Source organism: Ursus maritimus, unplaced genomic scaffold, assembly GCF_017311325.1.
Source record: "Ursus maritimus isolate PB19 unplaced genomic scaffold, ASM1731132v1 scaffold_10, whole genome shotgun sequence".
Classification (NCBI taxonomy): Eukaryota; Metazoa; Chordata; class Mammalia; order Carnivora; family Ursidae; genus Ursus; species Ursus maritimus.
In genome coordinates, this window is record NW_024423344.1 from 1,581,283 (window position 1) to 1,653,371 (window position 72,089).

Sequence of the window (72,089 nt, forward strand, 5' to 3'; positions counted from 1 at the left end):
TATTCTGAGTTGTCCTTCCTAATGTTTTAAATTAGTGGTAGATGTTTCATAATGCCTTTTCTCAATGAAATTAAAAAGACGAAAATAAACCCTGGTACAGTCCAGATCACTGATGACAAGTCCTTCAGCAGGGTAAGTAGATGATAAACAAGACTTGAACTGTTTTCTTCCTTCCTTCTACAGTAAGAACATAGTAATTTTACAATTTAAAAAAACTTGATAATGGAAAAAAATTATTCCCCATGACTAGAGATTTTCTTTTTTTTAAGATTGTATTTATTTGACAGAGAGAGAGACAGTGAGAGAGGGAACACAAGCGAGGGGAGTGGGAGAGGGAGAAGCAGACTTCCCGCCAAGCAGGGAGCCTGATGTGGGGCTTGATCCCAGGACTCCAGAATCATAAACTGAGCTGAAGGCAGACGCTTAACGACTGAGCCACCCAGGTGCTCCTAGAGATATTTATTCTTATTATGTTCTGAATTTAGTTGATTTTTCCCTCAACATTTCATTATGAAAAATTTCACATGCCAAAAAGTTGAATGAAATTGACGGGGAACATGGATAAACCCACCATCTACATCTTTTGAATTTTTCACATTTAGTTCATTACTACATGAAGAGCTTATGGTGCCTTATAGGTGTGCAGTGTGTTGAAGAAATGAAAGAATTTTGTTTTTTAAAAGATTTTACTTATTTGACAGAGAAAGTGTGTGTGGGCACACAAGCAGGTGGAAAGGCAGGCAGAGGAAGGCAGTGGCAGAGGGAGATGGAGAAGCAGGATCCCAGCTGAGCAGGGAGCCCGATCTGGGGCTCAATCCCAGGACACAGGGATCATGACCCAAGCTGAAGGCAGATGCCCAACCAACTGAGCCACTCAGGTACCCCAGATTTTTTTTTTTTTTTAAGATTTTATTAATTTGTCAGAGAGAAAGCATGCACGTGTATAGAAGCAGGGGAGCAGCAGGCAGAGAGAGAAGCAGGTTCCCCACTGAGCAAAGAGCCTGATATGGGGGACTGGATTCCCCAGGACCCTGGGATCATGACCCAAGCTGAAGGCGTAGCCACTGGCTGATTGCATTAGTTTACTCAGATACCACAGATACCAAGCGTCTAATATAATGTCATTCAATTAACTGTTAAGTTTTGGTGAAATAATGGGCCCATTAATCATCTGGAAAGGAACTTCAAAACCTGTGTTATATTCTCTAGAGTATCCTCTTAGGCCTCCAAGAGTAAACTGGATTAAGCTTCATTCAAATCCAACTCTGAAAGACTGAAACAGTCCCGTGCCAAAAACCAAAATGATTATAAATTAATGAGAATGATTTTCCTAGGTATTCTAAAAATAATTTTATGCACTGGCATCACAGACAGAGTCTACAAGTACTCCTAGTGTCATCCCACCAAACAGAATGCACTTTGTTCTGCTCTAGTCATTGCTCATATGTCATTTTGTTCCATAGCTTTGAGACAAAACCCAAGTGTATGTAAGAATTTAATATATGATAAAGGTAGTATCTGAAATCAGATACAAAGGGAGAATAACTAAATATAGAGATGGTAATAGTGATCATTTGAAAAAAGATTCTTAATTTTCATCAGTGTACTTCTCATATTGAAGCATGTAGTCTCCTTCAGAGGAAAAAAAAATTGCCACAATACCTAAAGATTGACTTCATATATTTTTAATATTTCTTAGATTTGTACGAACATAAAAATAGGTATACACTCTTTATTCTTACAGTTCTCACACAGCAATAAAAGTGAAAACATTTATAAATTAAGACCAATAAAATGCAAATTAATCACCTTAATATAACAAATAATGCTGTTTTGCTCAAATAATAAAAAATGTTTTACCCAAAAGAAATAAATCACAGGTATTTGGTTTAATAGCAAAAGCTGCAGTTTCAGATTCCATTCTACTTTCAAACTGTTTCTGAAATGTTTTTACTTTAATAATGATGAGAACAGTCATATAGTATCCCGTTCAAACTAGTATTGATAAATTGAAGCCTTTTTCTCCTTCTTTCAAAGTAATCAAAACAATTAACCAAACACATTAAATGTTAGCCCTCAAATGCCAATTTTAAAAGGTGTGAATTGACAGAATGAAAAATAACAATTGCCTTTATTGAAATCTGCATTAACTACTGAATCCAATTAGCTTTAGAATTTGGAACAGAAACATTTTTTACTATTTATTTGCTATTATACTTATTGCGAACTGTTGAAGTTCTAGGAGCCTCCCAACAAAAATGGTACTGACCATTAGGGTACAGATCTTTTCTGAATAAATTTTAGACCCTGTTATGTCAAGAACCACATCAAGTATATTATGTGTACAACAACAGCACACCATCATTTTTCTCATTCTCATGTAATCCATGTTCTGCAGCTTCCACAGTTTTATTTTTTTTCAAATCAGATTTTAATTTTGAATACTTAACACTATTGTTGATATGCATTTCACTTTCCTCATGTTTGCTAAGAATATGTGATAAATGCTGCCAATCTTTACACCCATTCTCATTCTTCAGTTGATTTTTTCCTTCCCCAAAGAGTTTGCAATATAAACAAAACACAGAATCTTTTGAAGTCGAATAAAGTAACCAGGATCTAGTGGTTTTATCACCATTTGGAAGAATTCGTGTGTAGTAAGTTTCTGAAAATTTCCTTCCTGTATTGTCTTTTGGAAAGTTAAAATTTCTTACTTGAGGTGGATCATTTTCAACAAGAATGTCCCGTTGTTTAGTATTCAAAATTCGGGGCCATGTACCTGGGTCTGTAGAAAGTACAACTGATATAATGCAGTCTTCTGATTTTTTCTCTTCCAGTGGCTCTTGAAATTTATCAGCTATGGTTAACACAGAAGAAGATGAATTCACATCCTGTTTGATCAGTGATGTATCTGTGCTATATTCTGCCAAAACCTGTAGCTCTGAAGTCTTTTTCTTTTTTTCTGGTATTCCCTCTTTTTTTTCTAAAAGAATATTCAGTGGTCCATATAATTTTCTTTCACTTTCTTCTCTAACAGCATTCCTTTTTCTGTTTTCTGATGCTGACAAATTTTTTGATTTTGTTTCCATCATCTGGGGAGAAATAGATTGCAATTTTATCTTAGAATTGTTAAAAAGAGGGGTGTCTGGGTGGCTCAGTCAGTTAAGCGTCTGCCCTTGGCTCAGGTCATGATCTCAGATTGTGAGATCAAGCCCCACATCAGGCTCCGTTCTCAGTGCAGTGTTGGCTTGAATTCTACCTCTCCCTCTGCCCCTCCCCCCTCTAAAATAAATTTTAAAAACAAAACCAAACCAACTAAAAGCTTTGTTTTGATTTAATCCTGAAAGCAACATTGGCAGCACTTAAGTAAAAAAAGCAGGAGCAACATAATCAAATTCATACTTAGAAAGATTGCTCCGATTGTATTATGGATTTCTAACTGTAAGGAAGACTAAGTGTACAGAGACAGAAGCTGCGGTAGTTTAATTCTGACAAGAAATGATGGTGGTTATATATCTAGGATTGTAGAAGTAGAGATATGATTTAGAGTTGAGAAATATCTGGATTATTGGTAACTGAGTGGCTCTGGAGGCTAAGGAAGAGGAAGGAGGAGTAAAGAATGACGCTAAGTTTCTGCCTGGGCATCTGACTGAATGATGGGATCATTTATTGATAAAGGAAACAGAGTGAAAACAGGTTTGGAGTTTTGGTTTTAGACAAGGAATCTGAAGTATTTGTGGAACATTCAAATGGAGATTACAGATGGATATATTAGTCTAAAATTGAAAAAAGAAATAGCTACACAGAAAAGAAAAAAATTTAAAAAACAAAAAAAAAGGAAAGACCATGTACAGAAATATTTTGGAAATTATCAAATTTTATTAATTAAAACTATGGGATTGGATGCATCTGTATTGAAACAGCATATAAAAAAGCCAAGAGAAGGCCAATGACCACAGTTAGTGTTATTTTTAATATAACCAAACCCAAGCTTGCTCTTGTTTCTCCTTCCTGAGTTTCCTGGTAATGAATAGGTATTCAACTTGCTATAGTCATAATTCTCAATGGATGGCCATGACCCAACTGTATGACCTTGAGCAAGTTACCTGACCACTGAAGCTTCAATTTCTTTGGCAATAAAATGAAGATATCAACTGCACCTAACTAGGGAGACTCTTTAGATGATTAAATGCAAAAATACATGTAAAACTGTATCTGGCACCACAGTAAATTCATGTTAGCTATTATTATTGGCATGAACAGGATGCCTGTGATCATCTGACAATTACTGATATGATCTAATACCAAGAACTGATAATAGGAAGACAAAAGTGGCTGAACCAAAGACTTATGGGTTTTCTGCTATTCTATGTTCCAAGATTAAACTGGTTATATCTTTCCCTATCTGTGTCTTCAGGCATCTTTCCGGGGACATTCATGAGACTCTGAAAATGAAATTCAAAAATACTCTAGTGCAGTACTACCTCCTCTCACAACCAACATTTTTACTGATGACCTCGGTGAAAACTGAAGCTAAGTAAAAAGCAGGTGAGGTAGGCACCGATTAACTAAAGTCTAAAAAAAAAAAGGAGGTAAAAAAACAAACAAACAAAAAACACTGCAAAGAAAGGTACCAAGATGAAGAGCACTATATTTATTGACAGAATCTCATTTTTACTTATTTTTTAAAAGATCTTATTTATTTATTTGACAGAGACAGAGGCAGCGAGAGAGGGAACACAAGCAGAGGGAGTGGGAGAGGGAGAAGCAGGCTTCCTGTCAAGCAGGGAGCCCGATACGGGGCTCAGTCCCAGAACGCTGGGATCACGACCTGAGCCAAAGGCAGATGCTTAACGACTGAGCCACCCAGGCATCCCCAGAATCTCATTTTACTCTCAGAAGTGTCATGTTAGGGGCGCCTGGGTGGCACAGCGGTTAAGTGTCTGCCTTCGGCTCAGGGCATGATCCCGGCATTATGGAATCGAGCCCATCAGGCTCCTCCACTATGAGCCTGCTTCTTCCTCTCCCACTCCCCCTGCTTGTGTTCCCTCTCTCGCTGGCTGTCTCTATCTCTGTCAAATAAAAAAAAAAAAAAAAAAAAAAAAAAAAAAGAAGTGTCATGTTAGATGGTTAGGTCACCTTATAAGGCTACTTATTCTGAAGATTACTAAACTGAATCAGATATAGATCCTGGCCTCAGGGAACCTACAGCTTATTAAGGGAGATAAGGCACATGTATAATTAAATATTCATGTCAGATGCAATAGAGCAAACTAAAGTTTTAGATGTGAGGTCAAATCTAGCTATGTGACTTTGGGTAAGACACTTTCTCTGAACTTCAGTAACTTTAACATATTGTAAAGGTTTTATTCAATCAAATTGAATATACATTTAATATAAAGCAATAACCAGTTATACCTGGTTAATCAAAACAAATAGCACTCCCCTATCATCTATACCCATGTCTCCTTTCCCAGAAGTCAATCATTTTCAACACTATTAGCCGATTCATTTGGTGTTTATGTCCAAATCTCAAAGTAACATGTCTGTATCACTATTTATTGGCTTTTCCTCCCAGTTTTTGGAATCACAAACCATGCCGTGCATCAAAAGCAAACAAAGTAGGTCACTATAGGTGGCTGGACTGAAGGCAATCATGGCTGAGTTACAACAGGAGGGTGCACGCAGCCCACACAAGAGACACCCCTGGAGCATATGGTTCTGGTGACTAAGACAGATTGTGTTATAGGGCTCCATAGGACTTTTTCTACATAAGGCCATCATTTTTAAGACCAGGAGATATAGCTGACCTTCTTAAAATGGAGAAACAAACACAGAAAATTAGACAAAATGAGACAGAGGAATATGGCCCAAATGAAAGAACAGGACAAAATTACAAAAAAGCTATATGAAATGGAGATAAGCAATATGCCTGATGAAGAATTTAAAGTAATGATCATAAAGATAGTCATTAGACTTAAGTATTAAGAGTGGATGAACTCAGAACTTCAACAAAAAGACAGAAAATACAAAAAAGAACCAACCAGAGCTGAAGAATTCAGTAACTGAAATAGAGGGAATGAACAGCAGATTAGAGGAAGAAGAAGAACAGATCAGAAATCTGGAAGAGTATTGGCAATCATTCAAGCTAAACAGCAAAAAGAAAAAAGAATAAAAAGTGAAAACAGGTTAAGGGAACTCTGCAACATCATTAAGCATAATAACATCTGCAGTGTAAGGATGCCAGAAGGAAAGTTATTTCAATAAATACTAGCTGAAAACATCCCTACTCTAGGAACGAAACAGGTTTAGGAAGCACAGAGAGCCCCTAACAAGATGAACCCAAGAAGGTCCATGCCAAGACACATAATAATGAAAATAGCAAAAAGTAATGATAAATGCAGAATTATTTATTTATTTATTTATTTATTTATTTATTTATTTATTTATTTATTTATTTGACAGAGAGAGACACAGCCAGTGAGAGAGGGAATACAAGCAGGGGTAGTGGGAGAGGAAGAAGCAGGCTCCCAGCGGGGGAACCTGATCCTGATGTGGGGCTCGATCCTATAATACCGGGATCACGCCCTGAGCCAAAGGCAGACACTTAACGACTGAGCCACCCAGGCACCCCTAAATGCAGAATTTTTAAAGAAGCAAGAGAAAATAGTTATAAACAAGGGAAACCTAAGGTTATTAGCTCATTTTCCAGCAGAAACTTTGTAGACCAAAAGAAAGTGGTATGATATATTCAAAGTGATAAAGAAGAAACCTATAACCAAGAATACTTTACCCAGCAAGATTATCATTCAGAATAGGAGAAATAGTTTCCCAGAGAAACAAAAGTTAATGGAGTTCATCACCACTAACCCAGCCTTACAAGAATGTTAAACGGAATTTTTTTTTAAAAGATTTATTTGTTTATCTGAGAGAAAGAGAGCAAGACAGAGAGAGAGAGAGAGCAAGCACATGAGCAGAGAGGAGGAGCAGAGGGAGAGGGAGAAGCAGACTCCCTGCTGAGCAGGGAGGCCCATGTTGGGGCTCGATCCCAGGATCCTGAAATCATGACCTGAGCCAAAGATAGATGCTTAACTGTCTGAGCCATCCAAGCACCCCAGGAATTCTTCCTTTTAAAGATTTACTTACTTATTTTAGAGAGTGTGTGTACACATGCGGGGGCAGAGGGAGAGAAAGAGAGAGGGGAAGCAGACTCTTGGCTGAGCATGGAGCCTGACGCGGAAATTGATCCTAGGACCCTGAGATCACGACCTGAGCAGAAACCAAGAGTCAGATGCTTAACCAACTAAGCCATCCAGGCACCCCACAAGAAATGTTAAAGGGAATTCTTTAACTGGAAAGAAAAGGCCACAAATCACAGACAATTATGAAAAGAAAATATTTCACAGGTAAAAACAAATATATTGTAAAGGTAGTAGATTAATCACTTATAAAGCCAGTATGGAGATTAAAACACAAAAGTAGTAAAATCTATTATATCTACAAAAATTAGTTTAGGAATACACAAAACAAAAGGATGTAAATAAAATATGAAATCATATATATAAAATGTGGAGAGGGTAGTAAAAATGTAGTGCTTTCAGAATGCGTTCGAAATAAAGCAACCATCAACTTAACAGAGACCGCTATACATGTAAAATGTTATGTATGAACCCAGTGGTAACCACAAATCAAAAACCTGTCATACACACACAAAAAGGGGAAAGGAATCCAAACATAACATTAAAGAAATCCATCAAACCACAAGGGAAGAGGTCCTGGGAGTCCAAGATGGCAGAGGAGTAGGAGACCTAAATTTAGTCTGGTCCCAGGAATTCAGCTAGATAGCTATCAAACCTCTGAACACCTATGAACTCAACTGGAGAATGAAGAAAAGAATAGCAGCAACTCTATGAACAGAAAAAGCGACCACTTTCTACAAGGCAGGACATGTGGAGAAGTGAATGTTAGGTGATATATGGGAAGACAGACTGCGGCGAGGGGGGGGGGGCGGGGGAGGCGGTGAGGGAGCCTCCTTAAGCGGGCTACCGCCAAGTGACAGAGCAAAGGAATACAAAATCAGAACTTTTAGAAGTCTGCTTTGGTGAGGGACATGGCTCCAGTGGTTAAGCAGGGGGTGGAACCCCTGCTGGGACAGTGTGGTATCAGGACCCTCAGGAAGCCTGGGGGTGCCTGAGTGCAGCAGAGCTCCCAGGTATAAGAGCGGGGAAGCCGGCTGCAAAGAGAGAGCCGAGGGGTGGGCTCTCAGCACGGAGTCGCCATAAACCGTGATCGGCAGCACAGTCGGGCCACTGCTCTTGGAGCTGGAGTCCAACAAGCAACAGAACTGGGGAGAATCCCTCCCTTTCCTCCCCTGGGACGAGCGGTACGGGAGTGCACTACAAGAATCTGCTGGGTTTGGAGACTCCAAACAGGGCTGTGCGCCAGAGATAGAAACATTTGGTCACAGGCCCTGCAGGTTAGCACAGAGTGCGGACAGAGACCAGGGAGACAGAAAGGACTGACTGCTTTGAGGGTGCAATGAGGAGTGCGGCCCTGAGCCTTTCGGCTCCTCCAGGGCCAGAGACTGGGAAGCAGCCATTTTCATTCTCATCCTCTAAAGCTATGCATTAAGCCTTCAGGGTACAAAACGTACAGAGAGCAACCCGGAGTAGAATACTTAGCCTGGCCCCTAGAAAGGGCAGTGCAATTCTGCCTGGGGAATCAATGCAACAGCCCCTACCCCAGAAGATCAGCAAGAACACCCAGCCAAGACTAAGTTTACCCATCAATGAGAACTGCAAACTCCAGTACTAAGGGAATATAGCACACAGAATTCATGGCTTTTTCCCCATGATTCTTTAGTCTTTCAACTTTAAATTTTTTATTTTTTTAAAAATTATTATTTCCTTTTACAACCAACTTATCCCCTTATAATTCATTTAAAAAATCATTTTTACAGTCATATTCTATCTCTTCATTGTATTTAAGCATATTTTTTGTATATACATTCTTTCTTTCTTTAAAATTCTGGGATGTAGTTTCTTCTACCAGACCAAACTACACCCAAAATCTAGTGTATGGCTCTGTTCTATTCACGAGACTGATCATATTCTTTTTTTTTTTTTCAGGTCTCCTCTGATTTGTTTAGTATGTACTTCTCTGGGGTCATTGGTCCCATTTTAGTATTTTGTTCTCTCGTTCATCTATTCTTGTCTTGACAAAATAACAAAATGGAAAAACCTCAAAAAAGAGAACAAGAGGCAATACTGACTGCCAGGGACCTAATCAATATGGACATTAGTAAGATGTTGGAACTAGAGTTCAGAATAATGATTATAAAGATACTAGCTGGGTTGAAAAAAGGATAGAAGACACTAGAGAATCCTTTTCTGGAGAAATAAAATTGAATCAAGTCAAAATCAAAAGAGGCTATTATTAAGGTGCAATCAAAAATGGAGGCTCTAACTGCAAGACTAAATGAGGCAGAAGAGAGAATTAGTGACACAGAAGACCAAATGATGGAGAATAAAAAGCTGAGAAAGAGAGAGAGAAACAGCTCCTGGATCACGAGGGGAGAATTCAAGAGGTAAGTGATACCACAGAGCAAAACAATATTAGAATAATTGGTTTCCCAGAAGAAGAAAGAGAGAGAGGAGCAGAAGGTATACTGGAGTAAATTATAGCGGAGAACTTCCCTAATTTGGGGAAGGAAACAGGCATCAAAATCCAGGAGGCTCAGAGAACTCCCCTCAACATCAATAAAATAGGTCAACACGCCGACGTCTACTAGTAAAACTTACAAATGTCAGAGACAAAGAGAAAATTCTGAAAGAAGCTTGGGACAAGAAGTCTGTAATCTACAACGGCAGAAACATTAGATTGGCAGCAGACCTATCCACAGAGACCTGGCAGGCCAGAAAGGACTGAGAAGATATAGTCATGAAAAAAAAAAATGCAGCCGAGAATACTTTATCCAGCTAGGCTGTCATTCAAAATAGAAGGAGAGATAAAAAGCTTCCAGGACAAACAAACTAAAAGAATTTGCAATCACCAAACCAGCCCTACAAAAAATATTGAAATGGGTCCTCTAAGCAAAGGGAGAGCCCAAAACTAACATGGACCAGAAAGGAACAGAGACAATATACAGTAACAGTCACCTTACAGGCAATACAATGGCACTACATTCATATCATTCAATAGTTACCCCGAATGTAAATGGACTAAATGCCCCAATCAAAAGACACAGGGTATCAGATTGGATAAAAAAGCAAAACCCATCGATATGCTGTCTCCAAGAGACTCATTTTAGACCCAAGGACACCTCCAGATTTAAAGTGAGGGGGTGGAAAACCATTTATCATGCTAATGAACATCAAAGGAAAGCTGGAGTGGCACTCCTCATATCAGACGAATTAGATTTTAAACCAAAAACTGGAGTAAGAGATGAGGAAGGACACTCTATCGTACTTAAAGGGTCTATCCAACAAGAAGATCTAACAATTGTAAATATTTATGCCCCTAATATGAGAGCAGCCAATTATATAAGCCAATTAATAACGAAATCAAAGAAACGCATTGAGAATAATACAATAATAATAGGGGGCTTTAACACCCCGCTCACGAAAATGGACAGATCATCTAAGCAAAAGATCAACAAGGAAATAAGGGCTCTAAATGACACACTGGACCAGATGGACTTCACAGATGTATTCAGAACATTCCACCCTAAAGCAACAGAATACACATTCTTCTCAAGTGCACACGGAACATTCTTCAGAATAGATCACATCCTAAGTCACAAATCAGGTCTCAACCAATACAAAAAGACTGGGATCATTCCCTGCATATTTTCAGACCACAATGCTTTGAAGCTGGAACTCAATCACAACAGAAAATTTAGAAAGAACTCATATACATGTAGTATAAAGAGCATCCTACTAAAGAATGAATGGGTCAACCAGGAAATTAAAGAAGAATTTAAAAAATTCATGGAAACAAATGAAAATGAAAACACAACTTTTCAAAACCTTTGGGATGCAACAATGCGGCCGTAAGAGGGAAGCATACAGCAATACAAGCCTTTTTCAAGAAACAAGAAAGTTCTCAAATATACAACTTAACCCTACACTTAAAGGAGCTGGAGAAAGAACAGCAAATAAAACGTAAACCCAGCAAGAGAAGAGAAATAACAAAGATTAAAGCAGAAATCAATGAAATAGAAACCAAAAGAGCAGTAAAACAGATCAATGAAACTAGGAGCTAGTTCTTTGAAAGAAATAATAAGATTGATAAACCTCTGGCCAGACTTATCAAAATGAAAGAAGGACCCAAGTCAATAAAACCATGAAAGAAGGAAGAGAGAGCATAAGCAACGCTGAAGAAATACAAACAATTGTAAGAGTGTATTATGAGCAACTATATACCAACAAATTAGGCAAAACTGAACCGGGGAGAAATAGAAAACCTGAACAGACCCAGAACCAGCAAGGAAATTGAAGCAGTAATCAAAAATCTCCCAACAAACATGAACCCCGGGGCAGATGGCTTTCCAGCGGAATTCTACCACACATTTAAAGAAGAATTAATACCTATTCTTCTGAAACTGTTTGCAAAAAATAGAAATGGAAGGAAAACATCCAAACTCATTTTATGAGGCCAGCATTACTTTGATCCCCAAACCAGACAAAGACCCCACCAAAAAGGAGAATTACAGACCAATATCGCTGCTGAACATGGATGCAAAAATTCTCACCAAAATACTAGCCAATAGGATCCAACAGTACATTAAAAGGATTATTCACCACCGCCAAGTGGGAGTTATACCTGGGCTGCAAGGTGGCTCCTCATCTACAAATCAATCACTGTGATACACTACGTAAATGAAAGGAAGGACAAGAACCATGTGATCCTCTCTCGATAGATGCAGAAAAGCATTTAACAAGGTACAGCATCCTTTCTTGATGAAAACTCTTCACAGTGTAGAAATAGAGGGTACATACCTCAATATCACAAAGGCCATCTATGAAAAGCCCACAGTGAGTATCATTCTCAATGGGAAAAAACTGACAGCTTTTCCCCCAAAGTCAGAAACATGGCAGGGATGTCCACTATCATCACTGCTGTTCAACATAGTACTGGAAGTTCTAGCCTCAGCAATCAGACAACAAAAAAAATAAAAGGTATCCAAATCAGCAAGGAAGTAGTCCAACTCTCACTCTTTGCAGATGATATGATACTTTATGTCGAAAATCCAAAAGACTACACCCCAAAATTGCTAGAATTCATACAGGAATTCAGTAAAGTTGCAGGATTTAAAATCAATGCACAGAAATTAGTTGCATGTCTAGACACCAACAATGAGACAGAGGAAAAGGAAATTAAGGAGTCAATCCCATTTACAATTGCACCAAAAACTGTAAGATACTCAGGAATAGATCTAACCAAAGAGGCAAAGATCTGTACTGGAAAACTATAGAATACTCATGAAAGAAACTGAGGAAGACACAAAGAAATGGAAAAACGTTCATGTTCATGGATTGGAAGAACAAATATTGTGAAAATGTCTATGCTACCTAGAGCAATCTATACATTCAATGCAATTCCTACCAAAATTCCATCAACTTTTTTCACAGAGCTTGTAACAAATCATCCTAAAATTTGTATGGAACCAGAAAAGACCCCGAATAGCCAGAGGAATGTTGAAAAAGAGAACCAAAGCTGGTGGGATCACAATTCCAGGCTTCAAGCTCTATTACAAAGCTGTAATCATCAAGACAGTATGGTACTGGCACAAAAACAGACACACAAATCGATGGAACCGAAAAGAGAACTCAGAAATAGACTCTCAACTCTATGGTTAACTAATCTTCAGTTATTTACCCCGAAGATACAAATGTAGTGATCTGAAGGGGCACCTGCACCCCAATGGTTATAGCAGCAATGTCCACAATAGCCAAACTATGGAAAGAGCCTAGATGTCCACTGACAGGTGAATGGATAAAGAAGTAGTATATACATACAGTGGAATATTACTCAGCCATCAAAAAACCGAAATCTTGTCATTTGCAATGACGTGGATGGAACTAGAGGGTATTATGCTAAGTGAAATAAGTCAATCAGAGAAAGATAATTATCAAGTGATCTCACAGATATGAAGAATTTAAGAAACAAGGCAGAGGATCACAGGGGAAGTGAGGAAAAAAATGAAACAAGGCGAAAGCAGAGAGAGAGACAAACCATAAGAGACTCTTAATCTCAGGAAACCAACTGATGGTTGCTGGAGTGGAGGAGGGTGGGAGGGATGGCATGGCTGGGTGATGGACTTTGGGGAGGGTACATGTGGTAGGCACTGTGTATGACTGAAGAATCACAGACCTGTACCCCTGAAACAAATAATACATTTTAATAATAATAAAAGAAATGAAATTATTTCTAACCGAATAAAAATAATATATCATTGTAGAGAAAGAAAAAACTTATTTATATCTATTTTCTGAAGTTTAAAAATGGCATCATCAGAATAATTACTCTTGGTAAATATTAATGTGCTTTAATCAGTTTCATAATATTCTATCTAATATCATGCCACTGGTATTTTTCTGATGACTATATTCTGTTCAATATGGTCTTGTAAGTAATGTTTTTACATATAATTACTCATAATCATCTTAAAGATGGCATTTTAAGGTTAAAATAATAAAATTGTTAAAAAAAAACTCACAAGGGAAGAGAGCAAGAAAGGATATACAATTGTATATATCCATGTACCAAACACAGGAGCACCGAAATACATAAAGCAAATGTTAACAGACATTGAGGAGAAATTGATAGTAATAGAGGGGACATTAACACCTCACTTGCATCAATGGATAAATCATCTAGAGTGCACATCAACAAGAAAACTGTGGCTTTGAATTGACACATTAGACTGGATGGACTAAACAGGTATGTATGTATGTGTATGTATGTATGTATGTGTATATATTCCACCTCAAACCAGCAGAATACATTCTTTTCAAGTGCACAAGGAACACTCACCTGGATAGATTACATGTTAGGCCACAAAATAAGTCTCAATAAATTGAAGACTGAAATCATATCAAGCATCTTTCCTGATAACAACAGTATGAAACTACAAATTTAAGAAAAAAAGCAGGAAAAAAAAGAAACACATGGGGGCGCCTGGTTGGCTCAGTCGTTAAGCGTCTGCCTTTAGCTCAGGGCGTGATCCCGGTGTTCTGGGATCAAGCCCCACATCAGGCTCCTCCGCTGGAAGCCTGCTTCTTCCTCTCCCACTCCCCCTGCTTGTGTTCCCTCTCTCTCTGGCTGTCTCTCTCTCTGTCAAATGAATAAATAAAATCTTAAAAAAAACAAAAAACAAAAACAAAACACATGGAGGCTAAAAAACATTCAACTAAACAATCAATGAAGGGGTCAATGAAGAAATGAAAGAAAATTAAAAAAATACATGGAGACAAATGAAAATGAAAATGTGATGGTCCAAAATCTCTGGGACACAGCAAAAAGCAGTTCTAAGAGGGAAGTTTATAGCAACACAGGCCTACTTTAAAAAGCAAAACAAATCTCAAACAATCTAACTGTACACCTAAAAGAGCTAGAAAAAAGAACAAAGCAAGTCCAAAGCCTGTAGAAAGAAGAAAATAACAGAGAGTAAATACTCAGAGATTAAAAAAACAACAGAAAAGACCATTTGAAAAGATAAAACAGATAATTGATAAAGCATTAGCCACTCATCAAGGAAAGAATACTCAAAATTATAAATGGAGAATAATGACACTACAGAAACACAAAAGATTATAAGAGGATAATACAAAAAATTATATGCCAACATATGGACAACTTAGAAGAAATGGGTAAATTCCTAGAAACATAATCTTACAAAACTGAATCAGTTATCGAAAAACTCTCAACAAACAAAAGTCCAGGACTGGCTTCACAGGTGAATTCTACCAAACATTTTAGAAAAGTTAATATCTATTTTCTCTACAAACTATTCTAAAAAATAGAAGAGGAAGGAAAACTAGCTTAGAATAACCAACTGATTTCAATACTCATTTGAGATGGGACGGCTCAATGACAAATTGACAAAAATGGAACTGAGATTCTAAGATAAATCTGGCTAAAGTAGGCTAACAGGGAGAAGCTATTAAAATGCATTGAAAAGAATTACCTGTTTATATTCATTAACACAACCGTAGCAGCAAAATCTTGTCTGCTGACCTTCAATGATCAGGACATTGTTTCCAGCACTTTTACTGGGCAAGTACTCTCCACACTGTTCACAGCAATTCATTATTAGACCATTGGCCAACCTGTACTTATTAAAGCACTGGTTACTGCACAGTTTATGTATTACATTATTAACGCTGACTTCATGGCGAATCTAAAAGAAAAGACAGAATTTATTAAATAAATGAGTCAGATTAGCACAGTAAGCAATGAGATAGTTTTTTTAAAAAACAAACAAAACAAAAAACCCAAAAAACAAAAAACAAAAAAACAACCTCTAGTAGTTTGTCAGTGGAAGAAATTCAGGGGAAAGACTAAAAAGCACATTTTGTTATTCTTTCATTTTTATCTCTGATTTCTTTGTAAAACCATTCTTTGATTTTACAGAAGAAAAGATGGAACAAAAAAACCTATAAAATCAGTAATAAGTTCTCCAGAGACACTTAAAAACTAGAAAAATGAACTGGTTTAGAAGACTCTGATATAACCATCTTAAAAGAAATGGATTGGGAATTTCTGATATTATAAACTTCACTGCCCTAGAAAATTTATGGGAGGAGCTAAAAGAATAACATTACCATATTCAGGATGGTGTCTGTATATACATAAATACGGTGGTTCATGCTTTGCTCAGTTCTGTGGTAACTGAGATAAAGTTGTGTCCTCAATTTGCAAGGCTCTGGGAAACACCAAATTCAGTCACCAAGGACTGTGTTAAGTGAAGACTGCCTGTATGAACGTTTCTTCTTTCAGCAACTGGAAAGATGGCAATACCATTTAAGAAATGTGAGGGAATCAACACACTTACACTCCACTTGTTCTACATATTCTTGTATCAGGATCGGTTGCATCCTTCACGTTCTGAACCTACACTTTTAGTTAAGAGTGGCTAATAACAAAATTCACCACAGAACTACTGCTTTGTTTAGGAGTATAACCAATTTCATGGAAATAGCTATGTACTTTCCTTAGCATGCAAATGGGTTATCTGTTCCCAAGACAGTTAGTTCTAACGTATCTTCTAACTTCATTGTGTAGATCCAGGACATGTGTATTACGTAGCTGGCAGAGCATATAATAACACTGAAAAGATAAATTAAAATTTTAACTGAAAAGTTAAAATAATAACTGAAATAAGATAAAAAATCCAGACCTCTGTTAGTTTACTACAGATTATACATCTTGATTTATTAACTCTTTTTCTAAGATTCTGGTTGTCTTCACAGGGAGGCAAAGATGTACTACAAAATTCTTGGGAGGATTCTCTTGACTCAACTTGAGGAACAGTAGTAGCCTTTTTTGTAGGTACATCTCTGAAACAAAAGGGACAGACATAATTTAAGAATACTGTATTTTAATAAAAGTCAAATATATGAACAATAAACATTTTTTGTTTTTTCATGATTTAATCCTAGGAATCAACTATATTTTTGGATCTAACCAAATCCACTTTTTTGGTTTCACTGTCAATAGTTCCTAATTAATATGGCAAGAGATGATTTGGTGGTAAAAACATTTTGCAGCAGAAGAACCTTGTCACAGGTTATTATGACTTTTTGAAAGGGTAGCAGCAACTTGGTAGAACTAAGGTAAAAGATGGGGATGGGATGAGGCAAAGACAGTGGCAGGGAGAGGATCAATTTCTGTAGATATTTCTGTATCTATATTCCATTTGCCTGCCAAGAATAAGGACACTACAAATGAATCCATAGCTCTGATACACCCTAGGATAATTCAAGCTCAAAAAACCTTAAGACACCTTTGCAACAACTGTATATCCATGAATCTATGCAGCTCACCAATTACATTTGACACACGTCTATATTGCCAGCATTTCAACTATATGAAGCCATGCTGAAAAGTATAGCTTACTTTTTACTTATTACGTTGCGTTTCTTTGGAGTGCGCTTATGGGAGAAAGAAGAAAGGCAGGTGGTAGAACAAAAGAGGTAAGCTGATCCTTTTCGTTGATAAGCTGTCTGTCCCTTCTGCAAAGGTTTTTTGCAGTGTGCACAAGTGATCTTAGCTGGTTTTGTAAGCTGCTGTTGGACTGAAGACTGGAAAATCTGTTTAGGAAGGGAGGCCACTGGTGATAAAGAATCCATCCCTGGCTGTTTTTGATTACGGGGAAATGATGCTGACTGGGAGATCCACGAATCTTAAAAACAAAACACACAAGAAAACGTCATGGAACAAATCAAAATTCACATCAGAAAAATATATTAAATTTTCATTTTGCATAAGTTTAAGAGAATAATGATGCAGCCCTATAAGCAAGTGGTTAAGCCCTGTTGCACAATTCCAGGGGAATGCTACACTTTGAATTCTTTTTATTTATTTATTTTTTTGGAGAGAGAGAATCTTAAGCAGACTCCAAGCCCAGAGAGGAGCCTGATGCGGGGGAGGGACGGGGGACACTCGATCTATTGACCCTGAGATCATGACCTGAGCCGAAATCAAGAGTTGGATGCTTAACCGATTGAGCCTCCCAAGGGGCCCTTCCACTATGTGTTCACAGTGAAGGATACTCTACTGTGCCAAAAATGTACATGGTGACCCTAGAATCAGGCAAAGCAGTAATCATCAGCAATTAAGTCAGAGACCCCAGGTTCAAAAAGCATCTCCTAGTCTTAATACATCATAAAGCAAATATGCAAATCAAAGATAACTATAGAATCTGGTATATGATCCCCATTTTCATCTTCCTCCCTAATATTTTATTATGAAAAATTTAAAGCATACAGAAGTCAAAGAATTTTACAGCAAACATTCATATGCCCAACAAATAGATTCTATACTATTTTATGATTTTTGCTTTATCACATCTACCTCTTCCCTCTAAACAACAACCCATGTATTTTGTGTATTTCAAGTAATATGTAGAATATCAGGGGATGCCTGAGTGGTCAGTCAGCTAAGCCTCCGACTCTTAATTTCAGCTTAGGTCATGATCTCAGGATTGTGGATCAAGCCCCCAGTCAGGCTCTGTGCTCAACATGGAGTCTACTTGTCCCTCTCCCTCTGTGCCTCCTGCCACTGTGCTCTTTCTAAAACAAATAAATAAAATCTTAAGAAAAAAAAAAAGAATGTCAGTATACTTTCCTCCAAAATACTTCCCCCCCAAGATTTTATTTATTTGACACAGAGAGAGTGAAAGCGTGAACACAAGCAGGGGGAGCAGCAGGCAGAAGGAAAAGCAGACTCCGTGCTGAGCAGGGGGAGCCTGATGCAGTACTCAATCCCAGGACCCTGGGATCATGACCTGAGCTGAAGGCAGACTCTTAACTGACCGACCCACGCAGCCACCTTCAAAATACTTTTTATTTGTTCATTTTAAGTAAACCCCAACATGCGACCTGAACTCATGACCCCAAGACCAAGAGCTGCATGCTCTACCAACTGAGGTAGAGCCAGGCACCCCTCCAAAACACTTTTTTTAAAAACAGATTTTATTTATTTGAGAGATAAAGAGATAGCACAAGCAGGGGGTGGGGGGTGGGGACAGAGGGAGAGGAAGAAGCAGACTCCCCACTGAGCAGTGAGCCTAACATGGGGCTCAATCCCAGGACACTGGGATCATGACCTGAGCCGAAGGCAGACGGTTAACCAACTAAGCCACCCAGACACTCCCCACTTCACTTTTTAAAGCAACACTCTATAATTCCTTCCCAGCCTTCTAAATATTATTTCATAATCTTTAATATAGGTGATGGGTTAATGCGGGAACATTCAGCTTTCCTAACTTCCATCATTTATTCTTCCATCATATATTATTGTTAGCTTCAAAAGGGTACAATATTATGTACAGGTAACAATGTTTCCCAATCTTTAACATGCATGAGATCACTTGGGAATCTTTTAAACAGAGCTTCTAGGGGTGCTTGACTGTCTCAGTTGGCAGAGCATGTGACTCTTGATCTCACACTTGTGAACTCAAGCCCCATGATGGGTGTAGAGATTTCTTAAAAATAAAATCATACACATAATATGCATTTATGTATATTGAATACATCATTCAGAATCAATAGGTCTAGGGAGGCAACGGAGGTTCTACATTTCTAACTCTTGCATTATGGTGAAGCTTTGAGGCCCCAGAGTTCTGAATTATGCTATCATTATCTTCAAACACAGCTTTTGTAGGGGGGGCCTGGGTGGTTCAGTTGGCTGAGCGTCCAACTCTTGGTAGGATCCAGCCCCAGGTCAGCCTCCGTGCTCAGCAGGAAATTTGCTTGAAGGTTCTCACCCTCTTTCCCTCCCCACGGTCAGGCACTCTCTCTCTAAAATAAATAAATAAATCTTAAAAAAAAAAAACAACACCTTTTGTCGTTAGTGAGAGGTCTATTGCCCCCTCCACCTATCATAGCCCCAAAGGCCTCTCACACTATTAATACTGCCAACTATATTCCTATTTCTAAATTCCTACCTACTTCTTCTAATTTTCTTTGTCCTATTTCAAGATACCTTTATCTTTTTTTTAAAGATTTTATTTATTTTTGTGAGAGAGAGAGAGCGAGCGAGTGCGTGCACGAGTTGGGGGAGGGGCAGTGGGAGAAGCAGACTGCCCGCTGAGCAGGGAGCCTGATGCAGGACTTGATCTCAGGACACTGGGATCATGACCTGAGCCGAAGCAGCAGATGCTTAACTGACTGAGCCAACCAGGCGCCTAAGATACCTTTATCTTACAAGCAAAAATAAAACAGAACAAAAGCAATTCTTTCATTCCACAGGATGACAAGCTGGCAAATATGGAATATACTCTAGTAAAGTTTTTTATGACTTAGTGCTCAGAAGTTTCATTACTGCTAAATTTTCCTTCTTCTGAACCATTCCAAAGAAAACCAAAATCACATATTCATCTATAGAACAATAACATAGGTTGCATTCTGGGATCACTTTTCTACATGTCATCTATATGCCACACTACATTTAATAAGTAACAGAAACAAAAAATAGCAACAATTAAGATTTGTCATTACCATTAACATGGGAGAAATAAGGGCGCCTGGGTGGCTCAGTCAGTTAAGCATCTGGGCTTTGGCTCAGGTCATGATCCCCGGGTCCTGGGATTGAGTTCCACATCAGGCTCCCTGCTCAGCAGGCAGTCTGCTTCTCCTTCAGACCCCCACCCCTATGCTCTCTCTCTCTCTCAAATAAGTAAATAAAATCCTTAAAAAAAAAAAAAAAAAAGATTCTCACCCTCTGCCCCTCCCCCCATGTGTACATTTTCTCTCTCTCTCTCTCTCAAAATACATAAATAACACTTTAAAAAAATGGGAGAAATAGGTTGAGCCGGAAGGGAAGATGGCAGAGGAGTAGGGGACCCCTTTTTCAGCCGGTCCCCTGAGTCGAGCTGGATAGGTACCAGACCAGCCTAAATAACCACGGAATCAGCCTGAGACGCAGGAAGATACATCTGGATCTCTACAAATGAACATCTCCAGTGCTGAGTATTGAGGTACGAAGAGGGGAGCTGTGAAACTGCACACAGATATCGGAAGATAAACAGAAGGGGGAGGGAGCCGCCGCGTTCGGGTGCCGGGAAGCGGCAGCCACCTGCAAGGGGGAGCGGGTGGACTCATGGAGGGCACCCGCGAGAGAGCGGACTGAGACCGGTGAGCCGGGAGCGTGCGCCACCAGGCATCTCGCGGAACACTGGAATCCCGGTGTGCTCACGGGATCCAGACTGAGACCGGGAGCTCCTGGAGCGTGCGCGGGGCGACTGGTGGGCCACCTGCACGGGGGAACGGGCGGACTCGCGGTCGGCACCCGCGAAACAACAGAGACCCTGAACCGGGTGAGCACGCCACCAGGCTTCTCACGGAACTCCGGAATCCCGGTGTGCTCACCGGGCATAGACTGAGACCGGTAGATACGGGAGCGCGCGGTGCGGCTGGCAGCTGGCGGTGTTAGAAACACAAAGGACAGAGACGCGCCGGCCCTGGAAGTGAGGGCTGGGACGCTGGGTGTGGGGCGCACATCCCGGGATGCTGCAGGGTTGAGCAGCACCAACAGTAACAGAGTTAAAGTGGCCAGAACATCAGTGGAGAACGGGCCGCAATCCCTCCGTTCTGTGACAATTCAGCCTCTGCTGCTCTGACTCTCAGAAGAGGCATAGCCGACCGCCAGGGAAAGCCGCCAGAGAACAAAAGCCTGGAAATACCGGCTCACAGCATGCCCATCCCCATCACCCCTCGCAGGGGACACGGAGACTCTACCCAAACAGGGTTGCCTGAGTATCGGCGCGGCAGGCCCCTCCCCCAGAACACAGAAGGCAGGCTGAAAAATCAAGAAGCCCACAACCCAGGGCACCTGGGTGGCGCAGTCATTGAGCGCATCTCCGGCTTAGGGCGTGATCCCGGCGTTCCGGAAAGGAGTCCCTCATCGGGCTCCTCCGCTGGGAGCCTGCTTCTTCCTCTCCCACTCCCCTGCTTCTGTTCCAGTTCTTGCTGTCTGTCTCTCTCTCTCAGATAAATAAATAAATAAAATCTTTAAAGAAGAAGCCCACATCCCTAAGATCCCTATAAAACAAGGGGCACGGCCTGGGACCCAGTCAATAATTTGGGCTCTGGAAACCCCGCAACCTCTCTTCATCAGAATGACAAGAAGGAGAAGCCCCCCCCAGCAAAGAAAAGACAGTGAGTCTGTGGCCTCTGCCACAGAAATAATGGATATGGATGTAACCAAATTATCAGAAATGGAATTCAGAGTAACAATGGTCAAAATGATGAGTAGAATTGAAAAAAGTATTAACGAAAAGGTTACTGAGAATATAGAATCCCTAAGGACAGAAATGAGAGTGAATCTGACAGAAATTAAAAATTCTATGAGCCAAATGCAGGCAAAACTAGAGGCTCTGACGGCCAGGGTCACAGAAGCAGAGGAACGGGTTAGTGAATTGGAGGATGGGTTAATAGAGGAAAAAATGAAAATAGAAGCTGGTCTTAAAAAAATCCACGCCCACGAATGTAGGTTACGGGAGATTACTGACTCAATGAAACGATCCAATGTTAGAATCATCGGCATCCCCGAGGGGGTGGAGAAAAACAGAGGTCTAGAAGAGATATTTGAACAAATTGTAGCTGAAAACTTCCCTAATCTAGCAAGGGAAACAAACATTCGTGTCCAAGAGGCAGAGAGGACCCCTCCCAAGCTCAACCATGACAAACCTATGCCACATCACGTCATAGTGCATTCCGCAAATATTAGATCCAAGGATACAGTACTGAAAGCGGCCAGGGCAAAGAAATTTCTCACGTACCAAGGCAAAGGCATCAGAATTACGTCAGACCTGTCTACACAGACCTGGAATGAGAGAAAGAGTTGGGGGGGCATATTTAAAGCTCTTTCAGAGAAAAACATGCAGCCAAGGATCCTTTATCCAGCAAGGCTGTCATTCAGAATTGATGGAGAAATAAAGACATTTCAGAATCGCCAGTCACTAACCAAGTTCGTAACCACGAAACCAGCCCTACAGGAGATATTACGGGGGGTTCCAGAAAAGTAAAAAGGCCCCAAGAGTGATACAGAACAGAAAGTCACAGCCAATACAAACAAAGACTTTACTGGCAACATGGCATCATTAAAATCATATCTCTCAGTACTCAGTCTTAATGTGAATGGTTTGAACCTTCCCATAAAACGCCACAGGGTTGCAGATTGGATAAAAAGAAATGACCCATCATTTGCTGTCTACAAGAGACTCATTACGAACCCAAAGCTGCATTCAGACTGAGAGTAAGGGGATGGAGTACCATCTTTCACGCAAATGGACCTCAAAAGAAAGCTGGGGTAGCAATTCTCATATCAGATAAATTGGATTTTAAACTACAGACTATAATTAGAGACGCAGAAGGGCACTATATTATTCTTAAAGGAAGTATTCAACAAGTGCATATGACAATTATAAATATATATGCCCCCAACAGGGGAGCAGCAAGATACCCAAGCCAACTCTTAACCAGAATAAAGAGACCTATAGATAAAAATACATTAATAGTAGGGGACCTCAACACTCCACTATCAGAAATAGACAGAACACCCTGGCAAACACTAAGCAAAGAATCAAAGGCTTTGAATGCCATACTCGACGAGTTGGACCTCATAGATATATATAGAACACTACACCCCAGAACCAAAGAATACCCATTCTATTCTAATGCCCATGGAACATTCTCAAGAATAGACCATGTTCTGGGACACAAAACAGGTCTCAACCGATACCAAAAGATTGAAATTATCCCCTGCATATTCTCAGACCACAACGCTCTGAAATTGGAACTCAACCACAAGGAAAAATTTGGAAGAAACTCAAACACTTGGAGACTAAGAACCATCCTGCTCAGGAATGACTCAATAAACCAGGAAATCAAAAATCAAATTAAACGATTTATGGAGACCAATGAGAATGAAAATACAACAGTCCAAAACCTATGGGATACTGCAAAGGCAGTCCTAAGGGGGAAATACATAGCCATCCAAGCCTCACTCAAAACAACAGAAAAATCTAAAATGCAGTTTTTATATTCTCACCTCAAGAAGCTGGAACAGCAACAGAGGGACAGGCCTAATCCACGCACGAGGAAGCAGTTGACCAAAATTAGAGCTGAAATCAATCAAGCAGAAACCAGAAGTACAGTAGAGCAGATCAACAGGACTAGAAGCTGGTTCTTTGAGAGAATCAATAGAATTGACAGACCACTGGCAACACTTATCCAAAAGAAAAGAGAAAGGACCCAGATTATTAAAATTATGAATGAAAAAGGAGAGGTCACGGTGAACACCATTGAAATTGGAAGGATTATTAGAAATTTTTATCAACAGCTATATGCCAATAAACTAAGCAATCTGGAAGAGATGGAATCCTTCCTGGAAACCTATAAACTACCAAGATTGAAACCGGAAGAAATTGATTCCTTAAACAGGCCAATTAATTATGAAGAAATTGAGTCAGTGATAAACAACCTTCCAAATAACAAAACTCCAGGCCCGGACGGTTTTCCTGGGGAATTCTACCAAACATTCAAAGAAGAAATAATACCTATTCTCCTAAAGCTATTTCAAAAAATTGAAACAGAAGGAAAGCTACCAAACTCATTCTATGAGGCCAATATTACCTTGATCCCCAAACCAGGCAAAGACCCCCTCAAAAAGGAGAATTACAGACCGATTTCCCTAATGAATATGGACGCCAAAATCCTCAACAAGATACTTGCTAATAGAATCCAACAGTACATTAAAAGGATTATCCATCACGATCAAGTGGGATTCATACCTGGGATGCAAGCGTGGTTCAATATTCGCAAATCAATCAGCGTGATACATCATATCAACAAGAAAAGACTCAGGAACCATATGATCCTCTCAATCGATGCCGAAAAAGCATTTGACAAAATACAGCATCCTTTCCTGATTAAAACCCTTCAGAGTGTAGGAATAGAAGGTACATTTCTCAATCTCATAAAAGCCATCTATGAAAAGCCTACTGCAAATATTATTCTCAATGGGGAAAAGCTGGAAGCCTTTCCCTTAAGATCAGGAACTCGACAAGGATGCCCACTCTCGCCACTATTATTCAACATAGTACTAGAAGTCCTTGCAACAGCAATCAGACGACAAAAAGGGATCAAAGGTATTCAAATTGGCAAAGAAGAAGTCAAAATGTCTCTCTTTGCAGATGACATGATACTCTATATGGAAAACCCAAAAGAAGCCACTCCCAAACTATTAGAAGTTATAGAGCAATTCAGTAACGTGGCGGGATACAAAATCAATGCTCAGAAATCAGTTGCATTTCTATACACGAATAACGAGACCGAAGAAAGAGAAATTAGGGAATCCATCCCATTTACAATAGCACCAAAAACCATACGTTACCTTGGAATTAACTTAACCAGAGACGTAAAGGACCTATATTCTAGAAACTATAAATCACTCTTGAAAGACATTGAGGAAGACATAAAAAGATGGAAAGATATTCCATGCTCATGGATTGGAAGAATTAACATAGTTAAAATGTCCATGCTACCCAGAGCAATCTACACTTTCAATGCTATCCCGATCAAAATACCGAGGACATTTTTCAAAGAACTGGAACAAATAGTCCTTAAATTTGTATGGAAACAGAAAAGGCCCCGAATCTCCAAGGAACTGTTGAAAAGGAAAAACAAAGCTGGGGGCATCACAATGCCGGATTTCGAGCTGTACTACAAAGCTGTGATCACAAAGACAGCATGGTACTGGCACAAAAACAGACACATAGACCAATGGAACAGAATAGAGAGCCCAGAAATGGACCCTCGGCTCTTTGGGCAACTAATATTTGATAAAGCAGGAAAAAACATCCGGTGGGAAAAAGACAGTCTCTTCAATAAATGGTGCTGGGAAAATTGGACAGCTACATGCAAAAGAATGAAACTTGACCACTCTCTCACACCATACACAAAAATAAACTCCAAATGGATGAAAGACCTCGATGTGAGACAGGAATCCATCAAAATTCTAGAGGAGAACATAGGCAGCAACCTCTACGACATCGGCCAAAGCAACCTTTTTCATGACACATCCCCAAAGGCAAGAGAAACAAAAGATAAAATGAATTTATGGGACTTCATCAAGATTAAAAGTTTCTGCACAGCCAAGGAAACAGTCAGAAAAACTAAGAGGCAGCCCACGGAATGGGAGAATATATTTGCAAATGACACTACAGATAAAGGACTGGTATCCAAGATCTACAAAGAACTTCTCAAACTCAATACACGAGAAACAAATAAACAAATCAAAAAATGGGCAGAAGATATGAACAGACACTTTTCCAATGAAGACATACAAATGGCTAACAGACACATGAAAAAATGTTCAAAATCATTAGCCATCAAGGAAATTCAAATCAAAACCACACTGAGATACCACCTTACGCCAGTTAGAATGGCAAAAATAGACAAGGCAAGAAACAACAATTGTTGGAGAGGATGTGGAGAAAGGGGATCCCTCCTACATTGTTGGTGGGAATGCAAGTTGGTACAGCCACTCTGGAAAACAGTGTGGAGGTCCCTTAAAAAGTTAAAAATTGAGCTACCCTATGATCCAGCCATTGCACTACTGGGTATTTACCCCAAAGATACAGACGTAGTGAAGAGAAGGGCCATATGCACCCCAATGTTCATAGCAGCAATGTCCACAATAGCTAAATCGTGGAAGGAGCCGAGATGCCCTTCAACAGATGACTGGATTAAGAAGTTGTGGTCCATATATACAATGGAATATTACTCAGCTATCAGAAAGAACGAGTTCTCAACATTTGCTACAGCATGGATGGCACTGGAGGAGATAATGCTAAGTGAAATAAGTCAAGCAGAGAAAGACAACTATCATATGATTTCTCCCATCTATGGAACATAAGAACTAGGATGATCAGTAGGGAAAGAAAGGGGGGGTAATCAGAAGGGGGAATGAAACATGAGAGACTATGGACTATGAGAAACAAACTGAGGGCCTCAGAGGGGAGGGGGGTGGTGGAATGGGATAGGCCGATGATGGGTAGTAAGGAGGGCACGTATTGCATGGTGCGCTGGGTGTTATACACAACTAATGAATCATCAAGCCTTACATCGGAAACCAGGGATGTACTGTATGGTGACTAACATAATAAAAAATCATTATAAAATAAATAAATAAAAAAAAAAGAACCAAAAAAAAAAAAATGGGAGAAATAGAAACAAAAAATACTGGGCTTTTAAACTCTGTGGACTTATCCATAAAAGTATTTATATATAACTTTGGAATTTATATGTATTTATATATAATTATAGAATGTGAGACATCAACTATATATGCTTAAGACAATAATTAGATTCAGAAATTTTTTTTTTTTTTTAAGATTTTATTTTTAAGTATCTATACCTAATATGGGGTTTGAACTCACAACCCTGAGATTAAGAGTGACATGCTCTTCCAACTGAGCCAGCCAGGTGCCCCAAGATTCTGAATTTTTTTTTTACGTTAGCTTTGGTGCATACATAAATAAAACAAATGTTTCCTTTGTTAATAGCACAACCATTTTATTTCTTCAATTTCAAATTTTCTTCTTTCATCAAATTTTTATTTCATTTTATTTTCGGTATTTGTGTCTCCAGAATAAACTTAACCTTTTAATTGAATTCTTCCATATCCTATCCCAAGAATGTTTTAGGGGAGGAGGGGCCTAGTACGTTATTTAGTCCAAATCCCGATTATATGCAAGGAAAATTAAGACCTAGAAGTTACATGATTTATCCAAAGCTTAATAAATACTAGATACACTACTGACTTTTAGATGTTCTTCAATTGTTCTCGAGTCTAAATTTGCCTGCCTAAAAACTATCTTAGCATTTCTTTAGTGTTGGTCTGCTAGTGAAGTTCTTTTGGTGTCATATTTTTTTGGGGGTTTGTTAAAGAATAACATGTATGCATAAAGTTTATAAATCTTTAACTGTGGAGCTCAATTAAATTTTTTAAAGTCTTTATTTTTTTATTTTAGAGAGAGGGAGAGAGACTTCAAGAGAGAGGAGAAAATGGAGAGAATCTGAAGCAGGCTCCACACCCAGTGCAGAGCCTGATGGTGGGGGACTTGATCTCCTAACGCTGAGATGGTGACCTGAGCCGAAATCAAGAGTTGGATGCTCAACTGACTGAGCCACCCAGGCATGCTGCTCAATTACAATTTTTTTTTATAATGAATATATTTGCATGACCACCACATAAACAAGCAGAAAAAGTCCAATAACCCAGAAGCCTTGTCTTTTCTCACTCAATAATTTCCTTCCTTTCCTGTAAGTCATCCCTATTCTGACTTCAAAGATAAATTTTCTCTTATTTTGAAATTCACATACATAAAATCATACAGTATTGTACAATTTTGTGGCTGATTCCCTTAACTCAACATCTTGTCTGTAAGGTTCATTCACATTACATGCAGTAGTATTCCATTGTGTGGCTAGAACTATTTACCCATCCTACTGTTGGACATTTGGATTATTACAAATGTTGACTATGATTTCCATACATTTTTTTTAAAAGATTTTATTTATTTATTTGACAGAGAGAGACAGCCAGCGAGAGAGGGAACACAGCAGGGGAGCGGGAGAGGAAGAAGCAGGCTCCCAGCGGGGGAGCCCAATGTGGGGCCTGATCCCCGAACGCCGGGATCACACCCTGAGCCGAAGGCAGACGCTTAACGACTGCGCTACACAGGTGCCCCCGTACATGTCTTTTAATAGTTTCTTAAGGTATTTATCCTGCATGGGGTTTGTAAATGTTCTTGAATTTGTAGGTTAATGTTTTTTCTCCATTTTAGAATATCCTCAATTGGACCTCTTCTCATTTCTCTCCTCCTCCCTCTGGGACATTAAATACATGTGCTTTTTGTCAACTGTCATAGGTATATCTTACATTCTTTTCTGGTTTTCCACCCTCGTGACTTTCTCTGATTCAATCTGGATTTTTTCTTATTTCTTCCAGTTCACTTATATTTCAGCTATGCCCAACCTGCAGTTAAAACGTATAGTTCCTTAAAATTTGCATCTGATAATCCTATTATCTGGATCCCTTATAGGCTCACTTCTATTGTCTGTTTTCCTCTTGATTTTGTGATAGGGCCTTGTCTCCTCATGTTCCTGATTGTTTTTTATTGTGTCTACATGAAAAACTGAAAAAAAATTAAGGCTCTGGATTATATCAGCATCCCAAGCCAGAAGAGTTGTGGGTTTTTTTTGGGGGGGGGGTTGTTTTTTCTACCTGTATCCCTCTTTGTGGACCCCTGTGAATCTGTTGAAAGTTCTTACAGCTTTTCTCTGTGTTTTTTTCTAGAACTGCAGACCCGTAAGAGAAAAGCAGCTTCAAACAACAGATCACTTCTCTGAGGCTCCTTCTCTTAGATCTTAGGACCTTCATTTTTCCCACTATATTTATAGCTCTGTGATGCTTTCAATGCATATTTTATATATTTTGCCCCTCCTCCCCAATTACTTTCTGCAAGAGGGACTGGAATTACCTAGTCTTTTATTATCAGAAACAGAACTCCCTAGAATCAGAATAATAGCCAGAAATGACCATAATGCAAGAAAAATAAAACAAATGGAAGAGCGACTTCTACATAAAGGTGTTTTCTGTGATGAGTTTTCTGCTGTTTTATATAAAGATATGTGATGAGTAGAAAGAACTTTTGCTGAAAAGGTCAACACTAGAAGTTAACAAGAGGATTAAATGACTCAAAGGTCCATTCTAATGGACATAATCCTATTTTTGTAAGATGATATGCAAAGTTTTATGTGTGTTTTATGCAGAGCCATAATTCTGTATGATGAAATTTGAATCTATAAGCCCTATTATTTATTTGTAACTCAACTCCAGAAATCTTCACCTTGTTCTTTTTTCTTTCTTTTTCTTTTTTTTTTTTTCTGTTTTGGAAATCCTTCTATTTATAGAAGTAGAAAGCACATAGAGCTAAAGTAAGACACTCTGACTCTAAGTAACAATAATAATAATATAACTGTTCTTCTGTAATAATATACATGTTCTTCTGTAAGTCCAGTAGAATTTAGTTTTACTAATGTTAACAAGCAAAAACAAAACCTAGAGCCAATACTAAACTTAGACAACTTTTACTATGCTACATTGAAGTTAAAGAGAAAAATAGCAACAATGACAGCCTGTCCTTCTGACAGTTTACTTAACATTTAAGAACGCTTCAAACATATCTTCAACATCACTTTTCACCTGACAACTTGGTAAACATTCTTTTTAGAATTCCATACTAAGTGTTCTTATTTAAAGGATATAGTTCTGTAACTTTTGTCCCCAAAAATAGAATTTTAGAGAACTCAGGAATGCTGTAAATTCATGCATACTTCATAAATAGAAATTTGTTGCCATGTGCTAAACAAGATACTTTAAACGTATGTAGTCAAGAACATCTCCATTTAAATGAATGACTGTCAAGTGAACTATTCTGTGTTTTTGTTACATTTTAAAATCATTGATGCTTCGCATTATGAGAAAATACAGAAATGTAAAATACACTTCTGAATTAATGAGATAAAGAGCTAAAAGGCAAGAATAGTTGAAACTACTTCCAAATAACATTCTCAAGTTTCAATTATGTCCACAATTTGAGTGAATGAGTGGAATGATAGTATAGCATCCAACTACAGCAAGCTTTTTTATGGTATCAGTCTATGCTGTGTGTGTGTGTTTAAAGTAGGCTCCAGCCCAGTGCAGGGCTTGAACTCATGACCCTGAGATTAAGACCTGAGCTGAGATCAAGTCAGATGCCCAAGTGACTGAGCCACCGAGGTGCCCCCTCCATGCTATGCTTTACATTGAAAAGCATCTTTGGGGCGCCTAGGTGGCTCAGTCTGTTAAGCCTCTGCCTTCGGCTCAGGTCATGATCCCAGCGTTCTGAGATTGAGCCCCACGTCAGGTTCTCTGCTCAGTGGGAGCCCGCTTGTCCCCCTCTCCCTCCTGCTTCCCCTGCTTGTACTCCCTCTCTGTCAAATAAATAAATAAAATCTTAAAAAAAAAAAAAGGAAGAAAAGAAAAGCATCTTATTTATACACATTTGCCAATAAATACACAACTTCATCAACTATTCCAGAAGGTGAAAAATGGTCAAGGCAAACATTAGAGAAATACATGGCAAGGTTTCGGTTTTTAACTCAAGAGTTTGTGTGTATGTAAGATGGAATTCATGCTTACACAAACAGACATCTAATATTTAATAAAGAATTATAAAACAAAAATAGGTAAAAGAGTAAAAGAAATAAACAGATCCAAAAGGACAATTTTCTTTTCATTCCTTTTTTTTTTTTTTTTTAAAGATTTTATTTGCCAGAGAGAGAGAAAGTGAGAGAGCGGCAGGCAGAGGAAGAAGCAGGCTCCTCGCTGAGCAAGGAGACCGATGTGGGACTCGATCCCAGGACCCTGGGATCATGATCCAAGCTGAAGACGGACATTCAAAACCGACTGAGCCACCCAGGTATCCCCAAAAGGACAATTTTCAATGGACATTATTTCAAGTCTTCAACTGCTTTTAAGTTTAATACATTCTTTGTTACAGAGATCACAAGTTTTCATGAAATGGTTTCTCAGATTTAATTCTTATTCAAAAAACAAAAGATGTACATAATAATAAATGGATGACAAACATGAACAAAAAGTTTGCAAATATGTTTTTAAAAATTCAGTGATGTGTAATAAATTAAATTAAGATGACACCACCTTTCAATGATCAGTTTAGCAAACATTAAATAACACTTCTATCCCCAAACATACAATACAGAAAAATTTATGCTGTAAGGAAAGTAATACAATTTTTTGGTGGGGGCAATTTTGAACTGACCATCAAAAGTTTTAAATATATGTTGACACTTCAGGGTGCCTGGGTGGCTCAGTTGGTTGGGCCCCCCACTCTTGGTTTCGGTTCAGGTCATGATCTTGGGGTTGTGGGATCAAGCCCCAAGTCCAGCTCTGCACTCAGCGCAAAGTCTGCTTGGGATTCTCTCTTCTCCCTTTCCCTCTTCCTTTCTTCCTCCTTACATGTGCCTGCACATGTGTGCTCTAAAATACATACATAAAATCTTAAAAAAAAATATGCTGACACTGTTTTTTTTTTTAACATGTTGCCACTTGGACCTAGCAATTCCACCTACAGAAACTTTTCTCAAGAAAATAAGAAAAGTGTGCCACCGCAAGGGATATTCATGAAAAACCTCTTTACAATCGCAAAGACTAGAAACTTCAAATAACAAACCATTAAATGATTATATAAACATAAAAAAGGTAATTGTATTTGACAACAGCTAATAATGATGAAATGTCAAATGCTCCCCTACCCTTAACTCCAGGTCAAAAACAAGGCAAGCCTTTATATTTATACTCTTACCATTTCTATTTAACAATGTATTAGAAAAAGAAATAAACAGGGATGTGTGAGGCCAAACTATTTCCCTGATAACACTAAGATTATTTGCATTTTTCACTGTATTGGCATTTACAGTAATGGTGCAAAAGCAGTGATGGGTAAAATGGCTGGCAGTAGAACCGAATTTTATTTCTTCACTATCACACACTTGCAGAAAAGAAAAAGTGTCACCTGCACTTATGGTTGTTATACCAACACCAACTGGTGAATACAATTCTGACACTATCTTGGAATTAGCATCAGACCCCACAGGTTTAAAAGGCATAAACCCCAACAAGACTGCCAGTCACTTCAGATGCCACCCATACTTTTGGAAAACGAGCTATAAATCTGGGAGTTGCCTAAAGACCCTCTCAGGTTTAATAATTTGCTATAATGACTCACAGAACTTAGGAGAGCTCTATACTTACACTCACAGTTTTAATATTAAAGATTCAAATCAGGACCAACCAAAAGAAGAGACAAAGAAGGGTAAGGTCTAGAAGGCCCCAAATGCAGAGCTTCTGTACCTACTCTCTATGGAATCAGGTAGCGTTACCTCCCTGGCACATTGATGAGTACACCACTGAGGAGGCTGCACTGAGCTTCGGTGTCTACAGAGCTTTTATTGGCGCCTCATTCCATGTGACTGAAATCAATCTCTAGCCTCCCTCTCCTCCCTTAAGATTGGACTGGCTAAAACACCCAACACTCTATAATCACATGGTTGGTCTTTCTCATCACCCTCCTTCAGCCTCAGTCATCTCATCTAAGTCTTAGCCCAAATTCAACTGTGATCCAAAGGGCTCATAAATAGAAAACACAATCCCAATACTCAGGAAAGTCCAAGGAGTTAGTCTTCCTCCTAAGAACTAAGGACAAAGGCCAGTAAAATTACATATTATACAATAGATGTCCATTATGAAATAGTAAAAATTATTAATTTTACTAAATTTAAACCTCTGACTGCATCTTAATATTCTGTGTGATGAAGAGAGAAACATGCGTAAGCAGGGAAGCACACATAAACTACCTGTTTCACACCAAAGTACAATGGTTGTCTGAAAGAAAAGTGGAAAAGTGCTTGTAAAATAGTTACATTGCAAGCTGAACTACACTTTTTCATGAAATACCATTTTTACTTGAAAGAATAACTGACAAACTGGTTATTGACATTTTCTGGAAAATAAACCAAGAAAAATTCACTTCAAGAAAAACGACAGTATTTGTTGCTGAGAAAATCTGAGCTTTCAAGTGAAAATTAGCATCTTTGAAAACTGTATCCACTACCACTGTCAGCTTGACAGCTTTCTAAAGTGTCAACATTCAGAAGTTCAGTGAATCAATATTTTCCAAATACATGTATTTTTTAATTGACTAAAGCACAATGTTACCAAATCATACAAAGGTAAAAGATTCATTCACAGATCAATGACTCTTAATGTAACAAAGTATGAAAACTACACTAGATGGTTTCATATTCCACGCTGTTAAGACATTTTAAGAAACTGCCACTTGTCAAGTTTTGGTGCTGTGACAAAAAACCCCACAACTATCCACAATTATCTAAAATAGTGCTCTCTTCTACAACCAAATGGCTACGTGAGGGCAGATTTTCGCTTTACACTTAAAACGAGATATTGAGAACAGATTCAATATAGAAATAGATGTGAGAAGATACCATATACCTTGCAGTCTTCTATTACATCAGACTTTAAAGAGATTTGCAGAAATGTAAAACAATGTTCACTAAATTTTGAAAATAATTTTCATTAAAAATGGTATTTTTTCATATAATACATGATAATTGTTAAATACACACTTTAAAAAACTTCTTAAGCTTTAATTTCTAACATGATAATTAATGAATGTAAATAAAAACAACTTTGGGGTTCTCAGTTATTTTTAAGAGTGAAACTGAGGCTAAATGCTTGAGAACTGTCCTACAGAAATAATGAACAATGTAAACAAAGAAATTTAGTGTAGAGTTTCAACAGTAAAAAATGGGAAACCATAGGGGCACCTAGGTGGCTCAGTTGCTTGGGCATCTGCCTTTGGCTCAGGTCAATATCTCAGGGTCCTGGGATTGAGACCCCATCAGGCTCTCTGCTTCAAGAGTCTGCTTCTCCCTCTCCCTCTGCCTTGCTCACGCCCTCTCTGGAATGAATAAAATCTTTAAAAAAAAGGGAAACCATACAAATGCTTAAAAAAAAAAAAAGTAGTAAAGGAATGGGTATCTCAAACAAAAATACCGTATAGACACAGAAACATCTATTTTTTGAAGATCTATTTTTCTATTTTATGGGTGCCTGGGTGGCTCAGTCCATTAAGCATCTACCTTCCGTTCAGGTCGTGATCCCAGGACCAGATCAAGCCCCGCGTCGGGCTCCATGCTTGGCTGGGAGCCTGCTTCTCCCTCTACTCCTCCCCCCTGCTCATGCTCACTTGCTTGCGCTCTTTCTCTTAGATAAATAAAATCTTAAAAAAAAAAAAGATTTATTTTTCTATTTTAGAGAGAGTGTGCGCATGTGCTAGCATGAGTGGGAGGGACAGAGGGAGAGAGAATCCCAAGCAGACACTGAGCGGATTGTGGATCCTGAAGCAGGGCCTGATATAACAGCCCTGAAATCATCACCTGAGCTGGCCCTGAGATCATGACCTAAGCAGAAACCAAGAGTCCGATGCCTAATCAACTGTGCCACCCAGGCGTCCCACAGTAACTTCTACTTCTAAAATGACATATTAAAATTTAGATTAAGTAAACCAACAAAACACTATATATAATATGTTCTAAATTATATTTTTTAAAACTACAGAGTCAAGAACTGAATTTAAGCAAACCAATCAAAATTTTAACAGAAGTCCCTGCTAGTTAGTGGGATATAGTGACAAATATTTTCTTGTTTCTAATCATGATTTCTTACAAATGTTCTCTAATAATCAGGCAGTATTCTCGTAACCAGAGAAAAAGATTAATTTAAAAAAAGGAAAGAAAAGATATTCTAGCATTCCATTAAAGCAGTAAATGAGGTTCTTAGCTTTACTTTTCTTTTTTTTTTTTTTAAGATTTTATTTATTTATTTGACAGAGAGAGCCAGCAAGAGAGTGAACACAAGCAGGGGGAGTGGGAGAGGAAGAAGCAGGCTCCCAGTGGAGGAGCCTGATGTGGGGCTCGATCCCAGAACACCGGGATCACGCCCTGAGCCGAAGGCAGACGCTTAACGACTGAGCCACCCAGGCGCCCCAGCTTTAGTTACTTTTTAGTCCTTTCCCAAAATTCTACGTTGGTCAACAGCTTAAAAAGCACTAAAACGGCCAAAAAACAGTACCAAAACAAATTTTAAAACTCTCAAACCCCCACACTAAATCAAGATAAAGCTACCAAAAACATATGTTAACTTTTAAATAGCTTTCACTGTATTTTAATTTTAGCAGAACAAGACTGTCCGTATAAGTTTTAAAAATATAGGGCTCGGACTTAAAGGCAAGAAAGTTTCCCAACTTTTAAAATAAAGCAATTAATAAAATGCTGATTTAAAAACAAAAATCAGAGATAATTAAGTCCAAAAATAAACACCTCACATACAAAAATTGCAATTTCAAGTTATGTAATTACAAATTAAATAAATTTCAATTATTACATATTACTTTATTTCTTCAATTCACTGTCCACTTTTTTTATGCTATGACTTTTACATTAAAATAAAGATACTAGTTAACAGGGTGGTAGTAGGGACATACGGAGGTCTTCAATTAAAACACTTCAGATGTATATCACACTGGGTAAAATAGATTTAATTTCTGAAAAATCAGGGACCAAGTAGACTGCAAGTAAAATATTCTATCTTAATATGGAAGTCAAGAGAAATAAAGTATTTCATATATAGAAGGTAAATAAAATCACTTACTGCTTACCGGGACTATGATGAGTTGCATATCCTTCATTCTGAAATTCATCTCCTGCCACATTCATTCTACCAGGATTAAAAGGTCCTACTGCAGTCTTGGTCTGTGAAGTTAAAGATGGGGTGTATGTTTGTATATTAACACCAAAATTACTTGACTGAAGTCCTTTAGCGACATCTCCCAAGTTGGTATTCTATAGTGATGTTATATGTGTAATCATTAAGTTCATATCTCGCCCAGCATTGACAGAGCTTATACCTGTTTCTAAGGTTGTAACATTAGTAATAGGAATTTCAGAGTCGATTCTGTAGTGATAACATTACCCATTCCTGCATTTACCTTACTTCTTGAAAGACTGGAAATGGAGAAATCCAAATCTTTGGTTCTATTTTTAGTTCCAGGAAGTCCCCATTCAATAAAATTGGAAGAATTTTTCTTTTCCCCTCCATTTGTTTCTATGTCCTCTTCATCATCGATAACAATTGTCTCACTTACATTTCCCTTCTGAGAAGCCAAATCTCTTGAGGAAGGAAGAATTATGGAAAAATTTCCTTGTTGCCTTTCATTTCTTGATGAAGCAAATATAAAATTTCTTTGATCAGCTATTGCTGGAGTAGAAGTTGAAGGAGGTTGTATAGATTCAATAAATACAACATCATCATCATCTTCCACTGATGAATTTCTACATCTGTTACCTAAAGGACTAGCTGGGTCACCAAATGAATTTCCTGTATCCATGATACTAGCTGCCATGGCTTTATGCTCTAATAAAACAGGAGTCTGTTCAGTCAAGTCTAATCCTCTCACTGAAAATTTATCCATGCCAAAGAACCTGTAGGAGACAGAGAATAGTTAAAAAAAAAAAAAAAAAAAAAAGTTCTAGTATGATTATTGAGTTTTATTGCAATGAAATAGCACAAATGAAATTTTAAATTCTCTTGATTTTTATATAACTTTTAGGGAAAAAATTATTACTCATTTTATTTTTTCTCTCCCATTCACCATTTAATGCTTACCTCAGAATGTGATGGAAATTAATCATCCAATTTGTGGTAGTCCTTAAAAAATTTACTCATAGTACTCAATTTAACCTACTCAACCTTTACAATGAAAAAAAAAAAAGCCTTCCCTTGAAATAGGAAATAGTAACAAGAATTCTATCAAATACCATTAACCCTGGGTCCAAATATAATTACTATACTATACTTTTATATACTAAAATAACTATGATATCGTCTAATCCTTATTTCGCTAGTGTCTTTTGTCACTGATTTTCAAATTCTCTGCTTCTGACATACTGTTATTAAATCTTTCTGAATCTTTCTTGTTTTTGTCCAGGAATTGCCAGATATTATGCTATGGATGTTTTACGTAAAATTCTGAAAACAGCCCCATAACGTAGGCATAATTTGATTCACTTTACACATCAGGAAAGAGAAGCCAACTAAATTGTTCTGGGTAAGACTAAATAGGACTTAAACTCCAAACTCTAATTCTAGGCCCTAAATTCTTAGCATTAGTTATATTCAACAAATACTTTTGTAAACCTACTATGCACTAGGATATGACAAAGGAAAGGATCCAGCAGAGAGACACAGCTGAAGAATCTGGAAAAGTAAATTAATTAGGGCGCCTGGGTGGCTCAGTTAGTTAAGTGTCTGCCTGCCTTTGGCTAGGGTCATGATCCGGATAGAGCTCCATGTAGGCTCTCAGCTCACCTGGGAGCCTTCTCCCTCTCCCTCTCCCTCTGCCTGCCACTCCCCCTCCTTGTCATCTCTCTCTCTGTCAAATTAATAAATAAACTTCTTTTTTTTAAAGATTTTATTTATTTGACAGAGAGAGCAACAGCCAGCTAGAGAGGGAACACAAGCAGGGGGAGTGGGAGAGGAATAAGCAGGCTTCCCAGCAGAGCAGGGAGCCTGATGCGGGGCTCGATCCCAGGACCTTGGGATCACGCCCTGAGCCAAAGGCAGACACTTAACGACTGAGCCACCCAGGCGCCCCATAAATAAAAAAATCTTAAAAAAAAAAAAAAAAAGTAAGTTAATTGATGAAGCAAGGCTCTTAAAAGTAGATGAGAGAAAATGAGGGTATGTACACAGGTGATAATGAAAGTGATCATGAGTGAAAAATCACCTCTATCTCAAAGGCAAGAGGGGGAAAAGGTAAGTATAAATGGAATGTACGTAAGTATGTAAAAATGATGGATGAAAAGCTGAGGTAAGTTTATATATGCTGGCCTCAATTTTCTTAGAAACCCAAGAGTGAAGAAGGTGGGAACTACATGGGTGTTGAATTATTAAAACTCACTTCATATGGAAGTCATCACTCCATTTTAAACTCATACTGAAATATACTGGTATCATTTCTACTCTAAAATTTTCCCAACTAATTTTAATTGATAATAGTTATACAACAGATAACACAAATTCTTAATAGGTGTTATGTCATTTGATATTAACGCAGTTAATGCTTATAAAAGTGAAGTAGAAACTACTTTTTCCCATTTTACCCATTAGGAAACTAAGACTCAGAAGGTAAGTAATCTGCATAGTCTGCTCAAGTGTCCACTGTTGGAAAGGATAGAATCAGAATTCAAATCTAAGAAATCCGTCTCTAGAATTGATTTCATAGCCACTGTATTATTGGCATTTAATGTATAAAACAATTTTTGGAAGTTACTTATCTTTTATTAAGATGAACTTATTAAAATAAAATCAACATTCAATGTCCATTTCAAAGAAAAAGAAATACCATATCTAAGGGACCACTTTAAAAGGGTTATAAAAAAAAACACAAAAATTGGGATCATGGTTACCACACATCCAATAAGCTTATTCTGTGGCTGATTTTCAAAGGAAAGAGGCAATAATTTAGCCTAAACGGAGCTATGAAATATAAGAGCTGTTATACATGAACTCTTAGGCCTTTCTATATTTGAATAAACCTACAACAGAAAAGAACAATTTCTGGAAAAGAGCTATAACTGACTCCAGTATCCTCTGGTGGCTGCTAGGACGTTATCTTAACAGTCTCAAAGAAAATAACAGCATTCTTTATGCTCCACTCATTGCAGTCATCTATCTCTGAGAAAAGATTTAAGTATTCACCTGTTTTCAAGTCACAGATTATAAAAAAGTTAAACCACTACTGAAAGCCTATAATTTAAATTCTTATAATTTATATTTAATTAAATTTAACCAAACACTTATATTTCAGAAACAGAAGACCACAGAAAAGTTTTGACTACTTCTACAATATTATCCAAAAACAGAGAAGTAGTTATGGTTTAGTGAATTAGTTGTGTGGCACTGAGCAAATTACTTCACCTCATTTTTAGTCTTCTAAACTACAAACTGTAGGGACGCCTGGGTGGCTCAGTCAGTAAAGTGTCTGGTAAAGTGTCTGCCTTTGGCAGGTCATGATCTGGGACAGATCCTGTGTCATGCTCCCTGCTCAGTGGGGAACCTGCTTCTCCCTCAGCCTGCCACTCCCCCTTATTCCTGCTCCCTCCCTCCCTCCCTCTTTCTCTCACAAATAAATAAGTAAATCTTTAAAAAAAAAAACAACTATAAACTGTAAATGAGGATAATATACCATTCCAAGGTTTTTTATTGAGATAACTGAACATGCAAGTCCCTAGTGTCTGTTTGGACCATATTAAAAAAAGCAAAAGATGGTAAATCCCTCTCCCATGAGAAGGTATTCAGGCAGATACTTTGCCTACATCCTAGGATTTCAATGAGTGTCTTATTAATCTTAAACATTTAGCAAATCTTCTTTGGTATCTTATTCATCTACAAATTATACACAATGCTTGATTAGTTTCATTTGGATACAATGAAAGTTAACATAATCTCAAGTAAGGTGAAATCAAAGGAAAATCTGCACAGAGAAATTGGATAAAATGTTATACTACCATACAAAGCAGAGGCTGAAACCCATGCAAGACTCTTAAATGCAAACTATCTCTACATAGTTGGTAACAACCCTGCAAAGTTATCATGGTATTTAATTAGGAGTAAGGATAAGAGTTATCATTAAAACAAAGACATAAATAAGAGTGTTTTGGGGGTGACTGAGTGGCTCAGTACATTAAGCATCTGATTTTTGGCTTGGATCATGATCTTGGGGTCCTGGGAATGGGCTCCTTATCAGGCTCCACCCTTACTCTGCTTGTCCCTCTCCCTCTGCCCCTCTCCCCTAGACATGCTCTCTCTCTCTCTGATAAATAAAAATCTTTAAATAAATAACTAGTGTTTTGCCTGTTTGTACTTACTTTTAGCAACATCTCAGTTTTTATTTCCTGAAGGCTGATATATTTACTTTTTTAAAAAACTGTCGCAAAATAGGGGTGCCCGAGTACCTCGGTCGGTAAGTGCTTTTTTTTTTCCCCTGAAGATTTCATTCATCCATTTGAGAGAGAGAGAGAGAGAGAACAGAGGGAGAGTGAGAGGGAGAAGCAGACTCCCTGCTGAGCAGAGAGCTCGATGTGGGGCTCAATCCCAGGACCCTGAATCACAACCTGAGCCAAAGGCAGACGCTTAACCCACTGAGCCACCCAGGTACCCCAAGTGCTGACTCTTGACTGCAGCTCAGGTCTTGATCTCAGGGTCATGGGTTCAAGCTCCATACTGGGCTCCACGCTGGATGTGGACCCTACTTAAAAAAAAAAGTGGCAAAATATATATAACATAAAACTTGCCATTTTAACCATTTTTAAATGTACATTCAGTGTCAGTTTTTTAAATTTTTTAGAAAAGATTTCATTTATTTATTTGAGAGAGCAAGCGGCAGAAGGAGAGGGAGAAGCAGACTTCCCACTGAGCAGGGCTCGATCTCAGGTCCTGGGCCAAAGGCAGATATTTAACCGACTGAGTCACCCAGGCACCCCAGAATGTGCTTTTTAAAAGCTGCAAAAGTTTCTGGCTAAATTCCTAATTTATTAGTTGAATAATTTAATAGCCATTCAATATTCAATTATGTTTACACACACAATTACACAGAATTTACATGGTAAAAAGAATCTGTTAGACTTTTAAAAGATTTATTTATTATTTGAGAGACAGCACGCACATGCCACGTGCACAGAGCCACTGAGGGAAAGAGGGAGAGAGAGAATCTCAAGCAGACTCCTCACAGAGTGCTGAGCCCAAGTTGCAGGGAGGGGGAGCCTGACCTTAAGACACTGAGATCATGACCTGAGCCCAAACCAAGAGTCAGATGCTCAACCAACTGAGCCACCCAGGCACCCCAAGAACCTGTTAAAAAAAAAAAAAAAGTAGCTCAAATAGAATGTTGAGATATTAATATGACAAAATTAGCACATGATGAGGAAATTAAACTAACTTGCTTTATGAACCTCCAAAAATTAAAATCACCAGGAAAGTACTTAAAAATATTTAATTATTGAGGTACCTGGCTAGCTCAGTTGTTAGAATATGTGACTTGATCTCAGGTTCTGAGTTTGAGCCCCACGATGGGCACAGATTACTTAAAGATAAAAACTTAAAAAAGAAAAAATCACACCATAAAAAAATTTATTGTTTCAAAGGTTCATTTTTTGGCCACCTGTAAATGTAAGCTCTATAAAAGATAATCAAGAGGTAGGCTACAAAAACCGTTGTTTATCACTAATTAGTCCTAAAACATGTCCTGTTGCATCTCTGCGGACTTATACTGCTACAGACAGGTCTTTCTTACCATAAAAAATATTTATATATTTACATAAAAATAATCTCAACTCAAAAGCCAACTTCATGTTTAGTGAGTATCTGCTACAAGCTTCCCATTTAAAATCAGAAATAGGGGCGCCTGGGTGGCACAGAGGTTAAGCGTCTGCCTACGGCTCAGGGCGTGATCTCAGCATTGTGGGATCGAGCCCCACATCAGGCTCCTCCACTATGAGCCTGCTTCTTCCTCTCCCACTCCCCCTGCTTGTGTTCCCTCTCTCACTGGCTGTCTCTATCCTGTCGAATAAATAAAATCTTTAAAAAAATAAAATAAAATAAAATAAAATCAGAAATAAAATAAAGGTGTACAATTCCGGAGGTATAACAAACGTAACGAGATAGGAGAAAGACGACTCAATGAACAACTACCACAAATAGCAAGAGAATTACTGAAGTGCCCAGGTATAAAATTACTATCTAGAAATCAATAGCTTGGTAGCGATTATGTTGATAGATCACGCAACTAACTTCACTTCCTTCTAAAACAGTCATAAACAAAGGTAAATTTCCTATTCCCAAGGAAAGGAAGAACAAGAAAGGAAGCAACAAAAAGAAACAAAGCAAAAATTTTACAAGCTTAAGAGCAAATGGATAAGTAGTTAACTATCTCACCCGATCTGAGATAAACCAACTCTTAAAACAGTGACAAAAAACTGAGAGAAAAGCGTCTGCCTTTGCCTCAGGTCATGATCCCAGCGTTCTGGGATCAAGCCCGTCCCTGCTCAGCGGGAAGCCCGCTTCTCCCTCAACCACTACCTCTGCTTGTGTTCCCTCTCTCGCCCCTGTCAAATAAATAAAATCTTAAAAAAAAAAAAACAACTGAGAGAAACATCCTGATTCATGCCTCAGAATCTTCAAAAGGCTCAGAAACCAGTAGTTCCAGATATCTCTGGAATAGGGGAGGGGGAGCTAAAATGAAGTTGTGAGATCCCAGATCCATTCTTTCCCTCCAGGTTCAAAATGACAGGTTTTCCCCTACGCTGGCACAAGTTCTAGACTTTTATTATTTGGATAGAACATAAGACTTTTGTCTGGGGTTGACCAAACATGGGTAAATGGTTCAATATCATGCATGTGAAATGCCTCCTCCAACTTGATTCCCATAGAGCTGGCATCCAGATCTCTATCTTCTAGGCATGTGACTCTTCCAAGAAGAAACTTTCTGCTCTGTGGATTAGGAACAAGCAAAAAAGGAAAGACCTAAAGATAATGACTCAAGAGATTACCCATCAGTTGGTGAAAAGAATTACCCTACAGTGAATCTCACAAATTGAAAGCCCCGCACATTTTTCTAATCTGCTTCCTACTTCCAAATTATTAATCACGAGTAGACCAGTCAAGAATTACTAATTATCTGAGGAAAGCTTCTAAAAAAGAATAGTTGAAAAAGAAAAAAAAAGTAGATAACGCAGTAAAAACAAAAATAAAATGAAAAACAGCAAAATTATCAGTACTCTAGACGGGTGATGAGTAAAACATCATAAAAAATGTCTAGGTCAAGAGTAGCATGCTCTACCAACTGAGCCAGCCAGGCACTCCAAGATAGCAGAAATTTGAAAGCTGTTCTGGCTGGCACTAAAACCTAGTGTTTTTTTTGTTTTTGTTTTAAAGATTTTATTTATTTATTTATTTATTTGACAGAGAGAGAGAGAGAGAGTCAGCCAGCCAGAGAGGGAACACAAGCAGGGGGAGTGGAAGAGGAAGAAGCAGGCTCCCAGCAGAGCAGGGAGCCTGATGCAGGGCTTGATCCTAGGATCCTGGGATCACGCCCTGAGCTGAAGGCAGATGCTTAATGACTGAGCCACCCAGGTGCCCCAAAACCAATGTTTTGTACTACATCATGCTGCAAATACCTCAGAATACTGAGAAAAATGGCTTTTCTAAGTGATAATAACTGAGTCAGTGACTTGTTTCCCTGCCAATCTTGGACCCACTAGTTCCCTTTCACTATGAATGCCCAGCACAGCTCTAGAACCATCCCTTCATCCCATCATCTCTCACAAAACTCCATGGAATGTGAAATATCACTTCAGTGATCCTAAGAAAATAACCTAATCGAAACAATATCCATTCTTAAAAGCTAGACATAGCAATCTACATCATGACATCACAGTGCCCTAGGTCTAACTAAAAAGGTGTACTGTAAAGAATAATAGAGTTAAGTGCAAAGCCAAGTTTGGTAAGGAGCAACAAAGCCAAAGGGAAGGCGGGAATACTACAATGTGAGTTATTCTTATCTCAAGTTTCTTTTCAATGACCAACTGTAAACTGCTGGATCAGTTTTAAAGGACAAAACAGGCAGGATCTAACACTGTGCTGAATCCCAGGTAATAGATGTAGAATCAGTGACTTTTTTTCCCCAAATCACCATCTTCAGATTCCCAATAAAATTATTATTCAGGCAAGGATTGATGTTAAAAAACCATTAACTGAATAGCTGACAGAGAACTGGGCACTTTATTCTACCAAAATGAAACATCACATAGATTACTTTCTGGTATATGGAAAAGATACATTAACTTCATAATGGAGAGATCAGGCTGCCCCTACCAATTCAATGGTCAATCTTAGAACCACATTAGTGCAACAACTACATTATGTATCTCCTGATGTCATGCTATCAGGAGAACTATCAGGGTACTTAATCTTCCTAAAACATTAAGACAAACTAAAAAAAATACTCTGTCAACCTTAACACAACAGAAGATTCAGTACCTTTTTCTTTAATCCAACAGCAAAGAAAAAAATATTTTTATCCATTGGGAAGGAACAAAAAAAGAGTTAAATTCAAAGTATTAAAAATGAAACTAACTTTAAGTCCTATTTTGGAACTCTAGAAAATGCCAGTGGTGTAATTATCAGCATGCATTACCAGTGCTTTCCCAGGGATTACCCTGGTTTGGCTCTGAGGACAGGGTCCACCTAAGCAATTACCTCTTCGCCTTCAAGATAACAAAGATAAATTCCCTAACTGCGGCACTAAGTGTATTAAATTAAAAAACAGGGTGCAGTTACTCACAAAGGGTATGTTCTCTTCCTTAATTTCTGCCAGCGCTTCGCCAGACTGCTCTGAAGGCGATTCCTGATCATAGAACGACAAGAGAGATGAAAAATCATTTAGTTACAGCCAATTTGGGGGCAGCACCAAATCCTAAGCACCAGAGTAAGGAAGTAAAGGGTAAGAAGTCAAGGAGTTTCCGTGCTCTTCCACCGTCCCCCACCCCAGTGAGGTGGGGAAACGAGGTTAAAAAAAAAAAAATCCAAAAAACTATAGGGACTTCAACAAATACAAGGCTAAATCTCGTTCTTCAAACTACGGAATGGAAGGAGGAGGGCAACAAGCTTATCTGGGGAAGGGGCAGGTGGGGTGGTTGGAGGGCAAATGTTACCTCCACGACAGCAAGGAAATAGTATTCCCTCCTAACTTTGCCCACCCAGCGTCATCTCCGTCACCAATTCGGAGGTAAGGGGCGGCTCACGTCACCGCCGGACTCCTATCTCCAACATTTGTCCCAAGCAGTTGCTATGATTCCGAGACTTCCCGGCTCCCTGTCCGCCATTAGAAACTCGCCCAAATTAGACACGAAGAGAAGACGCGAAATGCCACGAAAAGGGAAAAGCGACGGAGGGGACCGGCTGGGGGAAGAGGCAGCACCCTCGCCCCGAAAAACTTGGGTACCTCAGGCTACCGCGGAGACGGTGGGAGCGCAGCCCCGAGAGCGGGAGAACTAACTGAGGCGCCCCTCCCCCCCCTTCCCCCGCAAGAAAGGAAAAATATCCCCCGACATCCCACCGCCCCGGCCCGGGCAGCCCCCGCCCCCCGAGCGACCCCCGCCTCTGGCGTCCGCCTCACCCAGCCCTCCCGGCCTCGCCCTCACTCTCGCAGCCCTTCGGGCCGCACGCGAAGACGCCTGTGACATGAACGGAGCCCGGAGCAGCCCCCGAGGCCCCGACGCGGCAGCGGCGACGGCGGCCGCGCCGCGGGGTATTAATCCCGGGTCGGTGGGAGGCTCCGGAGGCTGCCCTCACCCATCTCCGCCTCCCCAGTCGCCTCCGCCTCCGTCTCCTCCTCCCGAGGCTGCGCTGCTCCCAGTCACCCCTACTATCGGCGGACCTGGACTGGAAAGACAGCGGGGATAAGCCTCACCCGGTTCTGGCTGCGGCTTCGCGGAACGAACCTCCCCTCCCCCGCCTCACCCCCCCTTCGACAACACGCACAACTCCGCTCGGTCCAGTCCCGGGTTTAGCGCTGGTGAGGAGGAGGAGGCGGAGGAGGCGGCGGCGCGGCCGAGCCCGGGAAGGCCCCGCCCTCCGCGCCCTTATTAGCAGGCGAGGAGGGCGGGTCGGGGCGCCTCGGGAACGTCCATTGGCTACATCTGCCTTCCTTCAGGACCCCCCTCGAGGGGGTGGTCCGGAGGGCTGTCCATCAGGCGCAGGCCACACCCCCGGCGTTGCCATTCCACTCCCCCCTTCGCCGGCGCTCGGCCCTCCGCCGCGTCCCCTCCTTACCTCCGCCTCCCACCTCGCCCCCACCCTCGGGTCCGTCAGGGTCAGGCCGCCCGAATTTCGCTGCCCGCTGCACCCATCGGCGGCTCGGTCTCTGGGGGACAGGGCTGCCCGACAGGGCTGCCCTCCAGGGCCCGGGACAGCCCGAGAGTGAGGCCGTGGCCGCCTGCCCTAGCTCGGGCCTGGGCGCCCAGGCCCCTGGAGCCGCTCCCAACGACCCTAACCGTGGAGAGACGCGGCCTCGATGTCCCCAACGCCCTCCCTGCCCAGTTCCTGACCCCCGTGAGGGGAGGAGGCCCGGCAGGGCTGGAGCGAGGCAAAGTGGGAGGTCGGGGCAGCGCGTGAAGTGGGTTGAATGTGCTGAGGAGAGTGGGAACACTTCCACCCTCGCCTCACCCCCGTGAATTGTCCCCCACCTCCCGTCATGGCTGTAGGAGGAGACGACGTCCTCCATTTTGTCGGGACTGCTGTGGGAACTTAGGACCAATTCAAAACCAAACCCCGTGGGGCTGGGAAACTTGGCCCCGCGAAGCCCCAACTGGGCTCCGCCATTCGGCCGAGGGGACAGCCCCTGATTCCAGCGTCTGCGCCTGAGGGGCCCTTGGGGGACGGGCGCCACGGTGGAGAGACCCAGACGCCGCTCCCCGCCTCCATCAACCAAGATGGAGGAAGCTGCGGGCTCCCCTGGAGCTGGGCTCCCGCCTGTTGGAGGGGCTGGAGCCTCCCCTCGGTGTGTCCTTCGGCGCTGCCGTCGTTCTCCTCCGCAGCCTCTTTCGCTTGCCCTCCCCCAGCCTCTACCCAGCTTCTCCACTGCCTTCCACCATCTCCTGGTCCTCAACGGTTGAGGGAGACTCCACTCCACAGTTTGCTCAATCGCTTCGCCCAACCAGGGCCGGCCCGATTGCGGGGAGCCGAGCGAAGGTGCGGAGTGTTGCGGCGCGCCCCGGGGCGGGCGTGCCGGGGGAAGCCACATCGACGATGGGGCTTCTCTTTTGTTCGTCGTCTACACCTACGTCTTCGGCGCACGTCATGGTGCTGTGCGATTTCCAAGATTCCACGTAGAGAAGAAAGTGAGGCCTCTTTCGTCTCACCCTAGCGGTTGTTAGTGGGATTACAACTGTTGGTGTAGGGAAAATAAATGGATGGATAAATTAGACTTCTCGATTTCATGATATCTAACACCACTGCCTATTAATAAATAGATGTGTGATGTTACAATTTAAAGTTTTACACGATGATGATGAACATGAGGTTTTTAATGAATTAATCAACTCAGTGAAAACTGATGTTGAACAGTTTTAGATGCCACTTACAGAACGTAATCCAGTAGAAATTGAGATTCATTCTAATTACAAATCCATGACCATCCTCATTTCAACCTCACTATTTTGAAATTAAATAATTTAGGATGTTGTAAGGTCCAAATAAAAAATATTGACACTGATAAATAACAAGACAATATTATTTATTATGAATATTTTGATAATTAAAGACTAACTGCTCAAGGAAAGGCAGATAGACATTTTGACGAAGAGTATGCTTTCTGGAGCCAGGTTGCCTGCCTTTGAATCTTTATCATCAGCAATAAGTTCCTTAAACTCTCTCGCTCTTAATAGCTGCTATGTTGGACAGCATAGATAATAAAATATTTCTATCATTACAGAAAGTTCTATAGGAAATCACAGCATTCATCTTATTCGGAGAGTGGGGAATAAGACTGAAAACCCAATCAGCCATTTAAGCTTTTCCATCTTCCTTCTTTCCTAGTTTCCTTAATTTTATTGCCTAACATATGCTTTTGTTTTGTTGGTAGTGGCTTATTAAGATAAGCATTAATTCCCTCAGTCTCTTTTCTCACCTGTCCTTCACCCCTACGAATGTTTTGATCTGTGAATATGATATACTATGTAATACTTGGATCATGACTTTAGACTACTAAGCCACTTTCCAAAAGTAAATTTTGGTTTCAAGTGTATTTTCTCCAAGCTTCTTCATTTTATGTACTGATTCCAAGCACTATATCTTTTTTATAAAAAACATTTATTTATTTGAGAGAGAAAGGGTTGGGGGGGAAGAGGTGCAGAGGGAGAGGGAGAGTGTTAAGCAGACTCCACCCTGAGCAGGGAGCCCACCTGGCTTATTCTCACAACTCTGAGATCCCCTGAGCCAAAACCAAGAGTTGTTTGTTTAACTGACTGCACCACTCAGGTGCCCCAAATCTTTTCTTCTTGTATTACAGTATTTTTCTTTTTGTATTACAATAATATGCATTAATTTTACATTAAAGATATTTTTATGAAGAATTTTTTTCTTCATGTACCACTGGTTAGGAATTAGTAATATGAATTAATAATAATAAAACCTAAATTTATCAAGTTCTTACTGTGTTATAAGTACAATTCTAACTGTAATCTATGTGATAATTCATTAAATCCTACCAAAATGGTCTAAAGTATTTTTATTAATCCATATTTTATTATTTTATTTTATTTTATTTTATTTTATTTTATTTTATTTTTACCCACATTTAAAAGATGATGACACTGACACAGAGAGTTTAAGTAACTTGCCTATGATCATACAGCTAGCTGGTGATAAAGTTAAGATCAAACACAGGCAATTTGGTTCTAGAGAATGTACCCTTAGTCACAATGTTTGCCTTTCCATGAGCAGTAAATCAAATCAAAAGATCAATAATTAGGGGCACCTGGGTGGCTTAGTCAGTTAGGCCTCTGACTCATGATTTTGGCTCAGGTCATGATCTCAGGGTTGTGAGATCAATTCCCACAATGGGCTCTGCACCGGGGATAGAGCCTGCCTAATATTCTCTCTCTCCCTCTCCCTGAGCCCCTCCCCAGCCCCCGCAAAAGAAATAAGTAAAACAAAAGTTTAAAAGATCAATAATTAATAACATTAATTGTTGTTCTTATGAAACAGTTATTACACAGACACAAAACCCCAAGTAGTCACACATGATAACAGAATTAATATTATGTAAATTCTGTTTGTTCTTTACAATGACTGTGTTATCATCATATATTTATAATCTATTGCTTATTTTATTTATTTGTCAGAGAGAGCACAAGAAGGGGGAGCAGCAGGCAGATGGAAAAGCAGGCTCCCTGCTGAGCAAGGAGCACGACATAGGACTCAATCCCAGGACCTGGGATCATGACCCGAGTTGAAGGCAGATGCTTAACTGACTGACCCATCCAGGCCTCCTTATAATCTATTGTCTAAATGAAGTAATATGTAGTGCCCCAAGAGTTACAGATATGAATTGCACATAATGCAGGCTCTAATGATTTAGAATTATTATAAACTTACTCTCAAAGATGTATAAATAAGTTTGTGTATTGTGAGGTGTTAATAGTATTGGGAGTTTTCTGAATTAACCTTTATATAAAATACAATGTTTTGTAAATGATAAGCAATAAGTCATGTTAATTTGAAGTTTACAAGTTCATTATTAATAGTCAGCAGTACTTGTAGTAATTATTTTGTACCTAGACCATTGAAAGATAATTTTAAGAAGTATTTTACCACTGACATTATTTAAAATTGCCTGAACATAGTGATAATAAAAAGCAGACCAATCCTTAGATTTTATCGATGTCTTTCACAACTCCCCCTGCTGCCTACCCCACCCACGGCATGACACAGCATATATACATTTATATACATTTGTGTGTATGTATGTATATATTTTTATATGTTTATATACACGTATGTAAAATAATGACGTATTATGATCAGCCAAGTAATAAGGTACAACTGTCATATACATACATGTACCTAATATAGACCACTTATAGTGGGTTGAAGGTTGCCCTCACCATAATATATTTTCATCCACAAAGTGTAACAGTAATCTCATTCAGAAAAAAGGGTCTTTGTACATCTATTTAAGGACTTTGAGATGAGTTCATCTCAGATGGGGGTGGGCCCTAAATACAATGACAATATGGAGAGTTCTATATAACAAAAGAAAACTCACAAAGGAAAAGTGCATGTGAAGACAGACGCAGAGACTAGGGTTATGCTGCCACAATCTAAGGAATGCCTGGAGAAACCAGAAGCTGGAAGAGGCAGGAAATCTATAGTTTTGAATGGAGCAGGGCTCTGATGACAACTTGATTTCAGAATTCTGGCTTCTAGAACTGTGAAAGAATGAAATTATACTGTTTTAAACCACCAAGTTTGTGGTAATTTGTTACGATAGCTCTCAGAAACTAACACACAGCTACAATATAGCTAAAAAGCAAAACAGGGAAATGAAATAAGAATTAGAAAAATCAACAAACAGTTTTATTTGAAGATTTTAACATGCCCACTCTCAGAAACTGATAGATCAAGGAGATTAAAAAATATGATGAAATACAAAAGATCTGAACAAATAATGAGTTAATAAATATATATACAGAAAATTACACAATTAGCAAGTAGAAGGTAGACATTCCTTTTACATTAAAAATATTTACAATAGATCAGATCTGGCCCTAAAGTAATGTATGCTAAAACGAATTCTTAATGAATTCTAAAAATTAGTATCATATAGACCATTTTCTCCAACCATAACCTAATAATATTCACGATTAATAACAAAATTCATAAGGCCCAGATGTTTGAAAACTAAGTAAATGATTACTAAATACCTGATGGGATAAAAGAAAATTATAAAGAAATGAAGATATACTTAAGAATGAAATGGTAGTAAGGCATGCATGGGTGGCTCAGTCAGTTAAGCAACCAACTCTATTTCAGCTCAGGCCGTGATCTCAGGATGGTGAGAAAAAGGGCTGCATCAGGCTCCACACTCAGCAGGAGTCTACTTGGGATTCTTTACCTCTCCCTCTGCCTCTTCCTCTCCCCCTACCACTCCCCCTGCTCATGTGATCTCTGTTTCTCTAAAATAAATAAATAAATCTTTTAAATATATATAAAATAAATAAATAATAAATACATAAAAAGAATGAAATGGTAATAAGAATACAAAATGTCAAAATTTGTGAGAAAGACCCAAAGAGAAATAGAGGGAAGTTGCAACTTAAGACGTATTTATCAGGAAAATTTTCCTCTTCAAAATCTTCCAGACTTCACATACTGCCCAGTTCAAAAGCCACTTCCACATTTCTACGAATTTGTAACAGCATCACCCCCCTCCAGGTGCCAAACTCTTGTTTCATATTTCTCTTTTCTCTAATTTGCTGATTTACTTACTGATCCTTATTAATACCTTCCTTTTTATTTATTTGCATTTGCTCTGTTGATCTTTTCAATTTACTGACTTAAACATTTCACTGAATATTCTTAGGAGAAATCTGGACTTTAAGGACACTGCTAGTAAGGAATAAGAAAGAAGTTAGAAACATGTTATTGTAGAGGCTATAGGGAAAAAGGTATTTTTATATATTTCTACTGGCAGAGCAAACCAATACAACATCAGAGAAGAATTGACAATATGGGCATAATCATATAAAATTTACATTTTAAACCACAAATTCACTTCTAAGACTCTATCTAAAGATGTACTAGCAAAATGCTAAAAATACAATCCTCTCAATAGAGGCAGAAAAAGCATTGAACAAAGTACAGCATCCTTTCTTGATGAAAACTCTTCACAGTGTCAGGTTAAAGGGTACATACCTCAATATCATAAAAGCCATCTATGAAAAATGCACAGCAACTATCATTCTCAGTGGGGAAAAACTGAGAGCTTTTCCCAAGGTTAGGAACATGGCAGGGATGTCCACTATCACCACTGCTGTTCAATGTAGTACTAGAAGTCCTAGCCTCAGCAATCAGACAACAAAAAGAAACAAAAAGCATCTGACTTGGCAAAGAAGAAGTCAAACTCTGCAGATGATTTGATACCTTATGCGGAAAACCCAAAAGACTCCGCCCCAAAATTGCTAGAACTCATACAGGAATTCAGTAAAGTTGCAGGATATAAATCAATGCACAGTAATCAGTTGCATTTCTATACACCAACAACAAGACAGAAGAAAGAGAAATTAAGGAGTCAATCCCATTTACAATTGAACCAAAAACCATAAGATAATTAGAAATAAATCTAACCAAAGAGGCAAAGGATCTGTACTCGAAAACTATAGAACAGTCATGAGAGAAATTGAGGAAGACACAAAGAAATGGAAAAATGTTCCATGCTCATGGATTGGAAGAACAAATGTTGTTATTAAACTGTCTGTGCTACCTAGAGCAATCCACACATTCAGTGCAATCCCTATCAAAATACGATCAACTTTTTTCACAAATCTTGGAACAAATAATCCTAAAATTTGTATGGAACCAGAAAAGACCCCAAGTAGACAAAGGAATGTTGAAAAAGAAAACCAAAGCTGGTGGCATCACAACTCCAGACTTCAAGCTCTATTACAAAACTGTAATCATCAAAACAGTATGTACTGGCACAAAAACAGACACTTAGGTCAATGGAACAGAATAGAGAACTCAGAAATGGACCCTCAACTCTATGGTCAACTAACCTTTGACAAAGCAGGAAAGAACATCCAATGGAATAAAAGATGGTTTCTTCAACAAATGGTGTTGGGAAAATTGGACAGCCACATGCAGAAGAATGAAACTGGACAATTTCCTTACACCATACACAAAAATAGGCTCAAAATGGATGAAAGACCTAAATGTGAGGCAGGAATCCATCAAAATCCTCGAAGAGAACAAAGGCAGAAACCTCTTCAACCTTGGCTGTAGCAACTTCTTCCTAGACACATCACCAAAGGCAAGGGAAACAAAGGCAAAAATGAACTATTGGGACTTCATCAAGATAAAGAACTTTTACACAGCAAAGGAAACAGTCAACAAAACCAAAAGACAACCGACAGAATGGGAGAAGATATTTGCAAATTACGTATCAGAAAAAGGGCTAGTATCCAAAATTTATAAAGAACTTATCAAATTCAATACCCAAGGAACAAATAATCCAATCAAGAAATGGGCAGAAGACATGAACAGACATTTCTGCAAAGAAAACATCTAGATGGCCAACAGACACATGAAAAAGTGTTCCACATCACTCTGCATCAGGGAAATACAAATCAAAACCACAATGAGATACCACCTCACACTAGCAGAATGGCTAAAATGAACAAGTCAGGAAATGACAGATGTTGGTGAGGATGCAAGAAAGGGAAGTCCTCTTACACTGTTGGTGGGAACACAAGCTGGTTCAGCCACTCTGCAAAACAGTTGGACGTTCCTCAAGAAGTTAAAAACAGATCTACCCTATGACCCAGAAATTGCACTACTGGGTATTTACCCCAAAGATACAAATGTAGTGATCCGAAGGGGCACCTACACCCCAATGTTTATAGCAGCAATGTCCACAATAACCAAACTATGGAAAGAGCCCAGATGTCCACTGACAGATGAATGGATAAAGAAGATGTCGTATACATACACAATGGAATACTACTCAGCCATCCAAAAAATATATATATATGTATATATATAGAGAGAGATATGTATATAGATACATATATCTATATCTATATCTATATATCTTGCCATTTGCAACGATGTGGATGGAACTAGAGGGTATTATGCTCAGCGAAATAAGTCAATCAGAGAAAGACAATTATATGATCTCACTGATAGGTAGAATTTAAGAAACAAGGCAGAGGATCATAGGGAAAGAAAGGAAAAAATGAAAGAAGACGAAGCCTGAGAGAGAGACAAACCATAAGAGACTCTTAATCTCAGGAAACAAACTGAGGGTTGCTGGAGGGGAAGGGAATGAGAGGATGGGGTGGGTGGGTGATGGACATTGGGGAGGGTATGTGTTGTTGTGAGCGCTGGGTGTTGTGTAAGACTGATGAATCACAGACCTATACCCCTGAAACAAATAATATGTTATATGATAATAAAAAAAAGAAATAACCAACTATCGATCAATAGGGAACAAGTTTTTAAAATTATGCTACATCCATGCACACTTTCCCCTACCCCTTCATTTTTCACTTTTTGCCCTTTTAGAAGATAGACATTAAAGACTAAAATATTAAAAAACAACTGCTTATATGAAAAAATTAGAGAATGACCATGTATGAAAAGACCTTAAGTATACACCTCAGGTGATTCTTGACACACAGAGAGGCTACAAAAATAAAAAACAACAACAATAACAAAACCAGTAAACTCTGACAAAGGGGGAGAATCTGATTTCCAGACTTATCACGTGGTTAGATTGAAATGTCCAGTGTACAATGAAAAATCACAAAGCACGCAAAGAAAGAGAAAAGTATAGACCATTCAAAGGGAAAAAATAAGTCAATATTAACTGTTGACATAATGGCAGCTATAGTAGATGAAACTTTAAAACAATCATGTTAAGAATGATCAAAGAACTGAAGGAAGACATAGAGAAAGTCAACAAAATAATGTGTGAACAATACTATAAAGAGATAGACAATCTAAAAAGAAAGCAAAACAAATTCTGAAGCTAAAAAATATAGTAATGGAATTGAAAATTTCACTAGAGGATTCAAAGGCAGATTTGAGCAGTCTGGTGAAAGAATCAGTGAACTTGAAGATAGGACAATGGAATTCTGCTGAGAAACAGAAGAAAGATTAAAGAAAAGTAAATAGAGCCTAAGAGACCTATAGGACACCATCAAATACTGACCTATGCATTGTGGGAGTTCTAGAAGGAAAAGAAAGAAAGGGGCAGAGAAAGTATTTGAAGAAATAATGGCTGAAAGCTTCTCAAATTTGATGAAAGACATGAATATAAACAAAAGTTCAATGAACTCCAAGTGAAATGAACTCAAAGAGGCCTAAACTGAGGCACATTATAATTAAGCTTTTAAAAGCCAAACACAAAACAAGAATCTTGAAAGCAGCACCTAAGAAGCATATCATCATATATATGGGATCCTTGGAAGTCAGAAAATAGTAGGCTGATATGTTCAAAATGCAAAAACAAAAAACTGCCAACTACGAATCCTATATCAGGGAAACCATTCATTCAAAAGTGAGAAAGAAATCAAGAAAGTCCCAGATAAACAAAAATTGAGAGTTCATGACCACTAGACCAGCCATGGAAGAAATGCTCAAGGCAGTCCTTCACTGTGAAATAAGCAGACACTAGGCTGTAAGTCACGGCCTAATTGAGAAATAAATCTCTCAAAAAAGGTGAATACATGGATGATTGAATGGCTAGTATTATTGTAGACAAACAATTGTTTTGTTTTCTACATGATTTAAAAGACTAATACATTTGAAGGAAAATAAACAACTATTAGGCAAATGCTAGTATTACTGGAATTTTGGTTTGTAACTTTAAATGTTGTTTTCTAAATAATTTAGAAGACTGTGGAAATACATTCCATGCTCATAGATTGGAAGAACAAATATTTTTTAAATGTCTATACTACCCAAAACAATCTACATATTTAATGAAATCCCTATCAAAATACCCCAACAGCATTTTTTACAGAGCTAGAACAAACAATCTTAAAATTTGTATGGAATCAAAGAAGATCCATGAATAGCCATAGGAATCTTGAAAAAGAAAAGCAAAGCTGGAGGCATCACAATTCCAGACTTTAAGTTACATTACAAAGCTGTAGTAATCAAAATAGTATGGTACTGACACAAAAACAGACAAATCAATAGAACAGAATAGAAAACCCAGAAATGAACCCACAACAATATGGTCAATTAGTCTTTAACAAAGTAGGAAAAAATATCCGATGGTAAAAAACTCTCTTCAACAAACATATTGGGAAAACTCGACAATATGCAAAAGAATGAAACTGGACCACTTTTTTACACCATACACAAACATACATTCAAAATGGATTAAAGACCTAAATATGAGACCTGGAACCACAAAAATCCTAGAGGAGAACACAGGCAGTAACATCTTTGACATTGGCTGTAGCAACTTCTTTCTCGATATGTCTGCTAAGGAAACGGAAACAAAAGCAAAAATAAACTACTGGCACAGCGAAGGAAACAACCAACAAAACTAAAAGGCAACCTGTGCAATGTGAGATGATATTTGCAAATGACATGTTAGATAAAGGGTTAATATCAAAAATATATAAAGTACTTACAAAACTCAACACCCAAAAAGTGAATAATCCAATTAAAAGATGGACAGAAGTCATGAACAGACATTTCTCCAAAGAATACATCCAGACGGGCAACAGATGCGTGGAAAGATGCTCTACATCACACATCATTAGGGAAATGCAGATCAAAACTACAATGGAATACTATCTCACACCTGTCAAAATAGCTAAAATCAACAACAAAAGAAACAACAGGTGTTCCCGAGGATGTGGAGAAAGGGGAAACCCTCTTACACTGCTGGTGGGAATGCAAACTGGTGCAGCCGCTGTGGAAAACAGTATGGAGTTTCCTTAAAAAGTTAGAAATAGGACTACCTTACAATCCAGAAGTCACACTACTAGGTATTTACCCAAAGAATACAAAAATACTGATTCAAAGGATACATGCAGCTTGATGTTTATAGCAGCATTATGTCCAATAGCAAATTATGGAAATAACCTGAGTGTCCACTGATTGATGAACGAGAAAAAAGAGGTGGTATATATATACATTGCAGTATTAGTCATTAAAAAATGAAACCTTTTCATGTGCAATGACATGGATGGAGCTAGAGAACATTATACTAAGCAAAATAGTCAGAGAAAGACAAATACCATATGATTTCACTCATATATGAAATTTATAAAACAAAGCAAATGAGCAAAGGGGGAAAAATAAATAGAAAGGCAAACCAAGAAACAGACACTTTTTTAAAGATAATTTTAATATGTACATCACATTTTTTAAAAAAGATTTTATTTATTTATTTGACAGAGAGACAGCCAGGGAGAGAGGGAACACAAGCAGGGGGAGTGGGAGAGGAAGAGCTCCTCCAGTGGAGGAGCCCGATGCAGGGCTCAATACCAGGACTCCAGGATCACACCCTGAGCTGAAGGCAGACGCTTAACAACTGAGCCACCCAGGCGCCCCCTGTACATTGCATTTTTAATAAAGGCTTTATTTATTATTTGTCAGAGAGAGAGAGAGAGAACGCGTACAAGCAGGGGGAGCAGCAGGCAGAGGGAGAAGCAGGCTCCCTGCCAAGCAAGGAACCTGACATGGGGCTCCATCCCAGGACCCTGGGATCATGACCTGAGCCGAAGTCAGATGCTTAACCCGACTGAGCCACCCAGGCATCCCCAGACTCTTTTTTTCCCCCAGAGATTTATTTATTTATTTTAGAGAAAGAGAGATAGAAAGCAAGGGAAGGGACAGAGAGTGAAGGAGAGAGAGAATCCTCAGCAGACTTCCCACTGAGCATGGAGCCAGATGCAGGGCTCCTTCCCAGGACCCTGAGATCATGACCTGAGCTGAAATCAAGAGCTGGACACTTAACACACTGAGCCACACAGCACCCGAAACAGACTCTTAACTATAGAGAAACTGATGGTCACCAGAAGAGAAGTGGGTGGGGGGATGGGTTAAAGAGGTGATGGGGATTAAGGAGTGCACTTGTCCTGAGGAGCACCAGGTAATGTATGGAAGTATGAATCACTATATTGTACACCTGAAACTAATATTACACTATATGTTAAGTAACTGGAATTTATTTTTTTAAAGATTTTTTTTATTTATTTATTTATTTATTTATTTATTTGTCAGAGGGAGAGAGAGAGAGCGTGCAAGAGAGCAGCAGGCAGAGGGAGAAGCAGGCTCCCTGCTGAGCAAGGAGCCCGATGTGGGACTCGATCCCAGGACCTTGGGATCATGACCTGAGCTGAAGGTAGGCACTTAACTGACTGAGCCACCCAGGTGTCCTCACAAATGTTCTTAATGGCATTTAGAATGGTGCATCTTTTCCAGAAAGTTTTCAGTTTACTTTATCTAGACCCATCAGAGGAATCTCTATCTTGGCAGCTATGGCCTTACCAAACATACTTCTGAAATAAGACTTGAAAGTCAAAGTTACTCCTTGGTCCATGGGCTGCAGGATGGATGTTGCATCAGCAGGCAAGAAGACAACATTAATCTTATCGTACATCTCCATCAGAGCTCTTAGGTGACCAAGTGCATTGTTAGTGAGAAGTAATATTTTGAAAGGAATCTTTTTTAATTTTATTATTTATTTATTTATTTATTTTGAGCAGTAGGTCTTAATAGTTGGCTTAAAATATTCAGTAAGCTGGAGCACTGGGTGTTATACACAAATAATGAATCATGGAACACTACATCAAAAACTAAGGATGTACTGTATGGTGACTAACATAACATAATAAAAAATTATTATAAAAAATAAAAAATAAGTAAAAGTTACAAAAATAAAATAAAAAAATAAAATATTCAGTAAGCCACATTGTAAACAGATAAGCTGTCATCCAGGGTTTGTTGTTCCATCTATAGACCACAGACAGAGTAGATTTAGCACAATTGTTAAGGGCCCTACAATTTTCAGAATGGTCAATGAGCATTGGCTTCAACTTAAAGACACCAGCTGTGTTAGCACCTAACAAGACAGCCTGTCCTTTGAAGCTTTGAAGCTTTCTCCTCTCTAGCTATGAAAAATGCTAGATGGCATTTTCTTCGAGTAGAAGGTCGTTTTGTATAAAACGAAAATCTGTTGTTTAGTGTGGCCACCTTTATTAATTATCTAAGCTAGATCTTCAGGATAACTTGCTGCAGCTTCTGCATCAGCACTTGCTGCTTTACTTTGCACATTTGTTATGGAAATATCTCCTTTCCTTAAACCTGATGAGCCAATCTCAGCTAGCTTCAAACTTTTCATCTCCAGCTTTCTCACCTCTCTCAGCCTTCACAGAACTGAAGACAGTTAGGGCTTGCTCTGGATTAGGCTTTGGGTTAAGGGAATATGTGGGTGATTTGATCTACTATTCAGACCATTGAAATGTTCTCCATACCAGGGATAGGCTGTTTTGCTTTCTTATTATCTGGGTGTTCACCAGAGCAATTTTAACTTCCTTCAAGAACTTTTTTCCATTCACAATTTGGCTGTTTGGCACAAGATACCTAGCTTTCAACCTACCTTGGCTTTCAACATGCCTTCTTCAGTAAGTTTAATCATTTCTAGCTTTTGATTTAAAGTTAGATGTCTAACTCTTCCTTTCATTTGAACTGTTAGAGGTGATTCTAGGGTTATTCACTGGCCTAATTTCAATACTGTTGCAACTCAGGGGATGTAGAGTTTTGAGGAGAGGGAGAGAGAGACAGGGGTATGCTTGTATCATGATGTTTAAGTCATGTGTATTTTATTGTGATTTGCTTTATTACACTTCACAGATGCTGTGTTTTCTACAAAGTGAAGATTTGTGGCAACTCTGAGTCTAGCTAGTCTATCAATGCCATTTTTCCAACAGCATGTGCTCACTTCTTGTCTCTGTGTCACATTTTTTAAAAAGATTTATTTAGGGGAACCTGGGTGGCACAGCGGTTAAGCGTCTGCCTTCGGCTCAGGACGTGATTCCGGCGTTACGGGATGGAGCCCCACATCAGGCTCCTCCGTTATGAGCCTGCTTCTTCCTCTCCCACTCCCCCTGCTTGTGTTCCCTCTCTCGCTGGCTGTCTCTATCTCTGTCAAATAAATAAATAAAATCTTTAAAAAAGATAAAATAAATAAAAAGATTTATTTATTGTAGAGAGAGAGAAAGTGGGTGTGCATGAGCAGGGGGAGGGAAAGAAGGAAATAATCTGAAGCAAACTCCCCACTGAGCACAGAGCCTGACTCAGGCCTTGATCCCACGACCCTGAGATCATGACCTGAGCTGAAAGCAAGACTCAATGCTTAACTGACTGAACCACCAACGTGCCCCTCTGTGTCACATTTTGATAATTATCACAGTATTTCAAACTTTCAAAACAAGAATAGCAACAATGTATTTCATGATGTATGCTTATGAAAATAACTTTGTACATATGTATATACATATACATATGTATATGTGTATATGTATGCTTTTGTATGCTTATATATAAATGAAATGAATGACAGCAGTGACACAAGGGATAAGAAGGAGGAATTAAGATTATATTGTTTTATAAGGTATTCACACTACCCATGAAGTGATATAATGTTGTTTGAAAGTGGACTTCAAAATGTACATTATGAACTCTACAGTAATCACTAAAAAAAAAGTTTTCAAAAAAAGTATTTAGGGGTATTTGGGTGGCTCAGCTGGTTAAGTGTCTGCCTTCAGCTCAGGTCATAATCCCAGGGTCCTGGGACTGAGCCCCATGACAGGCTCCTGCCTGCTTCCCCCTCTCCCTCTGTCCCCCACTCACGCTCTCTCTCTCACACTCTATCTCAAATAAATAAATAAAATCTTTTTTAAAAAAGTATTTTAAAAAGCATAATTGAGGCATCTGGGCGGCTCAGTTGGTTAAGCATCTGACTCTTGATTTTGCCTCAGGTAATGATCTCATGCGGCACGAGATGGTGCCCCACCTGGAGCTCCACGCTTAGTGGGGAGTCTGCTGGAGATTCTCTCTCTCTCTCTCTCCCTCTACCCCCCTAAAATAAATAAATAAATAAATAAATAAATAAATAAATAAATAAATAAATCTTTAAACAAAAAGTGTAATTGACTTCAGAAATGAGAGCCAGGCCAAGTGTGCAAGCCTGTGATTTCAGCTCCCTAGAAGACTGAGGTCATGACCATGGATGCTGAGGGACCAGTCCAGGCTTGCACAGAACAGGTCAAACTCCCTGTGTTGGGCAGAGGTGGAACAAGCAATGTGTGCAGTTTTGCCCAGGACATTTGATGAGACCTGGTCGAAAGAAAGAAAGAAAGAAAACATATAAAATGCTCAATTAAAACCACAAAAAACAGAAAAGGAGTTGAAAACAAAAATAGGAATGAACAACAAGTGCAACAGAGAGAAAAAAATAACAAATATGGTAGACATTAATCCAAATATGTCAATAATCAGTTTGAATGTCAATGGTACCAATTAAAAGAGAGGTTGTCAGAAAGGATCAGAAAACAAAACTCAACTACACACTGTGATAAGAAACCAATTTTAAATGTAAAAACACATACAGATTAAAAGTAAATGGGGGAGCCTCGCTGGCTCAGTCAGTAGAGCACGGGACTATTGGTCTTGAGGTCATGAGTTCAAGCCCTGTGTTGGAAATAGAGCTTACTTAAAAAAATATTGTCAGTACTTCTTCATTTGTGATGAGCACCAGGTGTTGTATGGAAGTGTTGTCTCACTATATTGTATACCTGAAACTAATATTGCACTGCATGTTAACTATACTGGAATTAAAATAAAAACTTTTATTTTTTTAGGGGCGCCTGGGTGGCACAGCGGTTGGGCGTCTGCCTTCGGCTCAGGGCGTGATCCTGGCATTATGGGATCGAGCCCCACATCAGGCTCCTCTGCTATGAGCCTGCTTCTTCCTCTCCCACTCCCCCTGCTTGTGTTCCCTCTCTCGCTGGCTGTCTCTATCTCTGTCGAATAAATAAATAAAATCTTTTAAAAAAAAAACTTTTATTTTTTTAAAAAGATTCTATTTATTTATTTGAGAGAGAGCACAGAGCAAGAGACAGCATAAGCAGGGGAGGAATGGAGGGAGAGGGACAAGCAGACTCCCTGCTGATCACGAAGCCTGATGCGGGGCTTGATCCTAGGGTTCTGGGATCATGACCTGAGCTGAAGGCAGATGCTTAACTGACTGAGCCAACCAGGCACCCCTAATATAAAAACTTTTTTTAAAAGTAAATGGATAGATGGGATGCCTGAGTGGCTCAGTCAGTTAAGTGTCTGCCTTTGGCTCATGTCATGATCCCAGGGTCTTGGGATCAAGTCCCACGTTGGGCTCCTTGGTCAGCAGGGAACCTGCTTCTCCTTTTCCCTCTGCCTGCCACTACTTTTGCTTGTGCTCTCTCTCTCTAACAAATAAAAATAAAATAAAATAAATAAAAAAGTAAATGGATGGGAAAAATATACCATGCTAACACTAATCAAAATAAAGTGAGAATAGCTATATTAATTTCAGACAGGGCAGACTTCAAAGCAAAAAAGTTATCAAGGATAAAGAAAAGTATTACATATTGATAAAGGAGTCAATTCTCCAAGAAGATTTAACAATCCGTAACATGTATGAGCTTAAGAGCAGAGCGCCAAACAATGAGGCAAAAACTAATAGAATTGAGAAAAGAAATAGATAACTCCAATATCATAGCTGGAGGTTTCAACACCCCTCTATCACCAATGAACAGATCCAGGGATGCCTGGGTGGTTCAGTTGGTTGAGCATTTGACTCTTGATTTCAGCTCAGGTCATGATCTCAGGGTTGTGAAATCAAGCCCAGCATCCAGCTGCATGCTGGGCATAGAACCTGCTTAGGATTCTCTCTCCCATTCACTCTATCCCTTCCCCACCTCTAAAAAATGAACAGATCTAGCAGCAGAGAATCTCTAAGGACATAGTTGAACCCAACAGCACCATCACTCAACTGGACATCAACAGTGTACTTCAATAAGAGCAGAATACACATTCTTCTCAAGCTCACATGAGTCATTCACCAGGATAGATCACATTCTCCAACATAAAACATACTTTATCAGATTTAAAAGAATAGAAATTGCACAATGCCTTATCTCAGACCCCAGTATAAATAAGCTAGAATTAAATAACAGAAAGAGAACTGGAAAATCCAAAAACACATGCAGATTAAACAACACACTTCTAAACATATAGGTCAAAGAAGAAATCTCAAGAGAAACTAAAAATATTACGAACTAAAGGAAAATGAAAAAAGAACTTATCAAAATTTGTGGGATACAGTGAAAATATACTTAGAGGGAGATTTATAGCACTGAGTTCATATATTAGAAAAGAAATAAGATCGAAAATTAATCATCTAAGTTTCCACCTTAGGAAACTAGGAAAAAAAAAAGGCAAATTAAACATAAAGTAAGCAGAAAAAAAAATAATAATGATCAGAACAGACATCAATTAAATTGAAAACAAATCAATACAGAAAATCAATGAAATTAAAAGCTGGTTCTTTGAAAAGTTCAATCAAATTAATGAACCCTGGTCAGGCAAACCAAGAAAAAAAAAAAGAGAGGATACAAATTATTAACATCAGAAATGAAAAAGGGAACTTATTACAGATCCTATGAACATCAAAACAATAGTGAAGTCATACTGTGAATGACTCTATGCCTACAATTTTGATAACCCAGGTGAAATGAACTAAAATTCCTCAAAAGACAATCTGCCAAAACTCATACAAGAATGGGTAATTTTAGGGGCGCCTGGGTGGCACAGCGGTTAAAGCGTCTGCCTTCGGCTCAGGGCGTGATCCCGGCGTTACAGGATCGAGCCCCACATCAGCCTCCTGTGCTATGAGCCTGCTTCTTCCTCTCCCACTCCCCGTGCTTGTGTTCCCTCTCTCGCTGGCTGTCTCTATCTCTGTCGAATAAATAAATAAAAATCTTTAAAAAAAAAAAAAGAATAGGCAATTTTAATAGCGTAAAAAAAAAAAAAACAAACCTAGTAAACCTAATATTAACCTAAGTAATCTAATCCCTGAAATCTGTAAATGTTTCCTATATGGCAAAGATTTGCAAATGTGATTAAATTAAGGATCTTGAGTTAAGGACGGTATGGGATAATCACTGTGGGCCCTAAATGCATTCATATGTATCCTTATAAGAGGGTCTTTATAAGATTTGACACACAGAAGAGAAGAAAGCAATGTGGCCATAGAGGTAAATATTGGAATGATATCACTACAAATTAAGACATGTCATAGCCATCAGAAGCTGGAAATGGTAAGGAATGTATTTTTTGCTAGAGCCCCCAGAGGGAGTACAGCCCTCCTAACACCTTGCTTTGGCCAGTTAATCTGATTTTGAACTTCTGTCCTACAGAACAGTGAAAGAATTAATTTCTTTTTTTGCTATTTTTAATGAAATTTTTATTCTCCAGTTTCTGTGGGCTAGAAATGCAGGTATGACTTAGCTGGGTCCTCTGCCTCAGAGTCTCACAAGGCTGCAATTAAGGTATTGGCCACACTGAATTCTCACCTGTAGGCTTAACTAGGGAAGAATCTACTTCAAAGATCATTCAGATGTTTACTGAATTCATTTCCTTGAGGCTGTGTGATGGAGTGCTCCAGCTTTTTGTTGTCGGCTGGAAGCTGACTGAAAATCCTGGATGTTGCCCACAGTTCCTTGCCATGTGGACTTCCTCAAAATGGTTACTTACTTCATTGAGCCAACAAAGAGTCTCTCTGTTCAATCTGCTAAGAGGGATCGTTCATAATGCAACCTAAGCAAGGGAATAACATCCCCATCACCTTTACCGTATTCTAGTGCTAAGAATCAAGTCATAGGTTCTCCCTCATAGATGATCCATAGGTATATGATGAAAGAATCAGTGACTGATTTTGGAGACCTATGCCTTCCAGTGCAGCTCCTAGAGGGAAGGAAAGGGGTCCTGGGCTAAACCTTGTGAGGGTCAACAACCAAGCTTTAAGTCTGCAAGAGCCCTAAGAGAGCAACCTACCCTCAACTTCTGCAACTGGGTTGACAGATGGGAAACATGATCTGGAGAGGCTAAGTCATTGTCCTGGTCAGTCACCAGTACAGGCAGGCCGGAAGCCCTGGTGTATGCTGCTCCCAAGTCCAATTTTCATTAAGTGCCTACAAGGTGCCAGGTATTGAGCTAGTGTGAGTGACACAGATAAGCAAAATGTGAACCCAGCAGTATCTTTGTATCTCCTTGAGAACAACAGGATCCAATGCATCTGTGTAGCTGGGGAGGAACGGACAGCTTTGCCAGAAAGAACCGTTTGAGTTAGTGGTTCTCAAATTACAGAGGGCATTAGAATCACCAGGGTAACATCTTTAAAATTCATTCTCTGTTGGCAAAATCACTGGCCTGGGCTCTTCAAAACTGTCAAGGTCTTGAAAGACAAAAAGGCCAAGGGGCCGTCACAGATTGAAGAAGAAAAGAGATGTGGCAAATAAATACAACAGCTGTTTCTGTACAAGATCCTGGACGGAAGCACAGGTGGGGAAAGTCGCTATTATGGAAAATATTAGAACAACTGATAAAATTTGAATACTAGATAATAGTATTCTATCAGTGGAATTTAATGCTTCATATATATATTTATATATGTGTTTTTTAGAGACTCTGATTTATTAGCTGAGTAATGACCTCATGAGAACCATGATAGCACAAGATTGTATACTTTTCAGTTTATATTTGAATGTTGAGAAAATTTCTTTTATTATTTATTTTTATTTTTAAATTTTTATTGTTATGTTAGTCACCATACAGTACATCATTAGTTTTTGATGTAGTGTTCCATGATTCATTGTTTGCATAAATCACCCAATGCTCCATGCAATACGTGCCCTCCTTAATACCCATCACCGGCCTAGCCCATCCCCCCACCCCCTCCCCTCTGAAACCCTCAGTTTGTTTCCCAGAGTCCATAGTCTCTCGTGGTTCATTCCCACTTTTGCTTACCCCGCCTTCATTATTCCCTTCCTTCTCCTACCAATCTTCCTGCTATTCCTTATGTTCCACAAATGAGTGAAACCATATGATAATTGCCTTTCTCTGCTTGACGTATTTCACTTGGCATAATCTCCTCCAGTCCAGTACATGTTGCTGTAAATGTTGGGTAATCGTTCTTTCTGAAGGCTCAGTAACATTCCATTGTATATATGGACCACATCTTCTTTATCCAGTCATCTGTTGAAGGGCAACTCGGCTCCTTCCAGAGTTTAGCTATTGTGGACAATGCTGCTATGAACACTGGGGTGCATATGGCCCTTCTCTTCACTACGTCTGTATCTTTGGGGTAAATACCCAATAGTGCAATGGCTGGATCATAGGGTAGCTCAATTTTTAACTTTGTGAGGGATCTCCACACTGTTTTCCATAGTGGCTGTACCAACTTGCATTCCCACTAACAGTATAAGAGGGTTTCCCTTTCTCCACAACCTCTCCAACATTTGTTGTTTCTTGCCTTGTCAATTTTTGCCATTCTGACTGGCATAAGGTGATATCTCAGTGTGGTTTTGATTTAAATTTCCCTGATGGCTAATGATGTTGAACATTTTTTCATGTGTCTATTAGCCATTTGTATGTCTTCCTTGGAAAAGTGTCTGTTCATATCTTCTGCCCATTTTTTGATTTGATTATTTGTTTCTCATGTATTGAGTTTGAGAAGTTCTTTATAGATCATGGATACCAGTCTTTAATCTGTACTGTCATTTGCAAATATCTTCTCCCATTCCGTAGGTTGACTCTTGTTTTGTTGACTGTTTCCTTTGTTGTGCAGAAGCTTTTTATCTTGATGGAGTCCCAAAAGTTCATTTTTTCTTTTGTTTCCCTTGCCTTTGGAGATGTGTCATGAAAAAAGTTGCTGTGGCCGATGTTGAAGAGGTTACAGCCTATGTTCTCCTCCATGATTTTGATGGATTCCTGTCTCACATTGAGGTAGTTCACCCATTTGGAGTTTGTGTATGGTGTGAGAGAGTGGTCAAGTTTCATTCTTTTGCATGTAGCTGTCCAGTGTTCCCAGCACCATTTATTGAAGAGATGGTCTTTTTTCCACTGGATGTTTTTTCCTGCTTCATCAAAGATTAGTTGACCATACAGCCGAGGGTACATTTCTAGTCTCTATTCTGTTCCATTCGTCTATGTGTCTGTTTTGTGCCAGTACCATGCTGTCTTGGTGATCACAGCTTTGTAGTACAGTTTGAAATCTGGCATTGTGATGCCCCCAGCTTTGTTTTTCATTTTTGGTGATTCGGGCTCTTTTCTGGTTCCACTCAAATTTAAGGGCTGTTTGTTTCAGTTCTTTGAAAAATGTCATTGGTATTTTGATCGGGATGGAGTTGAAAGTATAGATTGCTCTGGGTAGCAGCACATTTTAACTTTTAACTATGTTTATTCTTCCGATCCATGAGCATGGAATGTTTTTCCATCTTTTTGTGTCTTCTTCAATGTCTTTCATCAGTGTTCTGTAGTTTCTAGAGTATCAATTCTTTACCTCTCTGTTTAAGTTTATTCCGAGATATCTTATGGTTTTGGGTGTTATTGTAAATGGAATCGATTCCCTAATTTCTCTTTCTTCAGTCTCATCGTTCGTGTATAGAAATGCAACTAATTTCTGAGAATTGATTTTGTATCCTGCCACTTTACTGAATTGTTGGATGAGTTCTAGTAATTTCGGGGTGGAGGCCTTTGGGTTTTCCATATAAAGTATCATGTCATCTGTGAAGAGAGAGAGTTTGACTTCTTCTTTGCCAATTTGAATACATTTTATTTTTTTTTGTTGTCTGATTGCTGTTGCTAGGACTTCTAGTACTATGTTTGAACAATAATGATGAGAGTGGGCATCTTTGTCGTGTTCCTGATCTTAAGGGAAAGGCTTCCAGCTTTTCCCCATTGAGAATGTTATTCACCGTAGGCTTTTCATAGATGGTTTTTATGAAATTGAGGAATGTACCCTCTATCCCTACAGTTTGAAGGGTTTTAATCAGGAAAGGATGCTGTATTTTGTCAAATGCTTTTTCTGCATCAATTGAGAGGACCGTATGATTCTTGTCTTTTCTCTTATTGATGTGTTCTATCACACTGATTGATTTCTGAATGTTGAACCACCCTTGCATTGCAGGGATGAATCCCACCTGGTTGTGATGGATAATCCTTTTGCTGTACTGTTGGAGCCTATTAGCTAGGATCTTGTTGAGAATTTTGGCATTCATATTCATCAGGGATATCGGTCTGTAATTCTCCTTTTTGATGGGGTCTCTGCCTCATTTTGGGATCAAGGTAATCCTGGCCTCATAGAATGAGTTTGGTAATTTTATTTATTTATTTGAGAGACAGGAGAGCATGAGTGGGGGGACGGACAGGGGGAGAGAGAGAATCCTCAAGCAGGCTGCTTGCTGAGCATGGCACCTGATGCAAGATTCTATCCTGAGATCATGACCTGATCTGACATCAAGAGTGAGACACTCAACTGACTGAGCCACAAGGTACCCCTATTTTTATTTTTTTAATTAATTTATTTTTTTAAGTTTTTATTGTAATTCCAATTAGTTAACATACAGTGTTATATTAGGTTCAGGTGTACAATATGGTGATTTGACAATTTTATACCTTATCCAGTGCTCATCACGGTAAGTGTACTCTTAATCCCCTTCACCTATTTCACCCATCCCCATCCCGTTCCTTTCTGATAACCATCAGTTTGTTCTCTATAGTTGAGTCTGTTTTTTTGGTTTGTCTCTTTTCTTTGGTCATTTGTTTCTTAAATTCCACATATAAGTGAAATCATATGGTATTTGTCTTTCTCTGACTGACTTATTTCACTTAGTATTATACTCTCTAGCTCTATCCATGTTGTTGCAAATGGCAAGATTTCATTTTTTATGGCTGAGTAATATTCCAGTATGTGTGTGTGTGTGTGTGTGTGTGCATGCATCTCACATCTTTTTTATCCATTCATCTATTAATAGACACTTGGGTTACTTCCATAATTTGGGTATTGTAGATAAGGCTGCAATAAACATAGGGGTGTATATATCTTTTTGAATTAGTGTTTTTGTATTCTTTGGATAAATACCCAGTAGTGGAATTCCTGGGTCATATGGTAATTCTATTTTTAATTTTTTAAAGTTTTATTTTAATTCCTGTTAGTTAATATACAGTGCTGTATTAGCTTCAGGTGTATCATATTGTAATTCAACATTTCCATACATCACCTTGTGCTCATCATGACTATTTTTAATTTTTTAAGGAACCCCCGTACTGTTTTCCACAGTGGCTGTACCTGTTTGCAGTCCCACCAACAGTGCACAAGGGTTCCTTTTTCTCCACATACTGACCAATACTTGTTGTTCCTTGTGTTTTTGATTTTAGCTATTCTGAGAGGTGTTAGGTGATATCTCAATGTAATTTTGATTTGCATTTCCCTGGTGATGAGTGATGTTGAGCACCTTTTCGTGTGTTTGTTGGTCATCCGTATGTCTCCACTTCCTTTATATATATGAAAGAGAATACCCTTGTAATTTAATACATGCTGAAGCATTTAAGGACAAAGCAACATTATGTCTGCAACTAACTCAAATAATTCTGGAAAAAAACAAGCATGAGCATATATATAGAGAGAAAGGAAGCAACAAAGCAGATGTTGCAAAATCTTAGCAATCAGTGAATCTGAGTACAAGAGTATGCAGGAAATTTTTGTACAAATACAACTCTTTGTAGGTTTCAAATTATTTCAAAATAAAAAACATTATCTTAAAAATATCTGGATCTGCTACTTTTTGGAGACTTTTGGTTATTGCTTTAATTTCTTTTAAACTTTTAAAAATATTCCTATATTCAAGGTGTTGGGCTGGATCAATTGGGTTATAAGTTTGAGCCCAACATTAGGTATGGGGATTACTTAAAAAATAAAATATTTTTTTAGATTTATTTATTTCTTTTTAGAGGGAGGGAGAGAGAGCAAAAGCATGAGAAAGCATGTGATCAGGGGGAGGGGCAGAGGGAGAGAATCTCAAGGAGACTCCCTGCTGAGTGAAGAGCTTGACACAGGGCTCTGTCTCACAACCCATGGGATTATGACCTCAGCTGAAACCAGGAGTTGGTCCCTCAACTGACTGAGCCACCCAGGTGCCCCAGTATTACTCTGTTTTTTGATTAAGTTGTCATTTTTGTGCACCACAGTCTGCATAAGACCTATTCTTAAATATTTGTAAATAAGTCTCTGGGGCACCTGGGTGGCTCAGTTCGTTAAGCATCTGTCCTCGGCTCAGGTCATGATCCTGGAGTCCCAGGATTGAGCGTCGCATCAGGCTTCCTGCTCAGCCGCGAGTCTGCTCCTCCCTCTGCCTCTCACCCCACTCATGTTCTCTCTCTCTCTCTCATTCTCTCTGTTTCTCTCTCAAATAAATAAATAAATAAAATCTTAAAAAATATATATTTGTAAATAAGTCTCTTCTGACCTAATTGGTGGTCAGTTTTTGCAAATGTTCCACTTGTGATTGAAAACTGCTAGAAAGCTGCTTTAAGTATTTCTCTTTTAATAGGCAAGCATAATAAATCTATTCATCCTCACTGAAATTACTCCTATTTTTGTACCCATTTTTAATATTTTATTTTGTGTTTCCTATTTACTAAGTTTTTCTTTGCTTATGTGTTTTCTTCCTTTCTACCTGTAACAGTTTTGACATATGTCTGCAAATTCCTGATACTCACCCATTTAATTGGTGGTGCCTAATTTCCCTTTCCTTGAGTATGGACTGCACTTAGGTATTTGCTTTTGATGAATCAAATAAAGTGGAAATGACAGTGTGCAAATTGTTGGAGCTAGATAGTGAAGAACTGAGGCCTCATACTAACAGCCACATGACTGGGCCTTGGAGTAGATCTGTCAGCCCCAGCCAGACCTTCAGATGACTACAGTACTGGCAGACGTGTGGACTGCAACATCATGAGAGACCCCAAGTCAGATCCATGTAGCTGAACTTCTGAATTACTGACTCACAGAAACTGTGAGATAATAAATATTTCTTGTTAAGCTACTAAGATTTGGGGTAATTTCTTATATACTAAGAGTAGCTAATACACTGCCTTTTGTTTGATCGTTCAAATTTTCCTTATTCTCATTACTATTTATTGTTGTATTCTTTTAGTAGTTATTCTTACATTTTTAAAAACACATACTTGATTTAGACATATCTATTTAAATTATATGTGTGCTCCCTCTTAAAAAATAGAACTTCAGAATATTTTAACTCTAATTTCTTTTTCATATACTCCATATTAATATTTTATGCATTATAAAACGTAATAAAATTTTAAAAAGCAATCTCTAAAAATTGAAAGTAAAATGAAACAAGTAAAACTTGTGTATTCAGTTGGCAATGTAACCATTTAGCAAAGAACGTCAAGTGACTTCACATGCTTGATTTAATAAGTTGAATTTTCCCTAAGGGAAAAGTAAATTTACACTAATTTTAAGCTATTTTCTGTAATTGTATTGTGGGTGTTACTGTGTGTATTGTTATTCTGTGATAATTGTGTCAGTGTGTGGGATGAAACAAATAAGAATTATGTTTGTGTCTTTGTGAACTTGGATTTTTGACATGAGACAAAGGAAATACTGATGTAAGATCAATGAGTTTAAGTAAAAACCTAAGTTTTTCAATCGTTCAGTATGAACTCATGTTATATTCCTAACATAACATAACAAAACAACATAGCATAATAATGTAACATGACATAATATATTCATTCTTAGCTATGTACTGAAAAGCATAGGGACAATTACCAATTTAGTAGTAATAAACATTCGTAGTTTCCAGATCATGGTCCCTAATTACTATTTCCCATTTTAAAAAATGAAACTTCCTTGGAAAAATGAGTGAATCATGTGTGGGACAGGAAATGTATAAAATGATCCTGGAAAATCTTGTTATAGCAGAATGCAGAGAAATAGAGAAATGACTCAGAGCATATCAAAAGTTGAAATGACTGAAGATTACATTTTATGATCATCAGTAAATAACTACAATGGATTAAAATATTATATATGAAAAAATCTATTTTATATGTTTCAATCCCTGAGTTAATAATTGTGCTCATCCTATCATGGCTCTATCATCCACTGATGCTTAATTGCCTAGGTCCTTTATTTCAAAAGGGGTTACCTTAATTTTAACTTT

At 38.8% G+C, this 72,089-nt stretch overlaps 1 protein-coding gene across 8 annotated transcripts; it reads right to left on the reverse strand.

Annotated features, from left to right (window-relative positions):
• Positions 1-1,669: 1,669 nt before the first annotated feature.
• Positions 1,670-46,221, reverse strand: ZMYM5 (zinc finger MYM-type containing 5). 8 transcript variants are annotated; one of them, XM_040621181.1, is made up of 8 exons: positions 45,968-46,143; positions 44,840-44,902; positions 36,584-36,920; positions 36,098-36,191; positions 17,122-17,407; positions 16,403-16,562; positions 15,191-15,403; positions 1,670-3,092 (listed from the first exon to the last, which is right to left on the reverse strand). In XM_040621181.1, the coding sequence occupies exons 3-8, from the start codon at positions 36,908-36,910 to the stop codon at positions 2,337-2,339; spliced, it is 1,836 nt and encodes a 611-aa protein (XP_040477115.1). In that variant the 5' UTR covers positions 36,911-36,920; positions 44,840-44,902; positions 45,968-46,143; the 3' UTR covers positions 1,670-2,336. The 8 variants fall into 8 exon arrangements, with proteins under 8 accessions (XP_040477115.1, XP_040477090.1, XP_040477113.1 ...); XM_040621156.1 differs by having other exon boundaries at positions 36,428-36,920; XM_040621179.1 differs by having other exon boundaries at positions 36,428-36,920; positions 45,935-46,143.
• Between the last annotated feature and the right edge of the window lie 25,868 nt (positions 46,222-72,089).

Excerpts from the sequence above, each read along its gene's own strand:
- ZMYM5 (XM_040621156.1), bottom strand. The coding sequence starts at position 36,910 with ATGGATAAATTTTCAGTGAGAGGATTAGACTTGACTGAACAGACTCCT. Across the intron at positions 17,408-36,097 it reads TGCAACTCATCATAGTCCCG|ATTCGTGGATCTCCCAGTCA; the intron begins GTAAGCAGTAAG and ends TTTGTTTTTAAG. Across the intron at positions 16,563-17,121 it reads CGCAACGTAATAAGTAAAAA|AGATGTACCTACAAAAAAGG; the intron begins GTAAGCTATACT and ends CTTTTGTTTCAG.